The sequence below is a fragment of the Heptranchias perlo genome, chromosome 13, assembly GCF_035084215.1.
Source record: "Heptranchias perlo isolate sHepPer1 chromosome 13, sHepPer1.hap1, whole genome shotgun sequence".
NCBI classification, from domain to species: Eukaryota; Metazoa; Chordata; class Chondrichthyes; order Hexanchiformes; family Hexanchidae; genus Heptranchias; species Heptranchias perlo.
In genome coordinates this window covers 66576947-66646223 of record NC_090337.1, presented here as the reverse complement: position 1 = coordinate 66646223, position 69277 = coordinate 66576947, and the positions used below count along the sequence as shown (strand labels likewise).

At 46.6% G+C, this 69277-nt stretch overlaps 2 protein-coding genes across 2 annotated transcripts in view; both read right to left on the bottom strand.

Annotated features, from left to right (window-relative positions):
* Nucleotides 1-8535: 8535 nt before the first annotated feature.
* Nucleotides 8536-23885, bottom strand: fbxo45 (F-box protein 45). Its single transcript, XM_067995644.1, has 2 exons — nt 23294-23885; nt 8536-9175 (listed from the first exon to the last, which is right to left on the bottom strand). Exons 1-2 carry the CDS (start codon nt 23867-23869, stop codon nt 8990-8992), a joined length of 762 nt encoding a protein of 253 aa, XP_067851745.1. The 5' UTR covers nt 23870-23885; the 3' UTR covers nt 8536-8989.
* A 22419-nt stretch (nt 23886-46304) lies between these two features.
* Nucleotides 46305-69277, bottom strand: part of d2hgdh (D-2-hydroxyglutarate dehydrogenase) — a 63689-nt gene continuing 40716 nt past the window's right edge. The window contains exons 5-10 of the mRNA XM_067995643.1: nt 67032-67225; nt 63747-63915; nt 59953-60096; nt 57464-57606; nt 53816-53981; nt 46305-50091 (exon numbers count right to left, since the gene is read on the bottom strand). Of these exons, the coding sequence (XP_067851744.1) occupies nt 49829-50091; nt 53816-53981; nt 57464-57606; nt 59953-60096; nt 63747-63915; nt 67032-67225 (1079 nt within the window). The 3' untranslated portion in view covers nt 46305-49828. The remainder of the gene's footprint in view (nt 50092-53815; nt 53982-57463; nt 57607-59952; nt 60097-63746; nt 63916-67031; nt 67226-69277) is intronic.

Genomic DNA, 69277 nt, shown 5'->3' with positions numbered 1-69277 from the left:
AATAGAGTTAAATTATGGTTTTCAAAGACTAGCCTTGTATTCCCCAGACTATGGAAGATTAAAGGGTGACCCCTTAAAGATGATTAAAGGATTTGATTGGATAGAGAGAAACTACTTATTCTGGTGGGGGAGTCCAGAACAAGGGGACATAACCTTAAAATTACAGCTAGGCCGTTCAGGGGTGATGTCAGGAAGCACTTCTTCATATCTGGAACTCTTCCCCCCCCAAAAAAGCTGTTGAGAGTGGGGATCAATTGAAACTTTCAAAACTGAGATTGATAGATTTTTGTTGGGTAAGGGTATTAAGGGATATGGAACCAAGGCGGGTAAATGGAGTTAAGATACAGATCAGCGATGATCTTATTGAATGGCAGAACAGGCTCGAGGGACTGAATGGTCTATACTCCTATTCCCATGTTCTTAATATCACCCACAGTAATTCCTAGCCTGTAATGTTTGAGGCACATCTTGGTTTAATTTAACAAAAGCAAAATATTGCAGATGCTGGAAATCTGAAATAAAACCAAAGAATGCTGGAAAACACTCAGCAGGTCAGGCAGCACCTGAGGAAAGAGAAACAGAGTTAACGTTTCAGGTCGATGATGTTATCAGTTCTGATAACATCGACCTGAAACATTAACTCTGTTTCTCTGCTGAGTGTTTCCAGCATTCTCTGGTTTAGTTTAATTTCGTACATTGACCCACCGTACTGTTTCCAAACAGCCGATAGTGATATTACACAGCGAATAATACTGTGAAATTGTTTTAACGCAGAACATCAAATAATGAGCGTAAAATTGGGAGCCACAAATAGGGCACACTGTGCTCCGGTCGTGATTCTCCATCCATCGCCCCTAAAATTTAACCCTAAATTGGCAGCTTGAGTAGGAGGTAGATGGCCTGGGCACAATGGGCCGAATTATGTCATGGCTGATCTGTATCTCAACTCCATTTGTTCCATATCCTGGATACCCTTACCCAACAAAAATCTATGGATCTCAGTCTTGAAGATTTCAATTGACCCCACAGCATTCAGTGTTATGTTGGGGGGGGGGGGGGTTGGCAGGAAAGAGTTCCAGGTTTCTACTACCCTTTGTGTGATAAAGTGCTTCCTGATTTCGCCCCTGAATGCTCTAGCTCTTAATTTTAAGATTATGCCCCCAGTTCTGGATTCCTCCAACAGAGGGAATAGTTTCTCTTTTTTTTAATTCATTCTCTGGATGTGGGCATTGTTGGCAAGGCCAGCATTTATTGCCTATCGTTAGTTGCCCTTGAGAAGGTGGTGGTGAGCTGATTTCTTGAACCGCTGCAGTCCGCGTGGTGAAGCTGCTCCCAGTGCTGTTGAGTAGGAAGGTCCAGCGACAATAAAGGAACAGCGATATCTTTCCAAGTCAGGATGGTGTGAGACTTTTAGGGGGACTTGGAGGCGATGGTCTTCCCATGCACCTGGTGCCCTTGTCCTTGTAAGTGGTGGAGGTCACGGGTTTGGGAGGTGTTGTCGAAGAAACCGTGGCAAATTGCACACTACAGCCACGGTGCGCTGGTGGTGGAGGGAGTGGATGTTTAAGGTGGTGATCAAGCGGGCTGCTTTGTCCTGGATGGTATCGAGCTTCTTGAGTGTTGTTGCAGCAGCACCCATCCAGGCAAGTGGAAAGTATTCAATCACACTCCTGACTTGTGCCTTGTAGATGGAGGAGAGATTTTGGAGAGTCAGGAAGTGAGTCACTCGCCACAGAATTACATAGAATTTATAGCACAGAAACAGACCTTACTTCATCTCACCCAATCAACATACCCTTCTGTTCTTTTCTCCCTCATGTGTTTATCTAGCTTCCCCTTAAATGCATCGATGGTATTCGTCTCAACTACGACATGTGGTAGCGAGTTTCACATTCTAACCACTTTCTGGGTATAGAAGTTTCACCTGAATTCCTTATTGGATTTATTAGTGACTATCTTATAGCCTCTAATTTTGGACTCCCCACAAGTGGAAACATCATCTCTACGTCAACCCTATCCAATCCCTTCGTAATTTTAAAAATCTCTATCAGGTCACCTCTCGGTCTTCTCTTTTCTGGAGAAAAGGGCCCCAGCCTGTTCAGTCTTTTCTGATAGTTATAACCTCTCAGTTCTAGTTCCATCCTTGTAAATCTCTTTTGCATCTTCTCCAGTGTCTCTATATCCTTTTTGTAATATGGAGACCAGAACTGTACACAGTACTCTAGTGTGGTACAACCAAGGTTCTATGTAAGTTTAACATAACTTTCCTGCTTTTTTTTTATTCGTTCACGGGATGTGGGCGTCGCTGGCAAGGCCTGCATTTATTGCCCATCCCTAATTGCCCTCGAGAAGGTGGTGGTGAGCCGCCTTCTTGAACCGCTGCAGTCCGTGTGGTGACGGTTCTCCCACAGTGCTGTTAGGAAGGGAGTTCCAGGATTTTGACCCAGCGACAATGAAGGAACGGCGATATATTTCCAAGTCGGGATGGTGTGTGACTTGGAGGGGAACGTGCAGGTGGTGTTGTTCCCATGCGCCTGCTGCCCTTGTCCTTCTAGGTGGTAGAGGTCGCGGGTTTGGGAGGTGCTGTCGAAGAAGCCTTGGCGAGTTGCTGCAGTGCATCCTGTGGATGGTACATACTGCAGCCACAGTGCGCCGGTGGTGAAGGGAGTGAATGTTTAGGGTGGTGGATGGGGTGCCAATCAAGCGGGCTGCTTTATCTTGGATGGTGTCGAGCTTCTTGAGTGGTGTTGGAGCTGCACTCATCCAGGCAAGTGGAGAGTATTCCATCACACTCCTGACTTGTGCCTTGTAGATGGTGGAAAGGCTTTGGGGAGTCAGGAGGTGAGTCACTCGCCGCAGAATACCCAGCCTCTGACCTGCTCTCGTAGCCACAGTATTTATATGGCTGGTCCAGTTAAGTTTCTGGTCAATGGTGACCCCCAGGATGTTGATGGTGGGGGATTCGGCGATGGTAATGCCGTTGAATGTCATGGGGAGGTGGTTAGACTCTCTCTTGTTGGAGATGGTCATTGCCTGGCACTTATCTGGCGCGAATGTTACTTGCCACTTATCAGCCCAAGCCTGGATGTTGTCCAGGTCTTGCTGCATGCAGGCTCGGACTGCTTCATTATCTGAGGGGTTGCGAATGGAACTGAACACTGTGCAGTCATCAGCGAACATCCCCATTTTTGACCTTATGATGGAGGGAAGGTCATTGATGAAGCAGCTGAAGATGGTTGGGCCTAGGACACTGCCCTGAGGAACTCCTGCAGCAATGCCCTGGGGCTGAGATGATTGGCCTCCAACAACCACTACCATCTTCCTTTGTGCTAGGTATGACTCCAGCCACTGGAGAGTTTTCCCCCTGATTCCCATTGACTTCAATTTTACGAGGGCTCCTTGGTGCCACACTCGGTCAAATGCTGCCTTGATGTCAAGGGCAGTCACTCTCACCTCACCTCTGGAATTCAGCTCTTTTGTCCATGTTTGGACCAAGGCTGTAATCAGGTCTGGAGCCGAGTGGTCCTGGCGGAACCCAAACTGAGCATCGGTGAGCAGGTTATTGGTGAGTAAGTGCCGCTTGATAGCACTGTCGACGACATCTTCCATCACTTTGCTGATGATTGAGAGTAGACTGATGGGGCGGTAATTGGCCGGATTGGATTTGTCCTGCTTTTTGTGGACAGGACATACCTGGGCAATTTTCCACATTGTCGGGTGGATGCCAGTGTTGTAGCTGTACTGGAACAGCTTGGCTAGAGGCGCAGCTAGTTCTGGAGCACAAGTCTTCAGCACTACAGCCGCAATGTTGTCAGGGCCCATAGCCTTTGCTGTATCCAGTGCACTCAGCCGTTTCTTGATATCACGTGGAGTGAATCGAATTGGCCGAAGACTGGCTTCCGTGATGGTGGGGATATCGGGAGGAGGCTGAGATGGATTATCCACTCGGCACTTCTGGCTGAAGATGGTTGCAAACGCTTCAGCCTTGTCTTTTGCACTCACGTGCTGGACTCCGCCATTATTGAGAATGGGGATGTTTGCAGAGCCTCCTCCTCCCGTTAGTTGTTTAATTGACCACCACCATTCACGACTGGATGTGGCAGGACTGCAGAGCTTTGATCTGATCCGTTGGTTGTGAAATCGCTTAGCTCTGTCTGTAGCATGTTGCTTCCGCTGTTTAGCATGCATGTAGTCCTGAGTTGTAGCTTCACCAGGTTGGCACCTCATTTTTAGGTACGCCTGGTGCTGCTCCTGACATGCTCTTCTGCACTCCTCATTGAACCAGGGTTGATCCCCTGGCTTGTTGGTAATGGTAGAGTGAGGAATATGCCGGGCCATGAGGTTACAGATTGTGCTGGAATACAATTCTGCTGCTGCTGATGGCCCACAGCGCCTCATGGATGCCCAGTTTTGAGCTGCTAGATCTGTTCTGAATCTGTCCCATTTAGCACGGTGGTAGTGCCACACAACACGTTGGATGGTGTCCTCAGTGCGAAGACGGGACTTCATCTCCACGAGGACTGTGCGGTGGTCACTCCTACCAACACTGTCATGGACAGATGCATTTGCGACAGGTAGATTGGTGAGGACGAGGTCAAGTAAGTTTTTCCCTCGTGTTGGTTCGCTCACCACCTGCCGCAGGCCCAGTCTAGCAGCTATGTCCTTCAGGACTCGGCCAGCTCGGTCAGTAGTGGTGCTACCGAGCCACTCTTGGTGATGGACATTGAAGTCCATTGAAGCCTCTGACCTGCTCTTGCAGCAACAACATTTACATGGCTAGTCCAATTGAGTTTCTGGTCAGTGGCGATCCCCAGGATGTTGATGGTGATGGATTCGGCGATGGTGATGCCGTTGAATGTCATGGGGCGGTGGTTGGATTCTCTCATGTTGATCTACCCTATCAAACCTGTTTAACATTTTAAACACCTCGATTAGATCACCCCTCAACCTTCTAAACTCAAGGGAACAAGTTTATGCAACCTGTCCTCATAATTTCACCCATTAAGCCCGATATCTTTCTGGTGAATCTGCGCTGCACCCCCCTCCAAGGCCAGTATATCCTTCCAAAGGTGCAGTACCCAAAACTGCAAGGAGTACTCCAGATGGGGGATGACCAAGGTTCTGTACAACTGAAATATAACTCCTACCCCTGTACTGCAGCCCCTTTGAGAGAAAGGCCAACATTCCATTAGCTTTTTTGATTACTTTCTTTACCTGTGCGCTAGCTTTTAGTAATGTGTACATGCACCCCTAGATCTCTGCTCCTCCACAGTTCCTAGTCTCTTGCCATTTAGAAAATATTCCAATTTGTCTTTCTTGGATCCAAAGTGGATGACCTCACACTTCACCACACTGAACTCCATCTGCCATAGCTTTGCCCATTCACTGAATCTATCTATGTCCCTTTGTAACTTCCTATTCCCATCTACACAACTTACTGTGCCTCCTAACAGTGTCATCTGCAAACTTGGAGATACAACACTCTTACTCCTTCATCCAAGTCATTAATAAATATGGTGAAAAGCTGAGGCCCCATCCCTGGGGAACATCCCACCAATCAGAGAACGATCCCTACTCTGTCTCCTACGTCCCAACCAATTTCCAACCCAATTCACAAGGTTACCTCCAATTTCATGCACTTTTATTTATGCTAATAATCTCTTGTACGGAACCCTATCAGATTCTTTCCGGAAGTCCTTCTGGACAACACCCATGGACACCCCCCCTATCCATCTTGGGTCTCCGTCCCCTTGATCCCCTTTCTCCCACCAGTGAATACAATCTTTTACTGTTGCTCATATCTAGCATCACAAATGAAAAATAGTCACCTCAGCAGGGGCTGGCGGGCAGGGAGGTGCTATTAGTACTTGTGGAACGGAGAGGGAAAAAAGCCAACAATTCATCAGAAAATTACATTTTGTGTGATTACTTCATGGGGAGCTGTCATTCTACCTGCTTATACATCATTTTGTTTCCTTAGAGTAAACGCTGGGCTAAGTTTTCTTACACACAATCCCATCACCTCATCGGGGGGACAAAAAAATTACCAGATGCAAGACCACTGTGCAGACTGAAAACTACTTCCAGATTTATTTACAGATAAAACTATGTACAAAAGCAAAGATACAGTTCAGGTAAAATGCAGCCCCCCCCCCAAAAAAAAAAATAAAACTTACACAAATAGACTCTGGATTGGCTGCTTAAAAGCAGACTCTCACAGCTCCTCTTGGCGAATCTCTGGTGACAAGATTTCTCATTCTCTCCCCTATACAAAAGGAGGCTAAGTTAACAGACAACCACAGAGGGGTCCTTGGATTATAAGAATGTCGTCTGGTTTAGTGCAGAAACACAACTACATGCGGGTCATCTACTCTGAATTAGCCAAAGCAAAAAAAAACAATGGTCTTATCATTTGACAATAACACAAATCCTGGAAGAATGGACTTTCTAATTATTACATTTATCCTAAGTTTTTTTCCACATCATTTCTTTAAGGAGACAAAACAATCAAAAGTGCTAACAGTTTTAACATTTTTGTAGACAAAGTGGTGATGACCTGAACAGAAGATTCCAGGAGACTTCATGGCTTGTTTTGACACGAGGGTAATTGGAAAACATACACTCAGTATGATACACACTGCCAGCTCCTACACTGTGCCTTCAAACCCACAGGGGAAGGTGCAGTGCTAGTGGCATTTGAAAGCAGCATCAGCTAAGCTCTGCATTCACATGCTCTGGCACAAGTTGATAATCACACGTTTCATGCCAATTCATTCTTGGTAAAGTTTTTTTTTTCATACCAAAGTACAATTCAGGTAATTTAAAATGTTTCACAGAAATTAAATCAATGACCTATGTACAAATAAAAGGTTGTAAATAGCCAAGTATCATGTTCAATTGATATATACACACACATACCTACCACACACATCCTCTCCTCACATAAAATTCACAAAGTAACTGAAGTAAAATGCTATAGCAGCAATACATTTCATCATGGCTTGCCTTGTACCAGATATGTGCAGTAGACCCACAGCTTCACATTCAACAAGTGTTTTTAATAAATACCCTCCCATTTTCTGTTTGGAAATTCAGATTAAACTGCTGGCCTGAAAATAGTGACCATCAGCCTAGCCATTACTGCATTACACCTGTCTTGAAATTCAAGGCTCCAATCCCAGCTGTCGGGATTGCTCTCTTCTCCCAAGCAAGTCATTAATAAAGGACCGAGCAGTAGACTACACCAACTCCACTGGCACTGATTCAGGAGTGCCCCCCCCACCAACACTGATCCAAGAGCGGGCTCCCTCCCTTCCCCCAAATGATCCAGGAGTGGACTCCCGCACCCCCCCCCCCCCCGATCCAGGAGTGCCCTCCCTCCCGCCCCCCCCTCCCACTGACCCAGGAGTGCCCTCCCGCCCCCCACTGATCCAGGAGTACCCCCCTCACTGATCCAAGAGTACACCCCCTCCCTCACTGATCCAGGTGTGGCCCCCACTGATCCAGGAGTGTTCCACCACCACCACTACCTCCCCCCCCAACTGATCGGGAATTAATGGGAAACCTGGTGGAGGGTTAACACCTTTAGCACCCAGCCAGAGTGGCTTCTATTTTCTGCTCTTTGGGAATTCCTGGAAAGCTTTTCTAGGGAAACTCCAGTTGTATAAAATGGCACTTGGTGCCCTTCCCCAGAATGCCCAATCAGCTGGCATGCTGTTTAAAGGCTGGGGACAAATATCAAACTTCTCGCATTGCACAATGGATTTGGGTCCTAGTCCTGTTCATTTATTACAACGCTCAACGTCAGTGAGGTTCAAACATATAACATGAATAATCATATACCTTGTGCATACATCATTAGGGAGCTGCTGAAAGTTATGGGCGTCTAAGCTTACAACATGCATTTAAAATTGTTAATTTGGTGCATTCATCACAGAGCTCAAGAAACAAAATCATTTTTTTTTAAATTGAAATGTTGACCACTAAACTTGTACAACAGCCTTGAGAAATAAACATCCAGTTCAGAAGAATTCATCAGTTTGTGCTGCGAAGGAACTGAAACCTTTGATGTGTTCAGCGAGACTGATGTGAAACTGGGTAATAAATCAATTCGCTTGCAAGCAGTTTTCAAAACAGGCAGGGCACAGGCTGTACCATTAGACACACCAGAAGGATCTCGAGGACTTTGGGCCTCTCTGTAAAACTAACTTGAAACGACAGCGACCAAAAAATGAACAAACGGGGTGGGTGGGGGAGTTCCTTTTGCTGTAGGTAACGCAGTCTATAGAGGACAAGCTGCACTCATCAGATGCAACAAACCTAGTCAACTAAATGTGATGTTGGACAAGAGGAACAGAAGTACTATCAACTAAAGTGTCACTCATTTCCTTTATGTAAACGTTTTGCTAATTGGCTGGTTGTCAGATCCCACTACCTGCTCCTGACACAGACCAGCCATGCAGTTCCACACAGCGATCTACGTACCACTGCCCACCCACCCACCCCCCCCATCTCATCCTCTCCCTCTCCACCCACTCCCCCAAAACAGACTTCATCACATTCCCAGTCCGTGTTGCAATAATAAATAATTTCAAAATCCTGAGCTTCATACCATTCGATTACGATAGAAATTTTTTTTTTTTAAAAACACAGCCAGGGAACAGTTTCAGGTTTAATCAGAATGATCGAGTCAGGTTCAGGCCACAGCACCCCACCCCCAACCCAGTTTCCCACCCGTCATGATGGTGAAACTGCACACAGTATGTAACAGTAAAACACAGACAACAGACGTCACTATACGCACAGATTACTCATATATACAATGGTGATCCAGCCACATGGCTTCTCCTGGCTAACAGTCCTCACTGCACTCCCTTGGACTACTGCACACTGCTCCTTTGACTGCCTGCAACTGGCAAGACTGCCCATGGCCGTTTATGCAGCTTCCTTTGGTTTCTAAGAAGTAAATTCATGCGCAGTTTGCCAACTATCAACCATCAAGTGGTTTGCCCAGATATACCATCGTCACTTCAGTGTTGCCATAAACTGCCGTCACCGCTGGGTACAGGCATGCTTTTGGCAATCCTCGGAATGCTACACCAAGGAACTCATAGCCTCGTTCAAACGCTAAAGTCTTGTCTTCCATGTCAAGAATGACACGTATCCTTTCCCCAATCTGTAAAAAGGAAACAGACAGAAGAATTAGGAACAGAGAGAGCATTAACCAATATATTTAATTTAAAAGTATTTTCCACTTGAGATTTCATCTGTGACAGTCTCCCTGTGTAGAGACACTGGCACCCTAATCCTCTCACCCACCACTCCCCATGTACAGACACTGGCACCCTATTCCTCTCACCCACCACTCCCCATGTACAGACACTGGCACCCTATTCCTCTCACCCACCACTCCCCATGTACAGACACTGGCACCCTATTCCTCTCACCCACCACTCCCCATGTACAGACACTGGCACCCTATTCCTCTCACCCACCACTCCCCATGTACAGACACTGGCACCCTATTCCTCTCACCCACCACTCCCCATGTACAGACACTGGCACCCTATTCCTCTCCCCATGTACAGACACTGGCACCCTATTCCTCTCCCCGTATACAGGCACTGGCACCTTATTCCTCTCACCCACCTCTCCCCATGTACAGACACTGGCACCCTATTCCTCTCCCCGTATACAGACACTGGCACCCTATTCCTCTCCCCATGTACAGACACTAGCACCCTATTCCTCTCCCCATGTACAGGCACTGGCACCCTATTCCTCTCCCCATGTACAGGCACTGGCACCCTATTCCTCTCCCCATGTACAGACACTGGCACCCTATTCCTCTCACCCACCACTCCCCATGTACAGACACTGGCACCCTATTCCTCTCACCCACCACTCCCCATGTACAGACACTGGCACCCTATTCCTCTCCCCATGTACAGACACTGGCACCCTATTCCTCTCCCCGTATACAGGCACTGGCACCTTATTCCTCTCACCCACCTCTCCCCATGTACAGACACTGGCACCCTATTCCTCTCCCCGTATACAGACACTGGCACCCTATTCCTCTCCCCATGTACAGACACGAGCACCCTATTCCTCTCCCCATGTACAGGCACTGGCACCCTATTCCTCTCCCCATGTACAGGCACTGGCACCCTATTCCTCTCCCCATGTACAGACACTGGCACCCTATTCCTCTCCCCATGTACAGGCACTGGCACCCTATTCCTCTCCCCGTATACAGACACTGGCACCCTATTCCTCTCCCCATGTACAGACACTGGCACCCTATTCCTCTCCCCATGTACAGGCACTGGCACCCTATTCCTCTCCCCATGTACAGGCACTGGCACCCTATTCCTCTCCCCATGTACAGACACTGGCACCCTATTCCTCTCACCCACCACTCCCCATGTACAGACACTGGCACCCTATTCCTCTCACCCACCACTCCCCATGTACAGACACTGGCACCCTATTCCTCTCACCCACCACTCCCCATGTACAGACACTGGCACCCTATTCCTCTCCCCATGTACAGACACTGGCACCCTATTCCTCTCACCCACCACTCCCCATGTACAGACACTGGCACCCTATTCCTCTCACCCACCACTCCCCATGTACAGACACTGGCACCCTATTCCTCTCACCCACCACTCCCCATGTACAGACACTGGCACCCTATTCCTCTCCCCATGTACAGACACTGGCACCCTATTCCTCTCCCCGTATACAGACACTGGCACCCTATTCCTCTCCACATGTACAGGCACTGGCACCCTATTCCTCTCCCCATGTACAGGCACTGGCACCCTATTCCTCTCCCCATGTACAGACACTGGCACCCTATTCCTCTCCCCATGTACAGACACTGGCACCCTATTCCTCTCACCCACCACTCCCCATGTACAGACACTGGCACCCTATTCCTCTCACCCACCACTCCCCATGTACAGACACTGGCACCCTATTCCTCTCCCCATGTACAGGCACTGGCACCCTATTCCTCTCCCCGTATACAGGCACTGGCACCTTATTCCTCTCACCCACCTCTCCCCATGTACAGACACTGGCACCCTATTCCTCTCCCCGTATACAGACACTGGCACCCTATTCCTCTCCCCATGTACAGACACTAGCACCCTATTCCTCTCCCCATGTACAGGCACTGGCACCCTATTCCTCTCCCCATGTACAGACACTGGCACCCTATTCCTCTCCCCATGTACAGGCACTGGCACCCTATTCCTCTCCCCATGTACAGACACTGGCACCCTATTCCTCTCCCCATGTACAGGCACTGGCACCCTATTCCTCTCCCCATGTACAGGCACTGGCACCCTATTCCTCTCCCCATGTACAGGCACTGGCACCCTATTCCTCTCCCCATGTACAGACACTGGCACCCTATTCCTCTCCCCATGTACAGACACTGGCACCCTATTCCTCTCCCCATGTACAGGCACTGGCACCCTATTCCTCTCCCCATGTACAGGCACTGGCACCCTATTCCTCTCCCCATGTACAGACACTGGCACCCTATTCCTCTCCCCATGTACAGACACTGGCACCCTATTCCTCTCCCCATGTACAGGCACTGGCACCCTATTCCTCTCCCCATGTACAGACACTGGCACCCTATTCCTCTCCCCATGTACAGACACTGGCACCCTATTCCTCTCACCCACCTCCCTCCATGTACAAACACTGGCAGTTTACTCCCCGCACAGAGGCTCACTGGAACAGTTTTTGAGGTTCACTTTTTAATATTTTTGGCTTAAGTAGAATTACATAAAATCTACAGCACAGAAACAGGCCATTCGGTCCAGCTGGTCCATGCCGGTGTTTATGCTCCACACAAGCTCCCTCCCACCCTACTTTATCTCACCCTATCAGCATATCCTTCTATTCCTTTCTCCCTTATGCACTTATCTAGCTTCCCCTTAAATGTATCTATACTATTCGCCTCAACCACTCCATGTGGTAGCAAGTTCCACATTCTAACCACTCTCTGGGTAAAGAAGTTTCTCCTCAATTCCCTATTGGATTTATTAGTGATTATCTTATATTTATGGCCCCTAGTTTTGGACTCTCCCACAAGTGGAAACACCTTCTCTACATCTACCCTATCAAACCCCTTCATAATCTTAAAGACCTCGATTAGGTCACCCCTCAGCCTTCTCTAGAGCCCCTCTCACTTCTGATATCATCCTTGTAAATCTTTTTTTGCACCTTCTCCAGTGCCTCTACATGTTTTTGTAACATGGAGACCAGAACAGTAGGTGAGCCCCAGCTTCCCATGTTCCAGATATATAGGTAAACATGCATGACCACTGAACTAAGGGAAACCTCATCAGCTTATTTCAGTTACCAGTTTTATAACGTGATCCTCTGTAATCAGAAGGTGGTAGAATAACATTGCAATAGGCTTCAACTTGAGTTTTAACTGCTAATCGCAGTAGTAAAATGTGAACAGTAAATTATTATTTTTTCTTTAGAGTAGCTGTTAAGCTTCGCAAGCTCATGTAGAATATAATAACTGGCAACTGCTGCGCTAAACTATGGTACAAGTAATTTTCTTCAGCTTTTTTTCCTTCTCTCAGTTTACAGAGGTTTCTGGCGTTTCTCTTCAAAGCTTCAGACAGACTCATCCATTTGAACAAGGCGTAAGTACCTTTTAAAAGAAGTAATGGAGACCAAGCAGATATAAAGAATGTCAATTTTTTAAAAAGCTGTCAAAGAGACCCACGGGATGTTTGTATTTGAATTGAATTGAATAGCTTGGCGCCTCCCTCAAACTTCAGGTACAGGAAAATCGACTAAAACCTAACAATTGTATAAAGTTAAGCTAACGTAATTTTTTTGAATGAAGGTCTTTAACCCCTTATTTACCATGGCAGAATTAGAGCAGCCAATACCATCCTAAATCTTTAAAATTTTCAATTTCATCACATCCACCACTCACCATGTATAGACACTGACACTCTATTCCTCTCACCCACCTCTCCCCATGTACAGACACTGGCATCTTATTCCTCTCGCTCACCTCTCCCCATGTACAGATACTGGCATCTTATTCCTCTCGCTCACCTCTCCCCATGTACAGACACTGGCACTCTATTCCTCTCACCCACCTCTCCCCATGTACAGACACTGGCATCTTATTCCTCTCGCTCACCTCTCCCCATGTACAGACACTGGGACCCTATTCCTCTTACCTACCTCTCCCCATGTACAGACACTGACACCCTATTCCTCTCCCTCACCTCTCCCCATGTACAGACAGTGTTAAGGACATTAATGGAATCTGTAATATTCTTAACTCGCAACATTTTAGTCACTGAGCTGAAAAGTCTCTAATTCTGATGGTAAGCTTGCTTGTTTCACCCATTCCACAGTATTTAGAATCTGTTAGACCTCATCCAATTCAGTGTCAGTAACTTTTTGTCAAGTGCCATTGCGTAAATTGAGCGCCACTTCCAGGAAGACTGGGCTGTGCCTGCGATTCACAGATATTGAGCTTCTGATTTCTATCATGCAACTGTAAGGGTTTGTCCTCAACAACAACTTGCATTTATATAGCGCCTTTAGCATAGTAAAACGTCCCAAGGCACTTCACATGAGCGATATCAGACAAAATTTGACACCGAGTCACGTAAGGAGATATTCGGACGAGTGAACAAAAGCTTGGTCGAAGAGGTAGGTTTTAAGGAGCGTCTTTAAGGAGGAGAGAGAGGTAGAGAGACGGAGAGGTTTAGGGAGGGAATTCCAGAGCTTAGGGACTAGGCAGCTGAAGGCATGGCCACCAATAGTGGAGTGAAGGAAATTGGGGATGCACAAGAGGCCCAGAATTGGAGGAGCGCAGAGATCTCAGAGGGTTGTAGGGCTGCAGGAAATTACAGAGATAGGGAGGGGCGAGGCCATGGAGGGATTTGAAAACAAGGATGAAATTTTTTTTTTAAAAATCGAGGCACTGCCAGACCGAAAGCCAATGTAGGTCAGCAAGCACTGGGGTGATGGGTGAACAAGACTTGGTGCAAGTTAGGATACGGACAGCAGAGTTTTGGGTGAGTTCAAGTTTACGGAGGGTGCAAGGTGGGAGGCCGGCCAGTGGAGCATTGGAATAGTCGAGTCTGGAGGTAACAAAGGCATGGATGAGTGTTTCATGAGGGGCTGACACAGGTGATGTTACAGAGGTGGAAGTAGGCGGTCTTGGTGTAGAGGATATGGGATCGGAAGCTCAGTTCAGGGTCAAATAGGATGCCAAAGGTTGCAAACAGTCTGGTTCAGCCTCAGACAGTGGCCAGGGAGAGGGATGGAGTCGGTGGCTAGGGAACGGAGTTTCTCCTCTAGGATCATTAAAAAACTATTAATACTTGTATTCGAATAGTGCGCTTCCATATGCTGTATGAAAATGGATATAACCCTGTCTAACCACATTTTTGGCTGCTTTTGCTGGGGAACTTGTACAAAGAAGCAGTCAATGGGTTTAATGGCCTGTGAACAGCTCTTTTTAAAAGAAGTAAAACATGGTGGATGACACCAAGAGTCTCTCAGTTAGGCGCTGAAAAGGCATTAGAAAGACAAAAGGTGAGTACAAACAGCTTCAAAATAGAAAAGATCAGAGAGGGAATGGAAGGAAATGAAAGTGGCAGCCCACAGTGATCCTGTAGTGCAAAGGACAAGATGTATACAATACACACACAAGCTGCATGTGGGGATACGTACCGATATAGATATCCATCTTCCATGACATTGCAAGTGCTGCACCTCTCTATTGAAAGGATTTGAAAATTACTTTATAGGAGCTCTACTCAAGAGATAACAGTGTTGTTTTATATTTGTTCCTGGAAAATGGTGTTTTTTTTAATCCACTGCAGGCAAATATAATTTGTTCTTCTGACATGCTATAATTACACAAACATGCAGAGATTTATTTAACAGGGAGAAGCAGCTCTTTAACTAGTACAGTACACTAAATGGGTACTCAATCCCATCGTTTAGACACAGGTTTTTATGGCGAGAACCCACAGCACAGCATTTAAAAATTGAACTAATTTGAATTTTCCTTATTTACCAACTATCTCAGCAACTAAAAGGTTCTGCAAAGTTTAAATTTAGGACTTTTATTCAGAACATTCCTGTAACAGCGCAGCCCTTCCAGAATTTGCTGTCTATATTCCTTCCGCAAGCACAGCTGCAAAATTTTATCTGAGTCTATGGCTGCTGCAACAATCTGGAAAGACATCTGGTGAGAATTGTTCAGGAAAATTTGAACCAATGTGGATTTTTTAAATTTACAGGTAACTTGTGGTCAGTCAGTGGTTAGCAAGATGAAGGGGGTACCTGGCTTGAGGAAGTGGGAGTTTGAAAGGGGTCTCCTGAGAGATAGCAAAATGTTTTTCGGTTGGTTGGTTCGACCATTACATCCAGATTCCACTGTATTAAGGTATCGGCTATTTTACATACATACAGTGTTTAACAAAAAGCTGTAATGAAGTTCTTTTCAATGTTAGAAACTGTGGATAGTTATTTAACCAAAGACCTAACGCACCATGAGCTGAAACCAGACACTGCAGTACCAGAGTTACTGTGCAAGCTGAAGGGATAAACCAGCAAAAACAAGCAAACTCTGCATGTCCAACACATACACCAACTGCAATGCAATAGAATTAGGCACAACAAGAATTCCAATACATGGGCTGTAGAAAAGGAGATGCATGATGTAATAAAAGCAATCAAATGGCAAAAAATCCAGGGGGGTGAAATGAGGAGATTTTTTTGTTTGCGAAGCAAGTTATTATGATCTGGAATGCGCTGCCTGAAAGGGTGGTGGAAGTAGATTCAATAATAACTTTCAAAACAGAATTGTTTAAGGAGAAAAGGAGAAATTTGCAGGGCGAAGCCCAGGGGAGAGTGGGAATAATTGGATAGCTCTTTCAAAGAGCCAGCACAGACACGATGGGTCAAATGGACTCCTTCTGTAACATTCTACGATTCTAACCCCTGCACTAGGCAGATAAAAGGCAAACGAGTGAAACACAAATCAGAATGGTGATGTAAGCATTGCTACAAACACCGTCTGAAGTCCAGGTCTACAGCAGCAACCCAGTGACCAGAAGCACATTACAGAATCCAGAGCAGAGTAACTCCCTCCCTCAACGGAGCAGATCAATAAATATTAAAAGCAGACATTGGCAAAAGGAGCACAGGGAAAACTGAGCAAAGTAGCAATGGCAGAAAACACTTCAAACTGATCAGAAAACTTTCTAACAGGCAGAGAGCAGGATATGGATCAACAGAGAGAGGCAGGGATTGCTGGTGATTTTACAGTGTGGCTGTTCACCCATGCAGCGAACAAAGCCTGTTCATTAACATAGACGAGTGTTGCTCAGTGACATCAGGCAACAGTCACTTTACTCGTAGAATCTTACAGCACAGGAGGAGGCCATTCAGCCCGTCTAGCCTGACCCAGCTCTTTGAAAGAGCTGTCCAAGTTAGCTCCACACCCCAGCTTTTTGCCCAAAGCCCTGCAAATTATTCCTCTTCAAGTACATATCCAATTGACAAAGTTCGTACAGAATCTGCTTCCACCACCTTTTCAGGTAGTGCATTCCAGATCTTAACAATCCTCTGTGAAAAAAATTCTCCTCATTTCCCCTCTAGTTCTTTTGTCAATCATTTTAATTCTGTGACCTCTGGTTACTGATCCACTGCCAGTAGAAACAGTTTCTCCCTACTTGCTCAATCAAAACCCCTCATAATTCTGAATACCTCAATTAAATCTCCCCTTAGCCTTCTCTGCTCTAAGCAGAACAATCCCAGCTTCTCCACTCTCTCCACATAACTGAAGTCCCTCATCCCTGGTACAATCCTGGTAAACCTCCTCTGTACCCTCTCCAAGGCCTTGACATCCTTCCTAGAGTGTGGTGCCCAGAATTGTACACAATATTCCAGCTGAGGCCTAATCAGTGATTTTTAAACAGTTTAGCATGATTTCCTTGTTTTTGTATTCAATGCCCCTATTTACAAAGCCAAGTATCCCATACACTTTCTTAACCACCTTAACAACTTGCCCTGCCAGCTTCAAAGCTTTGTGAATATGCCCCCCAAGTCCCTCTGCTCTTGCATCCCTCTCAAAATAGTACCGTTTAGATTATACTGCCTCTCCACATTGTTCCACGTGAATCACTTCACACTTATCCGCATTAAATTGCATCTGCCATGTGTCAGCCCATTTCACCAGTCTGTCCATGTCCTCCTGAAGTCTGCTACTATCCTGCTCACTCTTTGCTACGTTGCCAAGTTTTGCATCATCTGCGAACTTCAAAATTGTACTCCCTATACCCAAGTCCAGGTCATTTATATATAACAAGAAAAGTAATGGTCCTACTATCAATCCCTGGGGGACCCCACTGCATACTTCTCTCCAGTCAGAAAAACATACGTTCACCACTACTCTCTGCCTCCTATCCCTTAATTAATTATCTACCCAAGTTAACACCGTCCCTTTAATTCCATGTGCTTCTATATTCCGAGTAAGTCTGTTATTGTGGTACTTTATCAAATGCCTTTTGAAAGTCCACATATACAACATCTACTGCACTGCCTTCATCAACCCTCTCTGTTACTTCATCAAAGAACTCAATCAGGTTAGTCAGGCACGATTTGCCTTTAACAAATCCGTGCTGACTGTCCCTTATTAACCCATGCTTCTCCAAGTGAGAATTAATTTTGTTCTTGACAGTGGTCTCGAGTAGTTTTCCCACCACTGATGTTAGACTGACTGGCCTGTAGTTACCAAGTTCATCCCTCTCCCCTTTTTCGAACAGGGGTGAGACATTTGCAATCCTCCCGTCCTCTGACACCATCTGGACTGAAAGATTGTGGTCACAGCTTTTGCTGTCTCCACCGTTGCTTCCCTTAGAAACCTAGGATGCATCCCATCTGGACCGGGTGACTTTGAGCGATGCCAACCTATTCAGCACCTCCTTTCTATCTATTTTTATCTTATCCAATATTGCTACTCCCCCTGCCTCTACTGCAACATTAACTTCATCCTCTTCTTTTGTGAAGACTGATGCAAAGTCCTCAATCAGTTCCTCAGTTATGCTCTCTGCCTCCACAAGCAGATTTCCTTTTATGTCCCTAATCAGCCCCATCATTCCTTTAACTATCCTTTTACTTTTTATATGTTTATAAAAGATTTTTGGGTTTCCTTTTATGTTACTCGCTCATCTTTTCTCTCATTCCCTCTTTGTACTTGTACCTTTTTCAATTTCCCCTGTGCACTTTGTATTCTGCCTGGTTTTCTACTGTATTCTGTATCTGACATTTGTCAGAAACCTCCTCTGTTTTATTGTAACCTCTATTTCCTTTGTCATCCAGGGAGCTCTAGCTTTGGGTGCCCCATCTTTCCTCCTTATGGGACTATGCTCGGTTTGTACCTATCTCCGCCTTGAAGGCCTGCCATTACACGTTTACTGTTTTCCTGGCCAATCTTTGTTTCCAGTCCACCTGTGCTCGATCCTTTCTCAAATCACCGAAATTGACTCTCTTCCAGTTGGGTATTTTCACCTTTGATTTTTCTTTGTCCCTTTCCATAACTACTTTAAATCTAATTATATTATGATCACTATTACCCAGATGTTCTCCCAATGAAACATACTCCACTTGCCCTACTTCATTCCCCAGAACAAGATCCAGCACTGCTTCCTTCCTCATTGGGCTAGAAACATACTGATTAAGAAAGTTCTCCTGTACATATTACAGGTCACTGACTATTTGGGTGTTAATTAACAGGCAAAGGGAAAAATGATTTCCTATGTGGGACCGGGTAGCACACTGGGCCTTCACCTCTGAGCGATGGTCCTGGGCTCAAACCTGGCCCACACTGTCAGGTTAAAGGTTTCCCTGCAAGCTCTACGAGTATGGGAAATGGGTTTTGCCCAGTTGCACAAAACTGCTTTAATTTGACATTAAAATAGAACACTCGCTTCAAGAGGCCACATAATAGCAGATTAAAAACAATAACAGACCGACAAATTTAAAGTAAAGAAATGGCAAGGCCAGAATGTAGATTTCTGTACAAGGTCCTTACAATCCACTTATAATCCAGTCAAGATCTCCGGGTCCTCAGTCACAACTTGTCCCCACATCCTCCCTCTTGCACTGCTGCCAGTTACCTGTCTTCTTCATCCCCAATCTCATTCACTGCTGCCCTGCTAACCCATGTTCACTCTCCATTTCATTTCATTTCTCTCTCTCCCCTCCATATTCTCCTCCATCTCCAGGCCTGCACCCCACAAAGCTCCTCACCCCAAAAATTATTCCCCCTCTCCCTTCCTTATTCATTCATTCATTCCCCCCTCTCCCTTCCTCATTCATTCATTCACCCTCTTCCTTCCTCATTCATTCATTCATTCCCCCTCTCCCTTCCTCATTCATTCATTCATTCCCCCTCTCCCTTCCTCATTCATTCATTCACCCTCTCCCTTCCTCATTCATTCATTCATTCCCCCTCTCCCTTCTTCATTCATTCATTCCCCCTCTCCCTTCCTCATTCATTCACCCTCTCCCTTCCTCATTCATTCATTCCCCCTCTCCCTTCCTCATTCATTCATTCACCCTCTCCCTTCCTCATTCATTCATTCACCCTCTCCCTTCCTCATTCATTCATTCACCCTCTCCCTTCCTCATTCATTCATTCACCCTCTCCCTTCCTCATTCATTCATTAATTCCCCCTCTCCCTTCCTCATTCATTCATTCATTCCCCCTCTCCCTTCCTCATTCATTCATTCACCCTCTCCCTTCCTCATTCATTCCCCCTCTCCCTTCCTCATTCATTCATTCATTCCCCCTCTCCCTTCTTCATTCATTCCCCCTCTCCCTTCTTCATTCATTCATTCATTCCCCCTCTCCCTTCCTCATTCATTCATTCATTCCCCCTCTCCCTTCTTCATTCATTCATTCCCCCTCTCCCTTCTTCATTCATTCATTCCCCCTCTCCCTTCTTCATTCATTCATTCCCCCTCTCCCTTCTTCATTCATTCATTCCCCCTCTCCCTTCTTCATTCATTCATTCTCCCTCTCCCTTCTTCATTCATTCATTCCCCCTCTCCTTTCTTCATTCATTCATTCCCCCTCTCCCTTCTTCATTCATTCATTCCCCCTCTCCCTTCTTCATTCATTCATTCCCCCTCTCCCTTCTTCATTCATTCATTCCCCCTCTCCCTTCTTCATTCATTCATTCCCTCTCTGCCTTCTTCATTCATTCCCCCTCTGCCTTCTTCATTCATTCCCCCTCTCCCTTCTTCATTCATTCATTCCCCCTCTCCCTTCTTCATTCATTCATTCCCCCTCTCCCTTCTTCATTCATTCATTCCCCCTCTCCCTTCTTCATTCATTCACTCATTCATTCCCCCACTCACTCATTCATTCCCCCACTCACTCATTCATTCCCCCACTCACTCATTCATTCCCCCACTCACTCATTCATTCCCCCACTCACTCATTCATTCCCCCACTCACTCATTCATTCCCCCACTCACTCATTCATTCCCCCACTCACTCATTCATTCCCCCACTCACTCATTCATTCCCCCACTCACTCATTCATTCCCCCACTCACTCATTCATTCCCCCACTCACTCATTCATTCCCCCACTCACTCATTCATTCCCCCACTCACTCATTCATTCCCCCACTCACTCATTCATTCCCCCACTCACTCATTCATTCCCCCACTCACTCATTCATTCCCCCACTCACTCATTCATTCCCCCACTCACTCATTCATTCCCCCACTCACTCATTCATTCCCCCACTCACTCATTCATTCCCCCACTCACTCATTCATTCCCCCACTCACTCATTCATTCCCCCACTCACTCATTCATTCCCCCACTCACTCATTCATTCCCCCACTCACTCATTCATTCCCCCACTCACTCATTCATTCATTCCCCCACTCTCATTCATTCATTCCCCCTCTCACTCACTCACTCATTCCCCCTCTCACTCACTCACTCATTCCCCCTCTCACTCACTCACTCATTCCTCACTCACTCATTCCCCCTCTCACTCACTCACTCATTCCTCACTCACTCATTCCCCCTCTCACTCATTCCCCCTCTCACTCACTCACTCATTCCTCACTCACTCATTCCCCCTCTCACTCACTCACTCATTCCCCCTCTCACTCACTCATTCCCCCTCTCACTCACTCACTCATTCATTCCCCCTCTCACTCACTCACTCATTCATTCCCCCTCTCACTCACTCATTCATTCCCCCTCTCACTCACTCATTCATTCCCCCTCTCACTCACTCATTCATTCATTCCCCCTCTCACTCACTCATTCATTCATTCCCCCTCTCACTCACTCATTCATTCATTCCCCCTCTCACTCACTCATTCATTCATTCCCCCTCTCACTCACTCATTCATTCATTCCCCCTCTCACTCACTCATTCATTCCTTCCCCCTCTCACTCACTCATTCATTCCTTCCCCCTCTCACTCACTCATTCATTCCTTCCCCCTCTCACTCACTCATTCATTCCTTCCCCCTCTCACTCACTCATTCATTCCTTCCCCCTCTCACTCACTCACTCATTCCCCCTCTCACTCACTCACTCATTCCCCCTCTCACTCACTCACTCATTCCCCCTCTCACTCACTCACTCATTCCCCCTCTCACTCACTCACTCATTCCCCCTCTCACTCACTCACTCATTCCCCCTCTCACTCACTCACTCATTCATTCCCCCTCTCACTCACTCACTCATTCATTCCCCCTCTCACTCACTCACTCATTCATTCCCCCTCTCACTCACTCACTCATTCCCCCTCTCACTCACTCATTCATTCATTCCTTCCCCCTCTCACTCACTCATTCATTCATTCCTTCCCCCTCTCACTCACTCATTCATTCATTCCTTCCCCCTCTCACTCACTCATTCATTCATTCCTTCCCCCTCTCACTCATTCATTCCCCCTCTCACTCATTCATTCCCCCTCTCACTCACTCATTCATTCATTCATTCATTCCCCCTCTCACTCACTCATTCATTCCCCCTCTCACTCACTCATTCATTCATTCCCCCTCTCACTCACTCATTCATTCATTCCTTCCCCCTCTCACTCACTCATTCATTCATTCCTTCCCCCTCTCACTCACTCATTCATTCATTCCTTCCCCCTCTCACTCACTCATTCATTCATTCATTCCTTCCCCCTCTCACTCACTCATTCATTCATTCATTCCTTCCCCCTCTCACTCACTCATTCATTCATTCATTCCTTCCCCCTCTCACTCACTCATTCATTCATTCATTCCTTCCCCCTCTCACTCACTCATTCATTCATTCATTCCTTCCCCCTCTCACTCACTCATTCATTCATTCATTCCTTCCCCCTCTCACTCACTCATTCATTCATTCATTCCTTCCCCCTCTCACTCACTCATTCATTCATTCATTCCTTCCCCCTCTCACTCACTCATTCATTCATTCATTCCTTCCCCCTCTCACTCACTCATTCATTCATTCATTCCTTCCCCCTCTCACTCACTCATTCATTCATTCATTCCTTCCCCCTCTCACTCACTCATTCATTCATTCATTCCTTCCCCCTCTCACTCACTCATTCATTCATTCATTCCTTCCCCCTCTCACTCACTCATTCATTCATTCATTCCTTCCCCCTCTCACTCACTCATTCATTCATTCATTCCTTCCCCCTCTCACTCACTCATTCATTCATTCATTCCTTCCCCCTCTCACTCACTCATTCATTCATTCATTCCTTCCCCCTCTCACTCACTCATTCATTCATTCATTCCTTCCCCCTCTCACTCACTCATTCATTCATTCATTCCTTCCCCCTCTCACTCACTCATTCATTCATTCATTCCTTCCCCCTCTCACTCACTCATTCATTCATTCATTCCTTCCCCCTCTCACTCACTCATTCATTCATTCATTCCTTCCCCCTCTCACTCACTCATTCATTCATTCATTCCTTCCCCCTCTCACTCACTCATTCATTCATTCATTCCTTCCCCCTCTCACTCACTCATTCATTCATTCATTCCTTCCTTCCCCCTCTCACTCACTCATTCATTCATTCATTCCTTCCCCCTCTCACTCACTCATTCATTCATTCCTTCCCCCTCTCACTCACTCATTCATTCATTCATTCCTTCCCCCTCTCACTCACTCATTCATTCATTCCCCCTCTCCCTTCCTCATTCATCCATCCATCCCCCGGTACCTGGTACTTGGGCGCGTTGTTACACTGCGGGAAGCTGCCGGCCGCCTCCCCGCTGTGCAGGAGGTTGTTGTCCACCAGGTTCCAGCCCCAGCTCTGGTCATCGCCGCCCAGCAGGGCCACGTAGCCCTGGCACTGGAGCGGGGCGCGCCTGGTGGCCACGCCGATGACGGCCACGGTGCCCAGGGGGCCCTCCCACCAGATCTCCCAGGCGTGGCGGCCCTCGCTGAAGCCGATGTGGGCGCGGGCCCCGTCCGTGCTCTGCGCGATGGGGTTGCGGTGCAGGGTGAAGCCGTTGCGCTTGATGTAGACGTTGCGGGAGCAGTCGGCGGGGCTCCAGGCGTGACGCAAGGCCCGGACCTTGGCCTTGTAGCTGCTCAGGTTACACAGGATGTCGGAGCCCAGCGCCTCGTCGCTCAGCAGCCGGCCGCACACGCTCCGCCACACCTCGCTGTTCTCGTCCGCCTCCAGGCAGCGGTGCCAGTGCCGGCAGACCAGGCCGCAGCTCAGCAGGTCAGGCAGCTCCAGGTAGGAGAGGAGCAGCTCCAGCACCCGGGCCGGCAGCTTCCCCGCCGCCATCTTCACTGGCGTGCGCGGCCCCGCGCCGCACGTCAGGGCGGGCGCGGCCCCGACACCCCCCCCCCCCCCCAATGAGGGTGAGCGAGCGAGCGCGCGCGCGCGCGCGGGGCCCCGCTTCTCCATTACGGTCGGCGAGCACGTGACCCCCTCCACCTCGGGTTGCCAACTCTCCAGGATTGCCCTGGAGCCTCCCAGACTTGGAGATTAATCTCCAGGTCACTGCCTGGAGCAACACCCTGGAGAAAAATCACCGGGGCATTAGAAACATTGGGGGGTTTTTTTTGCGTTTTCTTTGAACACTTTTATTTGTTGATTAGAACAAGATTGGAGATGGGAAATCGACTGACAGTCAAGAATAATCCAATTGGGTATCAAAGAGTCTGTCCCTCCTACAGTTGGCCGTGGGAAGGCGGCGCGCCTGGAGGATAGACCAATGGCGGGAGTGTGGAGGCGGGGCGGTTCAAGGCGGAAGGTCGTGTGATGAAACCTCCAGCAACGCACCCAACCTATCACGAATTCTTCCCGAATTCCCTACATTCTCGAACGGTCCCTGTGGATTGAGCGATAGCAAGTGCAATCCCACTATTCAAGAAAGGAGGGAGAGAGAAAATGGGGAACTGTAGACCAGTTAGCCTGACATCAGTAGTCGGGGAAAATGCTAGAATCTGTTATTAAGGACATAGTAACAGGGTACTTAGAAAATCATAATATGATGAGACAGAGTCAATACGGTTTTATGAAAGGGAAATCGTGTTTGACAAATCTATTAGAGCTTTTTAAGGGCGTAACTAGCAAGGTAGATAAAGGGGAACCAGTGGGTATGGTATATTTGGATTTTCAAAAGGCATTCGATAAGGTGCCACACAAGAGATTGTTACACAAGATTAGGGCTCACGGGATTGGGGGTAATATATTAGCATGGATTGAGGATTGGTTAACGGACAGAAAATATTAATCGAGTGAACGTTCGTGCACCCCCTCTAAGGCAAGTATATCCTTGCTTAGGTAAGGAGACCAAAACAGTACACGGTACTACAGGTGAAGTCTCACCAAAGCCCTATATAATTGTAGTAAACATACAAATTAAGAGCAGGAGTGGGCCATTCGGCCCCTCAAGCCTGCTCTGCCATTTGATAAGATCATGGCTGATCTGATTGTGATCTCAACCCTACTTTCCCGTCTACCTACTATAACCTGTGACTCCCTTGTTAACCAGGAATCTATCTAACTCAGCCTTAAAAACTTCTGCTCGACGATTTTGCGTTGTCGTGTGTCTCGAAGGCCGCCTTGGAGAACACTTACCCGAAGATCGGTGGCTGAATGTCCTTGACTGCTAAAGTGTTCCCCGACTGGGAGGGAACCCTCCTGTCTGGCGATTGTTGCGCGGTGTCTGTTCATCCGTTGTCGCAGTGTCTGCATGGTCTCGCCAATGTACCATGCTCCGGGGCATCCTTTCCTGCAACGTATGAGATGGACAACGTTGGCCGAGTCACAGGAGTATGAACCATGTACCTGGTGGGTGGTGTCCTCCCGTGTCGATGATCTGGCATGTCTTGCAGAGGTTACCGTGGCAGGGTTGTGTGGTGTCGTGGACGCTGTTCTCCTGAAAGCTAGGTAATTTGCTGTGAACGATGGTCTGTCGTCCATATAGATTGTAAATAGTTGAGGCCCAAGCACTGATCCCTGTGGCACTCCACTCGTTACATCTTGCCAACCTGAAAATGACCTATTCATGCCTACTCTCTGTTTTCTGTTAGCGAACCAATCCTTTATCCGTGCTAATATGTTACCCCCTACACCATGAACTCTTATTTTGTGTAGTAGCCTTTGATGTCTGACCTTGTCAGAAGCCTTCTGGAAATCCAAATACACCATATCCACATGATCCCCTTTATCCATGCTGCTTGTTACTTCCTCAAAGAACTCTAATAAATTAGTCAAACACAATTTCCTTTTCACAAAGCTGTGTTGACTCTGCCTGATTGCACTGAGATTTTCTAAATGCCCTGCTATAACCTCCTTAATAATAGATTCTAGCATTTTCCCTATGACAGATGTTAAACTAACTGGCCTGTAGTTTCCTGCTTTCTGTCTCCCTCCTTTCTTGAATAGAGGAGTTACAGTCACTATTTTCCAATCTGATGGGACCCTTCCAGAATCTAGGGAATTTTGGAAAATTAATACCAATGCATTTACCATCTCTGCAGCCACTTCTTTTAAGACCCTAGGATGAAGTCCGTCAGGACCTGGGAACCATACAGGCTGCAAGCACCTCAAACCTGTTGGACAATTGCAAAGGCTGAGGCTCCTCCACTTCTACCTTCTCAATCCCCTTACCTGCCTCGCTCGCAGTCACACCCTCCTGTCCCTGACCACTGACCAATTTAGACAACCTTATCCTAAGGGGTGCGACCACCTCCTGGAACCGAATGTCCAGGTATTTTCCCCCCTCCCTGATCTGCTGCAGTGTCTGCAGCTTGGGATCCAGCTCAATGACTCTGAGCCGAAGCTCCTCAAGCCACTGAACTCCCCCCGACCGAACTCCCCCCCCCCCCCGACAGAACTCCCCCCCCCCCCCACCGACAGAACTCCCCCCCCCCGACAGAACTCCCCCCCCCCCCGACAGAACTCCCCCCCCCCCCGACAGAACTCCCCCCCCCCCGACAGAACTCCCCCCCCCCCCCGACAGAACTCCCCCCCCCCCCGACAGAACTCCCCCCCCCCCGACAGAACTCCCCCCCCCCCCGACAGAACTCCCCCCCCCCCCGACAGAACTCCCCCCCCCCCCGCCGACAGAACTCCCCCCCCCCCCCGCCGACAGAACTCCCCCCCCCCCTGACAGAACTCCCCCCCCCCCTCGACAGAACTCCCCCCCCCCCCGACAGAACTCCCCCCCCCCCACCGACAGAACTCCCCCCCCCCCACCGACAGAACTCCCCCCCCCCCACCGACAGAACTCCCCCCCCCACCGACAGAACTCCCCCCCCCACCGACAGAACTCAGAACTCCCCCCCCCCCGACAGAACTCCCCCCCCCCCCCGACAGAACTCCCCCCCCCGACAGAACTCCCCCCCCCCGACAGAATTCCCCCCCCCCCCTGACAGAACTCCCCCCCCCCCCGACTGAACTCAACTCCCCCCCCCCCCGACAGAACTCCCCCCCCGACAGAACTCCCCCCCCCCCCCCCCCGACTGAACTCAACTCCCCCCCCCCCCGACTGAACTCCCCCCCCCGACTGAACTCCCCCCCCGACTGAACTCCCCCCCCCGACTGAACTCCCCCCCCCCGACTGAACTCCCCCCCCCCGACTGAACTCCCCCCCCCCGACTGAACTCCCCCCCCCCGACTGAACTCCCCCCCCCGACTGAACTCCCCCCCCGACAGAACTTCCCCCCCGACAGAACTTCCCCCCGATGAACTCCCGCTTTCCCCACCCTATTTATATCCCCGCTCTGGTCTTGTTCTTTCCCGCCGCTCGTCAATGTATTGATGTTCATTAAATCCCCTGACCCTGCCTTACCTGTGACATCACACTGCAGTAAGACTTCCTTACTCTTGTTCTCCATCCCCCTTGCAATAAAGGCCAACATGCCATTTGCTTTCCTAATTGCCTGCTGTACCTGCATACTAACTTTTTGTGTTTCCTGTACGAGGACACCCAAGTCTTTCTAAACACCAACAATTAGTAGATTCTCACCATTTAATAAATATTCTGTTTTTCTATTCTTCCTACCAAAGTGAATGACCTCACATTTCCCCACATTATACTCCATCTGAGAGGTGAGATGAATACTCTGGAGCTTTTCCTGATTAGCTTTGGTGATGAGCACATTCACACAGAACTTTCCTCAGAGGATTAAATGGGTGTCTGGTAGAGACCACAATCTGGTGGTTTGTTACTGTGCAAAGAAGCAATGGGCTTCATCACAACAACTTGCATTTAAATACCACCTTTCACTTTCAAACAGTCCCAAGGCACTTTACAGAGAAGTAACAAGGATGCTGAGCCAGGGGAGAGCTTAGGAGAGGTGACTGAAGGCGAGATTGTAAAGATGGATTTTGAGAAGGTTTCTAAAGGAGGACAGAGAAGCAGAGAGGTGAGGGGGCTGAGGGGAGGAGTTCCAGAGAGTAAAGCGGGGGTGGATAAAAGCCATACACCACCGATGGAGGGGCAGTAGGAGGGGAGTGCACAGGAGGCCAGAGTCGGAGGACTGGAGGATGTGAGCATGGATATCTGGCATGACGGGGTTGCAGAGGTAAGGAGGTGACCTGTGAGGCTATGGAGAGAGTTGAAGGCGAGAACCATGATTTTAAATTGGATGCAGTGGGGACAGGAAGCTAGTGTTGGTCAATGAGGATGGGGGTGAGGGGTAAACGGGACTTCGTGTGGGTCAGGAGGTAGGCAGCTATGTTTTGGAGATGTTGGAATTTATGGAGCATGGACAATGAAAGACCAGCAAGGAGAGCATTGGAGAAGACAAAAGTGATGAGGGTTTCAATGGTGGAGAAGCTGAGGTAGTGGGTGAAGGTGGGCAATGTTATGGAAGTGAAAGTAGGCAGTCTTGGTGATGGAGAGGATGTGGGTATAAACCTCAGGTCTGTGCTGAGCTTGTTTTAGCCTTGGCTCAGTGGAAGCATTCTCACCTCTGAGTCATGAAGGTCATGGGTTCAAATCCCACTCCAGAGACTTGAGTACATAATCTCGGCTGACACTTCAGTGCAGTTCTAAGGGAGTGTTGCACAATAAGGGGTGCAGTCTTTTGAATAAGACATTAAACTAAGGTTCAATCTACCCCCTCAGGTGAACATAAAAGATCCCATGGCATTATTGGAAGAAGAGAAAGGGAGTTTTTCGATGTCCTAATCAATATACCTCCTTCAACCAACATCATTAAACAGATTTTCTGGTCAATTATTTCATTGCTGTTTGTGGGACCTTGCTGTGCACAAACTGGCTGCCACATTTACTTGCATTACAACAGTGACTACACTTCAAAAGTATTTCATTGTCTGTAAAGCACTTTGGGATGTCCGGAGGACATGAAAATGCAATATAAATACGATAGCATCATAGTAGGTGCAGCAAAGGAGGAGACCATTTGGCCCATCGTGCATGTGCCGGCTCTTTGAAAGAGCGATCTAATTATTCCCATTCCCCAGCTCTTTCCCCATAGCCCTGTAAATTTTTTCCCTTCAAGTATTTATCCAATTTCCTTGTGAAAGTTACTACTGAATCTGCTTCCACCGCCCTTTCAGGCAGTGCATCCCAGATCATTACAACTCGCTACGTAAAAAATTGTTTCTTCATGTTGCCTCTGGCCCTTTTGCCGATCACCTTAAATCTGTGTCCTCTGGATACCGACCCTTCTGCCACTGGAAACAGTTTCTCCTTATTTACCCTGTCAAAACCATTCATGATTTTGAACACCTCTATCAAATCTTCCCTTAACCTTCTCTGTTCTGAGGAGAACAATCCCAGCTTCTCCAGTCTCTCCACATAACTGAAGTCCCTCATCCTTGGTACCATTCTAGTAAATCTCTTCTGCACCCTCTCTAAGGCCTTGACATCTTAGAATTGAACACAATACTCCAGCTGAGGCCTAACCATTGTTTTACAAAGGTTTAGCATAACTTCCTTGCTTTTGTACTCTATGCCTCCATTTATAAAACCCAGGATCCCATATGCTTTTTTTAACAGCCTTTCCAACTTGACCTGCCACCTTCAAAGATTTGTGTATGTGCATCCCCAGGACCCTCTGTTCCTGCACCCCCTTTAAAATTGTTCTATTTAGTTTATATTGCCTCTCCTCATTCTTCCTACCAAAATGCATCACTTCACACTTCTCTGCGTTAAATTTCATCTGCCATGTGTCTGCCCATTTCACTAGTCTGTCTATGTCCTCCTGAAGTCTGTTACTATCCTCCACATTGTTTACTACATTTCCAAGTTTCGTGTCATCTGCAAACTTTGAAATTATACCCTCTATACCCACATCCAGATCATTAATATATATCAAAAAGAGCAGTGGTCCCAATACTGACCCCTGGGGAACACCACTGTATACTTCCCTCCAGTCTGAAAAACAACCGTTCACCACTACCCTCCGCTTTCTATCCCCTTAGCTAATTTTGCATCCACGCTGTCACTGTCCCTTTAATCCCATGGGCTTTAATTTTTCTAACAAGTCTATTATGTGGTATACACATCAACCGCACTACCCTCATCGGCCTCTCCGTTACTTCATCAAAGAACTCAATAAAGTTGGTCAAACACGATTTTCCTTTAACAAATCCATGCTGACTTTCATTTATTAGCCCAAAACAAATTTGTTCCTTCTTTCTTGTATGGTTTTGTTCAGCCAGAGGAAGTCAGGGAGAGAGAATGCATCAGTGACAAGGACCAGAGTTTTGGTGGGCACCAAAAATGATGGTTTTAGTTTTCCCAATATTCATTCGAAGGAATTGAGATGCATCCAATACTTGACGTTAGACGGACAGTCAACAGCATGGAAGGAGTTGTGGGATCAAAAGAAGCAGAGGAGAGATAGAGTTGGGTGTCATCAGCATAGATGGAAGCTCACCCCATGCCTGTGGATGATATCACCAATTGGAAGCATATAGATAAGGAAGAGGATGCCAAGGATGGATCTTTGGGGACTCGAGGTCATTGCTGGGGATAAACTGGCTTAATCTGGATAAGTAGGAGTTGAACCATGCCAGGACAGTGCCATGCAGCTGGACAATGGAAAAGAGACATTGAAGAGGATGGAATGGTCATCCATGTCACACACTGCAAAGAGGATGAAGAGGGATAAAGCACCATGGTCAGTCACAGTGGATGTTATTTGTGACTTTGGTTAGTGTCGTGCTGAACTAAAGAGATTTAAAACAGGGACTTTAAATATATTTGGTCAAAATTACCCCCTTAAGAGAAAGAAAGTGGTAAGGGGGATGTGGGCCCATTAAAGATAGATACAGGTGATAGTATAATGGATAATAAGTCTTGTTAAATGAATACTTTGTATCCATTTTCACAGCAGAAGAAGAGGACAAAATACCGTTAGTACAAGGGAACCTAAAAATAAGTCAAAGGGAAGAACGTATTGGATTTAATATAAGTTTGAAAACTGAAGAAAATAATAGGATTTATGATAAACAGATCTCCACCACAGAGTATTAAAAGAAACAGGTGGAGAAATTGCAGATATGTTAGTCATCATTTTCTAAATTCAGGAATGTTACTTTGGAAACCTGAAAACTACAGACCTGAGAGTTTAACGTCAGTTGTGGGGAAGTTATTGGAATCTATCATCAGGGACAGGGTGACTGAGCACTTCAACAAGTACGAGCTGATCAGAGTCAGCGTGGATTTGTGAAGGGTAGGTCTTGTTTGACTAATCTAAATGAATTTGTTGAGGTCACTAACATGGTGGACAGAGGAGTGTCTGTGGATGTTGTTTCTGTGGACTTCCAGAAGGCATTTGATAAGGTTCCACACAAGAGATTATTAGCAAAAAATAAAAGCGCATGGAATTGAAGGTAACCTTGGGACATGGTTTGGTAATTGGTTGCTAGGTATCCCCAGGACCAGATGGTTTCCATCCCAGGGTTTTAAAGGAAGTAGGTGAGCACATTGCAGATGCCCTAACTATAATCTTTCAAAGTTCTCTAGATTCAGGAACTGTCCCTCTGGATTGGAAAATTGCACATGTCACTCTGCTTTTTAAGAAAGGAGAGAGAGGGAAACCGGGGAATTATAGACCAGTTAGCCTAACATCTGTTGTGGGGAAATTGCTGGAGTCTATAATTAAGGATAGGGTGACTGAACACCTCGAGAATTTTCAGTTAATCAGGGACAGCCAGCATGGATTTGTGAAAGGTAGGTCGTGCGTGACAATCCTGATTGAATTTTTTGAAGAGGTGACTAATGTAGTGGACAGGGGAATGTCAATGGATGTTATTTATATGGACTTCCAGAAGGCATTTGATAAGGTCCCACATAAGAGACTGTTAGCTAAGATAGAAGCCCATGGAATCGAGGGAAAAGTACGGACTTGGTTAGGAAGTTGGCTGAGCAAAAGGCGACAGAGAGTAGGGGTAATGGGAAGGTACTCACATTGGCAGGATGTGACTAGTGGAGTCCCGCAGGGATCTGTCTTGGGGCCTCAATTATTCACAATATTTATTAATGACTTAGATGAAGGCATAGAAAGTCTCATATCTAAGTTTGCCGATGACACAAAGATTGGTGGCATTGTAAGCAGTGTAGATGAAAACATAAAATTACAAAGCGATATTGATAGATTAGGTGAATGGGCAAAACTGTGGCAAATGGAATTCAATGTAGGCAAATGTGAGGTCATCCACTTTGGATCAAAAAAGGATAGAACAGGGTACTTTCTAAATGGTAAAAAGTTAAAAACAGTGGATGTCCAAAGGGACTTAGGGATTCAGGTACATAGATCATTGAAGTGTCATGAACAGGTGCAGAAAATCATCAATAAGGCTAATGGAATGTTGGCCTTTATATCTAGAGGACTGGAGTACAAGGGGACAGAAGTTATGCTGCAGCTATACAAAACCCTGGTTAGACCACACCTGGAGTACTGTGAGCAGTTCTGGGCACTGCACCTTCGGAAGGACATATTGGCCTTGGAGGGAGTGCAGCGTAGGTTTACTAGAATGATACCCGGACTTCAAGGGTTAAGTTGCGAGGAGAGATTACACAAATTGGGGTTGTATTCTCTAGAGTTTAGAAGGTTAAGGGGTGATCTGATCGAAGTTTATAAGATATTGAGGGGAACAGATAGGGTGGATAGAGAGAAACTATTTCCACTGGTTGGGGATTCTAGGAGTAGGGGGCACAGTCTAAAAATTAAAGCCAGACCTTTCAGGAGTGAGATTAGAAAACATTTCTACACACAAAGGGTGGTAGAAGTTTGGAACTCTCTTCCGCAAATGGCAATTGATACTAGCTCAATTGCTAAATTTAAATGTGAGATAGATAGCTTTTTGGCAACCAAAGGTATTAAGGGATATGGGCCAAAGGCAGGTATATGGAGTTAGATCACAGATCAGCCATGATTTTATCAAATGGCGGAGCAGGCACGAGGGGCTGAATGGCCTACTCCTGTTCCTATTTTCCTATGGTAGGAGTCAGAGAGTGGGGATAAAGGGAATGTACTCTGATTGGCGGGATGTGACGAGTGGTGTTCCTCAAGGATCTGTACTGGAGCCTCTGCGTTTCACCATATGTATCAATGTCTTGGATGAAGGAACAGAGAGATGTATGTCCACGTTTGCGTATGACACTAAGTTAGGAGCCACAGTAAGTTTTGTAGATGGGAGCAGGAGGTTACAAAGGGACCTAGACAGTCTAAGTGAGTGGGCAAAACTGTGGCAGATGGAGTTCAATGCGGGGAAGTGTGAGGTTATCCACTTTGTATCCAAGATACTAATATTTTCTTAATGGCAAGAGACTAGAAACTTTGGAGGAGCAAAGGGATTTGGGAGTCCATGTACACAAATCACTAAAATCACAGGTATTAAAAGTAATCAAAAAAGCTAATGGAATGTTGGCCTTTATCTCAAGGAGACTGGAATACAAAAGGGAGGAAGTTATGCTTCAGTTGTACAGAGCCATGGTCAGACCCCATCTGGAGTACTGCATTCAGTGTTGGGCACTGAACCTCAGGATCGATATATTGGCCTTGGAAACGGTACAGCGAGGATTCACCAGTCTGATACCAGGGGTTAAAGGGTTAACTTATGAGGTCATGTTGCATAAACTTTGCTTATATTTCCTTCAGTTTAGAAAAGTGAGCGGTGATCTAATGGAGGAGATTAAAATGATAAAGAGATTCGCTAGATACAGGGAAGCTATTTCCTGTGATGGGGAATCCAGAACAGGGGGGCAGAAATTTAAAATTAGACCCAGGCCATTCAGCAGTGAAATCAGGAAGCACTTTTTCACACTAAGGGTAGTGGAAATCTGGAACTCGCTCCCTCAAAAGGCTCTGGATCTTTTAAAATTTTTTATTTATTCATGGATTGTGGGCATCGCTGGCAATTATTGCCCATCCCTAATTGCCCTTGAGAAGGTGGTGGTGAGCTGCTGCTTTGAGCCGCTGCAGTCCATGTGGTGAAGATTCTCCCACAGTGCTGTTAGGTTGAGAGTTCCAGGAACGATAAAGGAATGGCCGATATATTTCCAAGTCGGGATGGTGTGTGGCTTGGAGGGGAACGTGCAGATGGTGTTGTTCCCATGTACCTGCTGACCTTGTCCTTCTTGGTGGTGGAGGTCGCGGGTTTGGGAGGTGCTGTCGAAGAAGCCTTGGTGAGTTGCTGCAGTGCATCCTGTGGATGGTACACACTGCAGCCACAGTGCGCAGGTGGTGAAGGGAGTGAATGTTTAGGGTGGTGGATGGGGTGCCAATCAAGTGGGCTGCCTAGTCCTGGATGGTGTCGAGCTTCTTGAGTGTTGTTGTAGCTGCCCTCATCCAGGCAAGTGGAAAGTATTCCATCACACTCCTGACTTGTGCCTTGTAGATGGTGGAGAGACTTTGGGAAATCAGGAGGTGAGTCACTCGCCGCAGAATACCCAGTCTCTGACCTGCTCTTGTAGCCACAGTATTTATATGGTTGGTCCAGTTAAGTTTCTGGTCAATGGTGACCCCCAGGACATTGATGGTGGGGGATTCGGCGATGGTAATGCCATTGAATGTCAAGGGGAGGTGGTTAGACTCTCTCTTGTTGGAGATGGTCATTGCCTGGCACTTGTCTGGTGCGAATGTTACTTGCCACTTATGAGCCCAAGCCTGGATGTTGTCCAGGTCTTGCTGCATGCAGGCATTGACTGCTTCATTATCTGAGGGGTTGCGAATGGAGCTAAACACTGTGCAATCATCAGCGAACATCCCCATTTCTGACCTTATGATGAAGGGAAGGTCATTGATGAAGCAGCTGAAGATGGTTGGGCCTAAGATACTGCCCTGAGGAACTCCTGCAACAATGTCCTGGGGCTGAGATGATTGGCCTCCAACAACCACTACCATCTTCCTTTGTGCTAGGTATGACTCCAGCCACTGGAGAGTTTCCCCCCTGATTCCCATTGACTTCAGTTTTACTAGGGCTCCTTGATGCCACACTCGGTCAAATGCTGCCTTGATGTCAAGGGCAGTCACTCTCACCTCACCTCTGGAATTCAGCTCTTTTGTCCATGTTTGGACCAAGGCTGTAATGAGGTCTGGAGCCAAGTGTTTCTGGTGGAGGTGAGCAGGTTATTGGTGAGTATGTGCCGCTTGATAGCACCGTCGATGACACCTTCCATCACTTTGCTGATGATTGAGTGCAGACTGATGGGGCAGTAATTGGCCGGATTGGATTTGTCCTGCTTTTTGTGGACAGGACATACCTGGGCAATTTTTCACTTTATTGGGTAGATGCCAGTGTTGTAGCTGTACTGGAACAGCTTGGCTAGAGGCGCAGCTAGTTCTGGAGCACAAGCCTTCAGCACTACAGCTGGGATGTTGTCGGGGCCCATAGCCTTTACTGTATCCAGTGCACTCAGCCATTTCTTGATATCACATGGAGTCAATCAAATTGGCTGAATAATGGCTTTTGTGATGGTGGGGATATCGGGAGGAGGCCGAGATAGATCATCTACTCAGCACTTCTGGCTGAAGAAGGTTGCAAACGCTTCAATCCTGTCTTTTGCACTCACGTGCTGGACTCTGCCATCATTGAGGATGGGGATGTTCACGGAGCCTCCTCCTCCCGTTAGTTGTTTAATTGTCCACCACCATTCATGACTGGAAGTGGCAGGACTGCAGAGCTTTGATCTGATCCGTTGGTTGTGGAATCGCTTAGCTCTGTCTTTAGCATGTTGCTTCCATTGTTTAGCATGCATGTAGTCCTGAGTCGAGTCGTAGCTTCACCAGGTTGGCTCCTCATTTTTAGGTACGCCTGGTGCTGCTCCTGGCATGCTCTTCTACACTCCTCGTCGAACCAGGGCTGATCCCCTGGCTTGTTGGTAATGGTAGAGTGAGGAATATGCCAGGCTATGAGGTTACAGATTGTGCTGGAATACAATTCTGCTGCTGCTGATGGCCCACAGCGCCTCATGGATGCCCAGTTTTGAGCTGCTAGATCTGTTCTGAATCTATCCCATTTAGGACGGTGGTAGTGCCACACATGTTGGATGGTGTCCTCAGTGTGAAGAGGGGACTTAGTCTCCACGAGGACTGTGCGGTGGTCACTCCTACCAATACTGTCATGGACAGATGCATCTGTGACAGGTGGATTGGTGAGGACGAGTTCAAGTAGGTTTTCAAGATTGAGATCGATAGATTTTTAGTAGGTAAGGGTATCAAGGGAAATGGATCAAAGGCGGGTAAATGGAGTCACGGAAGGGACGGACATGGAGTTGAGAAGCGATGATACTTTCAAGGACCTGAGAGAAAAATTGGAGGTTGGAAGTGTTGAGGGTGAGTTCTTTTAACAGTGGGTGATAATGGCAATTTTGAAGGAGAGAGGCTCAGTGCCTGAGGGGATCAAAGCATTGACAATTTCAGCTAACATGGGGACCAGGATAGGGGGTTTGGTGCTCAGCAATTAAGTGGGAAAGAGACTGCAGGATGTGGGTGTTATCAGTAAGATGAGCTTGGAGAGGGCAGGGGTGGAGGTGGGGGAGGAGAGATAGGAGTTCACGGCTAGAGTTGGTGGGAATCCAGGACGCGGGAGAAAGGGGAGGGGGAGGACACAATGGAAGCGGCTACACAGATAATCTCAATCTTGGGGACAAAGAAATTTGGAGGAAGTTGGTCAAGAGGCTGGCGATCTCATTGCCCTCCCAGATGATTGTGAAATAGTGAAAGGGTATTGGCTGCTGAGAGTAAAATACAATAGTGCTCGACACGGCAGTGGGTGGATCGGCCAGACGTGCGCCAGATGCACACAAATTTACACCCCTCAGGCTTGAGGAAGCAAGGATAGAAGCTGTACTAGGGCAATGGTGAGTGAGAAATGCTGATAGTTGTGCTAGGAACAAGGATATCAGAGAGGAGATAGTACAGTTAATCAAACTGACAAAGGTGGAGGCATCATGGGACTGGAGAGCTAGAGGTGGGAGATTTGGGAATTTGAGAATGAGGTTCTAAGGTGGGGGTTTTAGGGGAGCTTTTTCCATGGGGGGGGGGACAGTGACAGTAGTGGGATTGTAGCAGGGTAGGGGTTGAGGATAGTAAGGGAGACAAGGAAGTGGTCAGAGATAGCATTTTCAGAGATTGGGACCACAGATGCAGAGAGGCCATGAGAGGTAGCCGAGGAGATGGTTAGGGAAGTTTATATGAAGGGTGAGAGTAAGAGAGGACAGTAGGGTGGTGAATTCAGAAGAAAGGAGGCTAGGGGAGTTGAGGTGAAGATTGAAATAACCGAGGATGGGGAGTCTCAGTGCAGAGGCTCAGGAAAGAAAGGGAGGACATCTCGGGGATGGGCCATGGGGGAGGCAGTAAGAGTTGAGGATTTTAAATGAAAGGTGTGAAGGATAGAAGAGGGGTGAGGTGCTCAAAAGAGATGTTCTGAATTCGGGTCTGCTGCAGGTACTTTCTTGGTCTCAGTGGTGTCAGTCACTCCCTTAAGTGGTCTGGTTGTCTGCTTTTTACAGACATTGACTCCCACTGCCCTGTATCTGCTAGAGCATTGGCAGGATCCGATAATAGGACAATGATATTTATCTGGACCTGATCTCTACTGTGTCATCTGTGGTTCAGTGGGTAGCACACTCTGAGTCAGAAGGTCACTGGTTCAACTCCCACACTAGACACTTGAGCACATAATCCACAATGCAGTGCAGTACTGAGGGAGTGCTGCACTGTCGGAGGTGCTGTCTTTCAGATGAGATGTTAAACCGAGGCCCCCTCTCCCCTCTCAGGTGGACATAATAGATCCCATGGCACTATTTCGAAGAAGAGCAGGGGAGTTCTCCCCGGTGACCTGGCCAATATTTATTCCTCAACCAACATCACCAAAACAGATTGGCCCAGAAATTGCTCCTTAAATAACGGCGAGCCTAACAGGGCTCACTGTTATTTTCGGACAAATGGAAGAGCAAGCTACGGTGAGCACGCGCGCGCAAACGTGGAAATTGCTCTTCCTGATTCCCCGTGGATTGACAGCTTGCCGGCTGGCTCGCCATTGAAATGAACGGAGGATGAACAACTTGCTGCTGGGACGCGGTGGGTACCCACTAAAATAGACTGAAAAAGTTCGGGCTGCTCTGAACTGGAGTGAGGAGCCTGTCCTGCCGCCATTTAAATTTCGTGCATAATTAATGAAGCCAGGATTCAGCTGAAAGGAGATTTTTAACTGTCCGGGAGTTGTTTAAAAAGTCAGAGAGTCGGGTATCAGAATTTTCACAATTTTTTCACATTTGGAGTGTCCTGATAGTGTTTAAAGAGGCCAGTGTGGGGGGAAAAAAAGTAAAAACAAAATACCTTTTCCACTCGGGATCCCACTGTTTATTTATGTACTAGAGAGAACGGAATTCAGATGCAGGGAACAACAAAGAGTCAGGCGCCATGCCCATAGGCTCATCAGCAGGAGCTATTACCCACCACGGAGAGTGTAGAGGGAGAGGCGGTCTTTCGAGATAATATCGGAGGAGCTGAGCATGAGGAGACTACGCCTTCGTGAGGAGGCAATCGGCCACCTCTGTGAAATGTTACAAGAGTTCCTTCAGCCACATGTCGAGGATTGTGGTGATCTGCTGCACTTTGCCCCGCAGGAAGGGCTGACCTTTAACCAGGCAGACAAGGTGGAGGATGCCAGCCCAGATGTTGCTGGGGTCAGGGGTCGTGACCCCCCCCCTCCACCCCGAGGAAGCCATGGTTACAGAGGGCAGGGTGGCGAGACAGGAGCTGGTGGCTCAGTCACTGGGACAGCGATGAAAGTGGCAAAATGCCTCTCATCCCCCTCCCCAGGAAAGCAGCCAAAAGGACAGGCAAGATTGAAAGTCAAACTGTGGACTTTTATTGCAGCAGCAAAAAATTGGTGCAAAACTTTATATAAGCATTGAGTTAATTTAGTCATTTTCTACTTTGTAAACAATTGTAATGTTAATTACAATTTTTCAAACACTTACACATGACCTCTGACTAAGATTTAAGGACAGCAACAACAAAAATGATTATACAAACAATCGTAAGAGAATCGTTAAATAAGAAAACACCAACAATCAAATGAAAACAAACAGCAGAAAAAAATGAACAGACTTGCCCCCTCATAGACTGTGCCTGAGGGTCACTGTGACAAAGTCTGAGCACGAGGAGGTGGACTCTGCACAAGAGGGGCACCCTATTTCCTCCAGGTCCTCATCCCTCCCTGTGAGCCAACCCCTCTTGTTCCCAGGGCACGTCCTCGGTGTCTTGTCCGTTGGTCATAATCAGGGAGCTCGGAGCTGGGCTGCTGCTGCTCCAAGCGGACACTGGGAGAAGTAGTGTCAGGTGGAGGCCGAGCTGCTGGCTCTTGTCTGCAGTGGGAGGCGACCCGTGGGGTGTCACAGGTGTCAGGTGCAGTAGGACTGTACACTCCTCATGGGAATTATGAAGCATCTTATTCTACACAGACATAAAAAATAAAAATTTGTTTGTGCTTGTTGGTGAGAGAGAGACAAGTTGGATGGTTTGGAGACTGGGTCTAATTCACTAATTGCAATTTCACACCTCAAATCTCTGGAGTACAGATAAAAGATCTCTAAAAGCACTCAGTGAGGCCCGTCTCCAATGGTAAGTGAGTTTTACGACCAGTTGACATTAGATTGAATGGTGACCACCCATAAACAAGCTCTTCACTATCATTGCATCAGTAACAGTAAGGACATTTAATAAAATCTTAACTTTTAAATTTCTAAAAATCTCCACAAACTTTTTAAAAAGTTCATTTTACTTTGCCTTTTTATAAAAAAAGTTTAAAAAATCTTATTTACAATTACGTAGTTTTAAACTAACTTTCAATTGTTAATAGGTGATTTGAAGTGTGCTTACCCCTTTAAGAATCCAGGTTGAATTGGTGAGCATGTCTTCTCTCTGACTTTTTTTTAAAAACGTATTAACAACTGCTGCTGAGAAGCTGCTCAGATGCCCACTAGAGGATGGTGGACTTTTATCAGGTTCCTATTAGAGCAAGTTCTCCCACTAAAGACCGCAGATACAAAGTGGGTAAATTTAAACATGATGAGCAGCAAGCGTCTTTCATTCAGCGCACAGCAATTTTCGAGCCATTATCTGGTCAATTATCACATTGCTGTTTGTGGGATCTTGCTGTGCGCAAATTGGCTGCCGCGTTTCCTTCAACAGTGACTAACTTCAAAAGTACTTCACTGGTTGTAAAGCGCTTTGGAATGTCCTGAGTTTGTGAAAGGCGCTATATAAATGCAAGTCTTTCTTTTTCCTTAAACATGTACTTCTTTAATCTTTGATTAACACGATGCGAGGTGGTTTGGTTCGATTGGTAAAATGCTTTATTCCACAGTGGGTAAAACATCACAGAACACTGAGTATGATTAAAGTCACTTGGTACAATCAATTCAACTTCCATTCATGTATTGTTACAAAAATAAAGAACACACGTAGACCGGCCCACTTGAGGGATTCGTACTTAATGTAGAAAGATGGATTCACTCCATGATCCGACCTACCGAAAGTACAGCGATTATTTCTCCCTGGACTCCTTTTGCAGCCGTTCAGCTGATTTACTGACCTATGAGAGTGGATATTAATTCTGGGCAGGAGCTAGCCACAGCCCCAGACCACAGTGAGTCGGAGGCCCGGCAGATTTTAACTTCGAGGCCTTAGATGAATCCCGCTGGTCAGCAGCTGGCCGGTAAGGGAGGACGAAAATCGGGTGGCCATCAGAAGAAGGCAGCCAGCAACAAGGTAAGTCCAGGGGGTGGGGGAGAGTTGCGATGATCCAGCAGTTGGGGTGGGGGGAGCCAGGGGCAGCAGAGGCCAGGACCTTCCCAATGCTGTGACCTGACCCTGACCAGGGGTCAATGCTCTGACCCCGACCACGTGTCAATGCTCTGACCCCGACCACGTGTCAATGCTCTGACCCCGACCACGGGTCAATGCTCTGACCCCGACCACGGGTCAATGCTCTGACCCCGACCACGGGTCAATGCTCTGACCCCGACCACGTGTCAATGCTCTGACCCCGACCACGTGTCAATGCTCTGACCCCGACCACGTGTCAATGCTCTGACCCCGACCACGTGTCAATGCCTTCAGAAAGCAGGGTAAGAATGGGAGAAAGTGACAAGAGAAAACACAGCAGCATCATCCATTCTGTGCTAAATATTTACAGTTTGCCGTGTTCCAAGTGTCTCAACTTTCTGCCTTAAAAATCGGCAAAGTGACCCACAGATGCCCTGATGCTGTACCACAGAATAAAAGGACACAACTCCAGCAATACCCCACATGGGGAGTTCCTGATCTTGGCTGGGTCACTGTACAAGCTCCAACCGGGAGAAAGGACATTTCCCTCATCCCAGGCTGCCTTTGCCAACCTCCAACAGGGGAGTAACTCCCCTCTGATTTTTTGAGTGGTCTTTCCAGACTTACGAGGGAGACTAGGATACCAAATGCTGCTTTTCCAAGGTTTTGTCTTGTGATCTGGAAGAATCCATTATCAACACATTCAAAAGCAGAGAAGTTTACGTTAAACTTGTATAGAACCTTGGTTAGATCACACTTGGAGTACTGCGAGCAGTTTTGGTCTCCGCGTTACAAAAAGGATATAGAGGCACTGGAGATGGTGCAAAAAAGATTTACAAAGGTGATACCAGAACTGGGATCGTACACCTGTCAGGAAAGACTGAACAGGCTGGGGCTCTTTTCTCTAGAAAAGAGAAGACTGAGAAGTGACCTGATAGAGGTCTTTAAGATTATGAAAAGGGTTTGATTGGGTAGACATAGAGATGTTTCCACTTACGGGGGAGACCAGAACTCGGGGCCATAAATATATAGAGAGTAACTATGACTCTCTTACTTCGGTAAGAGAAATCCTCTGGTTACATAGCTGTGACAGTCTTGAATTCTCGGTCACAGTTTGTCGTACCTCCCTGTGGTCCCGCTGGTAAACAACATTAATTTGTTGGCTAAATCGACTGCTCAAAGAAGGTGATCAAATCCCCAATAGGGAAGGGGAAACAAACCCTCTAAAAAACAAATTCGATGACCCCCAGGCGATTATCGAAGCCGGAAGGGACAAGGACCGGGCAAACAGCCTCCCCGCCACTGAGTTACCAGAGACTCTTGGTGAAAAATACATCAGCTGGACTACCGCTAGACCTCTCCCTACGAGGCAAGCAACTAAAACCTCATACACACAAACTAGTGAGGAAGACTTCATGAGAATAAGACCAATCCAAGTGCCCAACAGAAAACCTACTCCGGTTGTTAAAGACCGAGAGAGGGGTTTACCAATTGGTGAAGATAAGACAGAGAGTGAGGAAGAGCAACCTTCGGGAATAGAACCCCGAGAGGAAAGGCCAACCATTAAAAGCAGGATCATTTATAACTCTGGCCTCAAACTTTCATCTAAAGAAAACAATACAGAGAGCGAAAAGACCAACAACAGGGATCCAGAAGAGGAACTAATTGAAAACACATACTGCAAGGGTATTAAAATCGAACCCCCAAAAAATCCTAACCAACAGAGAGAAGTTAACATTCACTATCCCATAGATAGCCTACTATGCATTCAATGTAAAGAGTACTTTCAGTCCCACACACTGTTTAAATCGCATATAAAAGTCAAACATCAAGTAACTAAGATAACAACATCATGTAACAAAAGTAGACGAAGAGGAGATTACCAATCCATAACCTACCACTATGCCAAATGCAAAATAAAGGAACAACTAATGCCAGAAGGCACATTCAGATGCACATTATGTGCTCTTAAATTCACCACTAAAATTGGTTTGGGACAACACGGGAGATATCAGCACCCCGAATTAAGAAATAAGAAAAGATTGGAATATACCAAACCAAAGAATAAAAGCAAGAAATCCATCTGGTCAGATGAAGAAGTCAGACAAATTAAAGAATTGGAAATTAAATATAAGGGTTGTTGGAACATAAGTAAGAAAATAAGCGACAAATTAAAATCAAAGACTAATAGACAAATCTCGGAGAAAAGAAGACAGCTTGAAACCATAGCCAACAAAGAACCCTATTAGCTAACACAACCCTTGAGAATAACGCGACAGATGATTATCTTGAACAAGATGTAAGTCATGAACAATCAAGCCAAATCAATATAACTAACGAACCTAAAGAGAAAGACCCAACGAAATGGAATAAGGAAAAGAGACCTGAGCAACTTACTATTAGATGCTGAACAGTTAATAAGGGATAGGACAAACGGAGAAGAAGCAGCCCAAGCCATAGGACTTATCGAGGTAATTACGGAAATCATGTTAGAGAAAGATGAAAGAAAACAGTCGAAAGCAAAAGAAATTAAGAAAAAAGACCCAACAACCAGTAACACAAGAACATCAAAAAGATGTGCTAAAAAGAAAGCCGCATATGAAAAGACACAGTCTACGTTCATCAAGGACAGGAAAAGATTAGCTTAACAAATATCTAACAAATATTAAATGCCCTCTTTCAAAAGAAGAATTAGAATTAAATTACAAGGCAAAACTATCAAAACCCAATAATAAATCAGATATTGGTAAATTCGCAGGATGCATGAGGATGGCAAAGAAGGAAGGTTTAATGAGTGATATTAGTGAAGAAGAAATTAAACAAGCCTTAAATAACATGAAAGAAGTGCATGAGGCCCGATCGGAAAAACAGTGCACGACCTTAAGGAACGGGATGGAAGGGACCCCACGATTCTAGCGAGACTCTTGTGATGGATGAAGACTGCGATCATTCCTGACATCCTTAAGAAAAGTAGAACAGCACTAATTCCAAAATCAGAAGACACTGAACTTCTTAAAAACATTGATAATTGGCGGCCAATAACCATAGGGCCAATATTACTATGACTGTTCACTAAAATAATTACAAAGAGATTAGCTGAAGCAGTAACTCTAAACCCCAGACAGAAAGGATTTATTGCGGCGACCCCGGGATGCAATGAAAACATTGCCATCCTCCAAAACATTAGGAAAGGGGCGAAGAATTAACAGGAAACAACTGGCAATAGTATCTGTAGACTTAGCTAAGGCCTTTGATTCCATGGACCACATCATGATAACAAAATGTCTAAGGAGAATGGGAATAAATAAAAAATTCATTAAACTCATCAAAAATATGTATTGAGGGAGGGAATAGTAAGACAGAACCAATAAACATCAAAAAAGGAGTCAAACAAGGAGACCCCCTACCACCGCTATTATTTAATTTAACCATGGACCCACTTCTTTGCATGCTTGAAAGAGATGGCTCAGGGGTTTGGATGAAGGATAATAACCAGGACATTAAATGTACCGCCCTAGCCTTTGCCGACGACATTGCAATTATGAGTGATTCGCACTCCGGAATGATTAAAAATGTAATGATACTAGAGTCATTCTGTAAGAAAACTGGGCTAGAAATAAACAGTAAAAAGACCCCAGGTTTTCACATGTCCACCAGGAAGAAAACCTTCCTGTTCAACCACAGGACTAAATTGCAGATGAACGGTAAAAAATTAGAATTTATAGCCACGGGAGGTATAGAAAAGTATCTCGGTGCCCGGATAGACCCATGGGCGGGAGTAACAGAAGACAAGTGGATGACAAAACTAGAAAAATGGATCGATAGTCTAAAAGAAGCCAAACCTAAACCAACTCAAAGGATCGAGATACTTAAGATCCATATGATTCCTAGGCTGTATGACCACCTTACCCTCACCGAGGCATCACAAAACACCCTCATTAATTTGGACAGGCTAATCAGAAAAACGGTCAAGGAGATATTACACCTGCCAAAAGACATCTCAGATGGTGTACTATACTCAAGAAATCGAGACGGGGGATTAAGCCCCCCAAAACTAGAGATTCAAATCCCATTGGCAATAATACGCAAATTAGAAGCCCTGGAGAACTCGAGTGATCTGGAAATTAGAGCTTCGTTCATTTACAGAGGACAGGACAACAAGGATAACATCACAAAGCTTAAAAGCCTGAAAGCCCTCAGGGAGGTGTCCGAATACCTGGATTCAGTGAGGAAAAAACCTACAGAAGAAGAATCACGAATGGGAGACAGCGAGTTAGAGGATATGGTACGAAATATTATACCAGAAGAGCTACAAAGAGGGGCCAAGAAAGCAATAAACATATACGCAGAATGGAGGAGCTGGGAATTCCACAAATGGGCCAAACTTCAATATCAAGGATCTGGCATTGCATACTATCATAATGATAAAACCTCTCTAACGAATGGATCAAATTAAGGGGTGGGATGAAGCAATCACAATTCAAAAAGACTTTACTAATAAAATCTAACCTTTGTCCCACCAGATACACATTATCACTCGGGAGAACCGGGTCAACAAAATTGTGCTGAAGATGTGAACTGTCAAACAACACAATTGCACACATTTCAGGGAAATGCCTCTCAGTACAAAAAGCCCGAATTGAGAGGCACAACAAAACCCTAGAAAAACTTAAAAACAAAGCAAGTATCTACGGCTGGGCGTCATTTACAGAGCCAAGACTTAAATCAACCGATGGGGCTCTATGCAAGCCCGATGTCCTGTTCCTAAAAGGCAAAGAGGTAGCTGTAGTAGATGTCACAATTCGTTACAAGAATAATGATAAATCATTAGAAAAGGCTTGGATTGAAAAACAAGAGAAATATAAAACGCTGGAGCCCGCAATCAGAAAATTGACAGGCGGAGACAATATTAAATTGTTTGGTTTCGTAATAGGTGCAAGAGGAAAATGGTTAGAACAGAATAACACCCTGATGAAATTTCTTAACAGCGACCACTACAAGACCTTTCCGAGTCAAACGTCAAGATTAACACTGCAATTGACACTAGAAATCCTACAAATCTTTATGGAAGCTTAGTTATGAGTGTCAAGTACATTCTAGTGGTCAAAGACGACCCCAATAGACTATCTTAGTTCCCCTGTTATACTTCTTGTTTAATTAAAGTTGTTGTTGTTGTTAGTAGTACAATGTCAATGATTAATGTACTTTACTGTGTTTCTTTGGCAGGTACACATTGTTATTACATTCATTAAAGTAATTAAATGCACAAACATCGATGATGACACGGGTACTAGGCATATATTGCCACTAGCCTAACAACCAATAGACCCGGTTTGCTCTCTGTGTGGTTGTACTTCAACGCTTGGTGAAATTTTGGGACTCAGTGCTAGGACTTTCCCCTAACAACGGCCCCCCTACTCTTCCCCACCCCAGTACCAACTGCCCCCACCTTTGGCTGCTGTGTAACCGGATTTGACCACGTGGACGAGCCAAGTAAAGACTCGAAACAGACGCTCATTCAATGGAATCATGTTCCACGAGTGTATCTAAAATAGTCACTAATAAATCCAATAGGGAATTCAGGAGAAACTTCTTTAACCAAAGAGTGATTAGAAAATGGAACTCACTACCACAAGGAGTAGTTGAGGTGACTAGTACAGATGCATTTAAGGGGAAGCTAGATAAACACATGAGGGAGAAAGGAATAGAAGGATATACTGATAGGGTTAGATGAAGTGGGGAGGGAGGAAGCCCAAGTGGAGCCTCCATCTGCCACAGTTTTTCCCATTTACTTTAATCTATCAATGTCCCTTTGCAACTTTTTGCTTCCATCTACACTATTTATTGTGCCACCTAACTTAGTGTCATCAGCTGATTTGAATGTAGAGCTCTCCATTCCTTCATCTAAATCATTTATAAATATAGTGAAAAGCTGAGGCCCCAGTATATATCCCTGGGGGAACACCACTACTCACATCCTACCAATTTGAGTATATACCCATTATTCCATACTCTCTTTATAAAGGTTCAAAATGGATTTTACATGTTGCTCAGCCGTTGTTCGGGTTATTGGGGAAAGCGGGGGTGGGGGGGGGGGGTGCTAGTGGTAGGCAAAAATTAAATGAGAAGAAATCCAATGTGGAGACACAAAATGTGGGGAAGTGACAGAGCGATACTCCCTGGCAGAGTGAGCATGCTGCCTCATGAGGTGGGTGCAGGCAGGGGCTGCCCTGTTTAGTATTTGAGGGCACCCAGCCCAGAGGACAACATTGCTCCTCACCGGTCAGATCATCTCATCGAATCACACAGCACAGAAGGCCATTTAGCCCATCGTGCCTGTGCCGGCTCTTTGAAAGAGCTATCCAATTAGTCCCACTCCCCTGCTCGTTCCCCATAGCCCTGCAAATTTTTCCCCTTCAAGTATTTATCCAATTCCCTATTGAAAGTTACTACTGAATCTGCTTCCACCACCCTTTCAGGCAGTGCATTCCAGATCATAACAATTCGCTGTGTAATAAAATTGCTCCTCAACTCCCCTCCGGTTCTTTTACCAATTATTTTAAATCTGTTTCTCATTCTATTATTCATTTATTCCCTAGTTTCTCACATGCATTCTTTCCCCTCTCATGCTCTCTCCTCCTTGTTCCCTATTTCTCCCCGGGTTGGCCTGGATCAATGTCAATATAGTAGATGTGAACCACCGACAATGCTCTACAATCTTAGGAACATGGCCACTGGGAGCAGTTCTATGGTCTGCCCAGCGGATGCCTCCATTCCACAGGGAAAATGATCAGCATGTTGCCCCTTGCAAGCAAAGCCTCGGTCAGGTGCTGGATGCACCTGTGGACTGCTGACTGACTGACATGACATGTGTCACATGCGTTGGCTTGGAAGGATCTGGTGGTGTAAAAGTTTAGAGCATTGGGGACCTTCATGCCCACAGGAACAGCCATCTCTGTGCTACAGTTATTGGTTGGCCGCCAGGAAATAGTGCAGGAAGGTGGCAGCCTCCTTTGTGAAGAGGAAGCTGGTCTCCACTGACATACTCAGGAAGGACCTTCCGGGCAGAAATGTAGGTCCTGAGATAAGGACAGGTGTGGTAATGTGTGAGAGCCAGTCACACCTGGAGGTCCTGAGATAAGGACAGGTGTTTTAATGTGTGAGGACTAGTCACACCTGGAGGTCCTGAGATAAGGACAGGTGTGGTAATGTGTGAGGACGAGTCACACCTGGAGGTCCTGAGATAAGGACAGGTATTTTAATGTGTGAGGACTGGTCACACCTGGAGGTCCTGAGATAAGGACAGGTGTGTTAATGTGTGAGGACCCAGTCACACCTGGAGGTCCTGAGATAAGGACAAGTGTTTTAATGTGTGAGGACCCAGTCACACCTGGAGGTCCTGAGATAAGGACAGGTGTTTCAATGTGTGAGGACGAGTCACACCTGGAGGTCCTGAGATAAGGACAGGTGTTTTAATGTGTGAGGACTGGTCACACTTGGAGGTCCTGAGATAAGGTCAGGTCACCGAAAGCCCGGCAATCCTCTCTGTGAAATGCAGCACAGTTTTCATTACAAAGTGGGTGCCCAATTTCAGAACCCGCATTTCCCCCCAGCAAGACTCTGCACTGTCAGTGGAGCTTCTTACAATCAGGGCTCATGTCCATCTGATTTTAAATTAGGTTTGCTTTGATCGTCAGTCCTTCACCGATGCATAGAGTTACACAACAACCAACATCACTGCAGTCCTCCAATAAAAACAGAAACAGCTGCAAAATCAGCACAGGTCAGTAAAGGTTGGAGAGTGAAGAACAGGTTAATATTTCAGGTGGGAATCAGTCAGAACTTTGGGTTCAGATTTCCAATGTTCAGTTTTTCTTTTTATCTCTGCTGATACAGACCTTCATGTAACACAGCAAACAGAAGTCATGTAAATGGACTTTGTTTCAGTCCAATCCCCCTTCCTCCTCTCTCTATGTGATAATGATGTTCTCAAACTTTAATAATCGTGACATCATTTCTACCAGATCCAGGGAGGAAATGGGTAGAAATGTACGCACATTACTCAGATGATACACTCCCACTCAGCTATGCTGCTATTTTCTAATTATCTGCACAGTGAGTTCAAGCTCTGGGACCTTTGCTTCAAATCATTCTCAGACTCCTGTCTGTTGCTGTGAGAATTCTCTATGAACCTGGACAGTCTCATTCCAGTTCGTAGTGGACACGGACCCACTGCAGGAAACTGTCCCAGTTTAGCAGCTCCTGGCCACCTCAGTCAGAGAGGCCACAGGATTTAAAAGTGGTGGCTGTAGCTCAGCGGGTAGCACTCTCGTTCCTGAGTCAGAAAGTCATGAGCTCAAGTCCCACTCCAGAGACTTGAGCACAAAATCTAGGCTGACGCTCCCAGTGCAGTGCTGAGGGAGTGCTGCACTGTCAGAGGTGCAGTCTTTCGGATGAGATATTAAACCAAGGCTCCGCCTGACCTCTCAGGCGGACGTAAAAGATCCCATGGCACTATTTCGAAGAAAAGCAAGGGAGTCCTGGCCAATATTTATCCCTCACAGTTCATTATCATGTTGCTGTTTGCGGGATCTTGCTGTGCGCAATTTGGCTGCTGTGTTTCCTACATTATAACAGTGACTACACTTCAAAAGTACTTAACAGACTGTAAAGCGCTTTGGGACGCCCTGAGTTCATAAAAGACGCTATATAAATGGAAGTTCTTTCCTTAAATGGAAATACAACAGGGGGCGCTCTTGTGAGCTTATTGTTGAGGCAAATTGCTGCAGTGGAGAGAGCTTTACTCTACATCTAACTGTGCTGCACTTGATCTGGAAGCATTTAATGCTGATACAAGGTGCGTTCCCCAGAACCAATATTCTCCACCTTCATGAGTGTAAAATTTGCAAAAATAAACATTTTAAAAGTTGCAGCCAGGGCTCCCAGAGAAATCCTTGCTCTCATGGTGATTTCATGGGCTGGAGGATGGCAGGGTTTTATAGGGATTTAAAATTCCCTTTGGATCCAGAATCGCTTTCATCTGCTGCATGATCTGCACCGCTGCCTTGGGCTTACTGAAATGAATGAAGTTCTTCTTCTTAAAACCCAGGCCGTGCTCAGCACTGATACTTCCACAATGCTGCGCAGTCCATTCATACAAATAGGGCTCGATGGAGCCCAGCAGCTGCTGGTCGTAGGCTGGAGATACAATGTTCAAATGCAAGTTTCCATCACCTAGAAAGAACGAAGAAATAGTTAAGGTCTTTAAATAGTGACAGTATCGACCCTCGCCTTTAAATAGTGACAGTATCGACCCTCGCCTTTAAATAGTGACAGTATCGACCCTCGCCTTTAAATAGTGACAGTATCGACCCTCACCTTTAAATATTGACAGAATCACCCTTCGCCTTTAAATAGACACTCGCCCCTCGCCTTTAAATAGACGGAATGGCCCCTCACCTTTAAATAGAGAGAGAATCGCCCCTCGCCTTTAAATAGTGACAGTATCGACCCTCGCCTTTAAATAGTGACAGTATCGACCCTCACCTTTAAATATTGACAGAATCACCCTTCGCCTTTAAATAGACACTCGCCCCTCGCCTTTAAATAGACGGAATGGCCCCTCGCCTTTAAATAGAGAGAGAATCGCCCCTCGCCTTTAAATAGTGACAGTATCGACCCTCGCCTTTAAATAGTGACAGTATCGACCCTCGCCTTTAAATAGTGACAGTATCGACCCTCGCCTTTAAATAGTGACAGTATCGACCCTCGCCTTTAAATAGTGACAGTATCGACCCTCGCCTTTAAATAGTGACAGTATCGACCCTCGCCTTTAAATAGTGACAGTATCGACCCTCGCCTTTAAATAGTGACAGTATCGACCCTCGCCTTTAAATAGTGACAGAATCACCCTCCGCCTTTAAATATTGACAGAATCACCCTTCGCCTTTAAATAGACACTCGCCCCTCACCTTTAAATAGACGGAATGGCCCCTCGCCTTTAAATAGAGAGAGAATCGCCCCTCGCCTTTAAATAGCGACTGAATCGCCCCTCGCCTTTAAGTAGAGAGAAAACCGCCCCTCGCCTTTAAGTAGAGAGGGCATCGCCCCCCGCCTTTAAGTAGAGAGGGGATCGCCCCCCCGCCTTTAAGTAGAGGGGGGATCGCCCCCCCGCCTTTAAGTAGAGGGGGGATCGCCCCCCGCCTTTAAGTAGAGGGGGGATCGCCCCCCGCCTTTAAGTAGAGGGGGGATCGCCCCCCGCCTTTAAGTAGAGGGGGGAATCGCCCCCCGCCTTTAAGTAGAGGGGGGAATCGCCCCCCGCCTTTAAGTAGAGGGGGGATCGCCCCCCGCCTTTAAGTAGAGGGGGGATCGCCCCCCGCCTTTAAGTAGAGGGGGGATCGCCCCCCGCCTTTAAATAGAGACGGGATCGCCCCCCGCCTTTAAATAGAGACGGGATAGCCCCCCGCCTTTAAATAGAGACGGGATAGCCCCCCGCCTTTAAATAGAGACGCGATCGCCCCTCGCCTTTAAATAGAGACGGGATCGCCCCTCGCCTTTAAATAGAGAGAGGGGATCGCCCCCCCGCCTTTAAGTAGAGAGGGGATCGCCCCCGCCTTTAAGTAGAGAGGGGATCGCCCCCCGCCTTTAAGTAGAGAGGGGATCGCCCCCCGCCTTTAAGTAGAGAGGGGATCGCCCCCCGCCTTTAAGTAGAGAGGGGATCGCCCCCCGCCTTTAAGTAGAGAGGGGATCGCCCCCCGCCTTTAAGTAGAGAGGGGATCGCCCCTCGCCTTTAAGTAGAGAGGGGATCGCCCCCCGCCTTTAAGTAGAGAGGGGATCGCCCCCCCGCCTTTAAGTAGAGAGGGGTTCGCCCCCCGCCTTTAAATAGAGACGGGATCGCCCCCTGCCTTTAAATAGAGACGGGATCGCCCCCCCGCCTTTAAGTAGAGACGGGATCGCCCCCCCGCCTTTAAATAGAGGCGGGATAGCCCCCCGCCTTTAAATAGAGACGGGATCGCCCCTCGCCTTTAAATAGAGACGGGATCGCCCCCTGCCTTTAAATAGAGACGGGATCGCCCCCCGCCTTTAAATAGAGGCGGGATAGCCCCCCGCCTTTAAATAGAGACGGGATCGCCCCTCGCCTTTAAATAGAGACGGGATCGCCCCTCGCCTTTAAATAGAGACGGGATCGCCCCTCGCCTTTAAATAGAGGGGGGATCGCCCCTCGCCTTTAAATAGAGAGGGGATCGCCCCTCGCCTTTAAATAGAGAGGGGATCGCCCCTCGCCTTTAAATAGACAGAATGCCCCTCGTCTTTAAATAGCGATGGAATTGCCCCTCCCATTTAAATAGAGACAGACCCGCCCCCTCGCCTTTAAATAGGCAGGATCGCCCCCTCGCCTTTAAGCAGGCAGGATCGCCCCCTCGCCTTTAAGCAGGCAGGATCGCCCCCTCGCCTTTAAGCAGGCAGGATCGCCCCCTCGCCTTTAAGCAGGCAGGATCGCCCCCTCGCCTTTAAGCAGGCAGGATCGCCCCCTCGCCTTTAAGCAGGCAGGATCGCCCCCTCGCCTTTAAGCAGGCAGGATCGCCCCCTCGCCTTTAAGCAGGCAGGATCGCCCCTCGCCTTTAAGCAGGCAGGATCGCCCCCTCGCCTTTAAGCAGGCAGGATCGCCCCCTCGCCTTTAAACAGAGGCAGGATCGCCCCCTCGCCTTTAAACAGAGGCAGAATCGCCCCCTCGCCTTTAAACAGAGGCAGAATCGCCCCCTCGCCTTTAAACAGAGGCAGAATCGCCCCCTCGCCTTTAAACAGAGGCAGAATCTCCCCCTCGCCTTTAAACAGAGGCAGAATCTCCCCCTCGCCTTTAAACAGAGGCAGAATCGCCCCCTCGCCTTTAAACAGAGGCAGAATCGCCCCCTCGCCTTTAAACAGAGGCAGAATCGCCCCCTCGCCTTTAAACAGAGGCAGAATCGCCCCCTCGCCTTTAAACAGAGGCAGAATCGCCCCCTCGCCTTTAAACAGAGGCAGAATCGCCCCCTCGCCTTTAAACAGAGGCAGAATCGCCCCCTCGCCTTTAAACAGAGGCAGAATCGCCCCCTCGCCTTTAAACAGAGGCAGAATCGCCCCCTCGCCTTTAAACAGAGGCAGAATCGCCCCCTCGCCTTTAAACAGAGGCAGAATCGCCCCCTCGCCTTTAAACAGAGGCAGAATCGCCCCCTCGCCTTTAAACAGAGGCAGAATCGCCCCCTCGCCTTTAAACAGAGGCAGAATCGCCCCCTCGCCTTTAAACAGAGGCAGAATCGCCCCCTCGCCTTTAAACAGAGGCAGAATCGCCCCCTCGCCTTTAAACAGAGGCAGAATCGCCCCCTCGCCTTTAAACAGAGGCAGAATCGCCCCCTCGCCTTTAAACAGAGGCAGAATCGCCCCCTCGCCTTTAAACAGAGGCAGAATCGCCCCCTCGCCTTTAAACAGAGGCAGAATCGCCCCCTCGCCTTTAAACAGAGGCAGAATCGCCCCCTCGCCTTTAAACAGAGGCAGAATCGCCCCCTCGCCTTTAAACAGAGGCAGAATCGCCCCCTCGCCTTTAAACAGAGGCAGAATCGCCCCCTCGCCTTTAAACAGAGGCAGAATCGCCCCTCGCCTTTAAACAGAGGCAGAATCGCCCCTCGCCTTTAGATAGAGACAGAATCGCCCCTCGCCTTTAGATAGAGACAGAATCGCCCCTCACCTTTAGATAGACACTCGGATGAACTGCCTCTTCCCATGGGAACCGCCCCCCCAGTATGAGTCCGCATCTTTAGGAGAGGACAAAGTCAGGTGGCAGAAAAACAGGAATGGGAACAAAAATAAAATAGGAGCAAATCTGGGCGAAATAGCGCTAGCCCGAGACGCCGGCCCTGAGACGCCACCTCCTCCAGGGGTCCCCTTGCCCATCTGATGTAAGCAGTACACCAACGGATCTCACCAAGGTGCCCATATCCAACGACACGCTTTGCCCTCACCCCCAGCCTGCTCTTCATGTCGACGACTATCTCGTAGATTTTCTCCAGCGGTAAGGAGATGTCGTATTTGTAGACGTAGCCTTCAAGGCGCAGTGCTTCAGTGATGCATTCCCGCAGAGCCCAGAGCGCCTTCAGGAAAAGAACATAAAAACCATTGGAGTAGACAGAATCCCTGGGATAGGAACACGGACGTCAATCCTTCAAAACATACCACGGCTGACTGACTGATCGTCTCCTTCACAACCGTGTAGCTGTGTGATAAATGCTTTCTCGAGCACCAAACTGGGCTTTGAGTCACTTACTGACTATTGTGCCCACATGCAGATTTTGTTGCTCGAGCAATTTAAAGATCAGACAAGAAGCGGCGGTTTGATATACACACAGACTACAGTGAAGGGTCAGACTTACATAAATGGGTTAGATACACAGGCAGACTTACATGAAAGGGTTCTTTATAGAGACAGAGAAAATTCGCTAAAGCATACAACTGGGGCGTAAATAGCACGAAGCAACCGCTTCCCCTTGTTTGCGCTCACCTGTCCATTTACTGCCGATATTGAGGATTTAAGTGACCATTTGGAGTGAGCTCCATCTACACGGTGGACCGCCTGAGGGAGCGTTCACACCAGCATCAGTGCTCACACTCATTTAAAGGTGCCGCTGATTTGAATGCTGGCTGTGTGTTCAAACACCAAGATGTAGTGAGCAGTACAGATACTGTGTGTTTTATGAATGACCTTTCTATATGGTCCATACCATACGTACATCTATATGTTTTGAATCATGCCTGAAGTCCAACACATTGCAGTGTTAGGATCCACAATATGAGTGCTACCCACTGAGCCACGGCTGACCCACACATACATCGGCGGGTACACAGTAAGAGCTTCTAGCCAATCGTGCACCATGTTTCTTAATATAACTTATGTTAAGGCCTGTCAAATCAGACACGATACATATATGTACATACATAAAAATCAACGTAATCTGTATTTGTGACATTCCAGCAAAACTGCTACATTGACCGTAGCAGTATGGGTGCGTGCCGGATACAAGATACAGCGATTATCTCTATCCTGGGAGGGGGCCAGCCAATGTCTTTCCTCTGTGCAGGATTCACCGCAGCTCCCAGTCTCAGTGCAGACCCTCTCCCTCCAGACCCTTTCTCATCACTGTTCCGTGAGAATCAAACCCTACTTGTTTACCCAACCTCAGTGTCTCATCAACTTTGAAGCACAGATGTCACTTCCTTATCCACTGACTCACTCAAAGACCATGGGCTATAAATTCGGCCGTGTAGCGCCCCATTGTTTCGGCGGTACACGGCCTCTCAAATGTCCAAGATGGTGTCTGGGATGTGTGCGCACGCTTCTAGCGTGACGTGCGCCGGATGCCACCTTTGTAAAGGGTTTAGAGCATGTGCAGATAACGAACGCTGGCAACATGTAAAGTAAGGAGAATATGCGTTCAGTGTGCAATACTGATTTAAAGGGATAGGCACCATTTTGACTCTTAACGCTCCACTTAACGCACTGTCTTAACCACGACCAGCTAAACATGTCCTAGAGTGCCTGGAGGTTCCCTCACCAGCGCTATTTAAAGGATTTATGCAGGATTTACCGGTTAGTTGATGGATTACTTGGAGGTCTCCCATACTTGAACACTAGGACGAGGGGACATAGCCTAACATTTAGAGCCAGGACGTGCAGGAGTGAAGTTAGGAAACGCTTCTACATGCAAAGGGTGGGAGAGGTTTGGTACACTTTGGCAGTTGATGCAAGCTCAATTGTTAATTTTAAATCTGCGATTGACAGATTTCTGTGAACCAAGGGTACTAAGGGATATGGGGCTAAGGCGGGTATATGGAGTTAGGTCACAGGTCCGCTGTGATCTCACTGAATGGCAGATCAGGCTCGAGGAGCTAAATGCCAATGCCACTTGCTGCCTCCTGTTAAGAACATAGGAACAGGAGTAGGCCATTCAGCCCCTCGTGCCTGCTCCGCCATTTGATAAAATCATGGCTGATCTGTGATCTAACTCCATATACCTGCCTTTGGCCCATATCCCTTAATACCTTTGGTTGCCAAAAAGCTATCTATCTCACATTTAAATTTAGCAATTGAGCTAGTATCAATTGCCATTTGTGGAAGAGAGTTCCAAACTTCTACCACCCTTTGTGTGTAGAAATGTTTTCTAATCTCGCTCCTGAAAGGTCTGGCTCTAATTTTTAGACTGTGCCCCCTACTCCTAAAATCCCCAACCAGCGGAAATAGTTTCTCTCTATCCACCCTATCCGTTCCCCTTAATATCTTATAAACTTCGATCAGATCACCCCTTAACCTTCTGAACTCTAGAGAATACAACCCCAATTTGTGTAATCTCTCCTCGTAACTTAACCCTTGAAGTCCGGGTATCATTCTAGTTACATAAGATGTTATGCGCCACCGTCTCCTGCAAGAAAGCAGGATGTGTGTCGGTGAGTGTCCTGCGGGATGTCGGGGTGATGTGCCTGTCATAGGAACAGGAGTCGGCCATTCAGCCCCTCGTGTCTGCTCCGCCATTTGATAAGATCATGGCTGATCTGTGATCTAACTCCATATACCTGCCTTTGGCCCATAAATGGTTGAATAGCTGCCAGTGTGTGTGACCTCTGAGTTGAGGGTCTGTGGTTTGCAACAGTGGTAACGTGTGAGGGTGAGAGGAAGCATCTGATTGGAAGAGTTGAGTACTGATTGAAAGCGTTTGTTTTAACATAACTCATCAGTTTGTAAACATAGGGATGGGACCTGCATCTGTGCTTTACGTGTGCGATGGCTGATCTCCGTATCTTATTTTTTTACAAATAAGAGGTACAGGCTACCTTTGAGAGATGCAGCCTGTCTTTAAGAGATGCGAGCAATTCACTCGAGATTTGGGCTCCCCTTGCTGGTGCGAAGTGTGAATGTGGTGGAATCCTCGTGTCAAGGCCGGAATGCTAAGCTTCTATCAGGTGAGGGGCCAGTGGCACAAATGTCTCGTAGACCGCGATGCCTGCACCCGGTTCTGGGGATTATCAAATTTAACCCCCCCCCCCCCCCGCCTCCAGCCGCTTAGACATTTCCTTACTCAGAACTGCAAATCAGTAATTAGGCATTGACTAATCACTTCAAGACATTGTGGCTTGTGGATCATATCATATTTGATAAATTAAATTTACACTTATATAAAACAAAGCATAGCAATGCTAAACTAGCAGGAATCTAGTCATTATCATCAATCAAGTCAGCCACAGGATTTCTGCTGCCAACCTGATTAACGCTTTCCAACAATTTTACTCAACGAGTGGTTAGGATCTGGAATGCACTGCCTTAGGGAGTGGTGGAGGCAGATTCAATCATGGCTTTCAAAAGGGAACTGGATAAGTACTTGAAAGGAAAATATTTGCAGGGCTACGGGGATGGGGCGGGGGAGTGGGACTAGCTGGATTGCTCTTGCATAGAGCCAGTGCAGACTCGATGGACCGAGTGGCCTCCTTCCGTGCTGTAACCTTTCTATAATTCTCTGATTCTGGTCCATTACATTCTCCAAAGTTATTATCCATCAGAGCTGAGACAAGGATAAGTGCACTCTACCTTTATCTTACTTTCCTCAGTAGCCATAGTCCCATCAATCACCAGACCAGAGGTCATGACCTTCTCCAGGAAACGACTGAGTTTCTCCTGATCATGATCACTGTTGGATCCTGATGTTTCTATCAAGATGTAAAATGGTGCCTCTGGAAGAAAGTAAATGAGAGAAACTACAGTCAACAGATGGCAGCAGTGAGATTATCAGAGAGTGAGAAGGAGGGAACGGGACAGAGTGAGGGCAAACAGACCAGGTGTATAATGAAAATGAAAACATGGAAGGAAGGAGAATATGGGGAAGAGAGAAAATGAACAAGAAAAGTGGAGAGAAAAAGAGTGGAGTAAGAAATGGAGAGTGGTGTGAGTGAGAGGTATCCTGATGAGAGAGAGAAAGAGAAGGAAAAAAGGAGCAGACATGTCTGATAAGAGAGAGTGACAAACAAGGAAGAGAGCTCCACCCCACGTGTACACACACACACACACACACACACACACACAGTAAAGGCCAGAAGCCATATCAGTGCGGGTTAATGCACAATCTCAGCTTGGGATACGATAACCAATTCCCCTACAAACACAATTACATTTTTAATATCCAACATGTATTTTTACATCTGACACACAGGAACAATCCCCCTCCCATTCACCTGCCCATTAGAAAGCAGCAGTTCCACAACAGGCAGTATATTTTACTGCATCATGACATAGAAAGTACTCTCCACATACATGCATACAGGCAAGTATACACATGAACACACTGGTATACACACATACACGTTGATAGATATATAAATATACACATTTATATGTGGATAGATATTTTATATATAATACACACACTAATAGTGATGATTGCCTGAAATGTACCCATCACTGTCAAGCTATTCTCTATCACTGGGGGAATGGTTACATTGCAACACCCGTATCGCCATGTTTGGAATGCTGCATGTGAAGACCTGCTTTAATCTGCAGCGGTTCAAGAAGGCAGCTCACCACCATCTTCTCAAGAGCAATTAGGGGTGGGCAATAAATGCTGGCCTCGCCAGCGACGTCCACATCCCATAAATGAATTTTAAAAAATCATCTCTTTCAGTAGCCTTATTGTTGGAATATTTCCACTCAAGTGAACTCTCACTCAACTGAGTGCTGATGATATCTGCTGTTTTCTTTTGGCTGATTTAGCCTGTATACTGGTACCATTACACTGTAGGAGGAATGATACTAGAGCCAGCACACTTCTTATGTAATGTTCAACATTCTCTCTCCAGACACAACCTTGGTTTCTCACAGTCTACCCATCTACCCCTGGTCACAACACTGATATCACTCACACTTGGTACATGGTGTAAATAAAGTTCTCAGTGATGGTTGATGCTCAATTTACTATCGAGTGATTTTTGGCTCAAATAGCTCACAAGTACCACACGTGGGAGCCTCACTGCACGAACTGCAGTGCTTCAAGAGGGTCCACCTTCTCAGGGCAACTAGAGATGGGCAATGTCGGCCTTGCCAGCACGCCCACATCCTAAGAAATTATTTTAATTATTTTAAAAGAGTCACTCAGTGGTGTATTTTCTACACATTGTCAGCTGCCCATTGTGAACTCTTTAGATCCAACAGAAAAGAAAACATTTTTAAAGGGCATTGACTTTAAAAAAAAAAGTGTTTGACGATCCTTTTCTTTTGTCTTGGGGGTGAAAAGAGACAGAAAAGGATGTTATTCTGTAAGGGTAATATCACACACAAGTACCGCAGTAATACAGTATATAACACACAAATGTGTGTGAGGGGAGCAGCAGAGGCAGAAGATGCAATGGAAGATTTGCAAGCAGATTTAGATCAGCTGTGCAATTGGCAGACAAACAGCAAATGAAATGTAACACTAATAAATTTCACATAGGTTGGAAAAATGTGGGATATATAGAGAACTGAATTAGCAAAGGGAGACTTGAAGGGGACCTGGACCTAATAGTGAATGTCACTTTCAAAGTCCAGACAATATGGCGAAGCATCTAACAAAACTGTTATGGGCATAGATCTTACAGTCAACTGAATGAAGTGAGTGTGATCCTCTGAACACCCACCTTACTGTGAGGTAAAGCCAGTCAGCAATTTGTATCAGACCTTGTATCGCCAATTGTTTGGTCAGAGACCGAAGAAGTACACGTGCAAAAGAAACGAATATCCAATTCAGTTCATGGGTTACATAATCGTTCAAGATATGCTGATAGGGTGAGATGAAGTAAAGTGGGAGGAGGCTCGTGTGAAGTATAAACACCGGCATAGGCTGGTTGGGCCGAATGGCCTGTTTCAGTGCTGTAAATATTATGTAATTCTATGAAAGTAGGTACAAGGCAGTGTGAGTCAACTCCCATAACAGTAAGAGGCGCACACCGCTCATAGGAGTGCTTAATGCCATGACCCCGAGAAGGGGGTCTATGGAAGAACTGACATTGTAACAGTGATCTCATTATATTTTCTTGTTCCCCTTTTACCTTGCAATGGGTTTCTCAGCTTCAGGCGCTCGTAGACAATCTCTCTGCAGCTGTAATCCATGAACTCGAAAGCAGATAGAATTTCACCCAGCATGCCTGTGGATTCCTTCAATATATCCAAGAGCTTGTCAAAGCTGTCACAACCTCGAGACATAGAACAGATAAATATTGTGTGTATATTATACAGGGATAAATTACTCTGTGTATAATATATAGGAAATACAGCATAGAAAATATATTATACAGGGATCCAGTGATATGTGTATATTTTACAGGAATAGAATACCACATGTTTATTATACAATATCATGTGCTTATTATAGAGATCATGGATTTCTGCATAATGTATATTACTGCGCAAATATTATATAGTACATGGATGGAACTCAGGCACAGATACCAGAGGGAGTGTAATCAATTGTAGGGTGATCAACTACATTCTCGATGCTCCAGTATATTTGAGTACAGTACTATGTGTATATTTTACAGGGATGAAGCAGTGACACAAGCAAGATCCCCACTGGGAGCCTTCCTGACTCGGGGAAATTAGCCGGGTGTGAGGGGTGCAGACACGGGTCAGACGGTAGTTGCTACACCTTCCCCTAATCATTCAGCCTGGCTGAAAGAGTGATGTGGGAAGGAGAGGTTCCATTTCATGGGACACTGGCACCTGTACTGGGACAGGAAGGAGCCGTATCACTGGGACAGGCTCCACCTGAACTGGAATGGGACCAGAGTCCGAGTGGAAAGGATAAATAGGGCTGTGCAGAAGGCTTTAAACTAGCAACGTGGGGAGAGGGATCTTGTAGCAAAAACAAAAGATTAAAGATAAAAAACAGGAAATGAGTGTAAAGGTCAGACCAGGGTAAGGAATAAAGATAACATAAACAGTCATGGAACAAATACAGTTATAAAACAGAAGTATAAAAGGACTGCTAAAAATAAACTAAAAGGAACAACTATTGAACATGAATTAAGCAGCCTGTACAGCAATGTACACAGCGTCCAAAATAAAACAGGGGAACTGGAGGCAATAATCCATAGCGAGGAGCCAGATGTAGTAGGAATAACTGAAACATGGCTACATAAAGAACAGGGCCGGCAACTAAATATTGCAGGTTATAACATAATCAGAGAGGATAGGGAAGAAAGGGGGTGGAGTAACTGCATTAACTGGAGATAACATAATGGCAGTAGAAAAAGGGACATCACTAACAGAAGAATAGAAACAGAATCCATATGGATAGAAATAAAAGATAAGAAGGGATCGATCACACTAATAGGGGTATACTACAGACCACCTAATAGTGGAAAGGAGGTGGAGGAAGAAATATGTAAGCAAATATGTGAAATGAGTAAAGGACATAGAATAATAGTCATGGGAGATTTTAACTATCCCCAAATAAACTGGCAAGAAGAGGTAGGTAAAGGTTTACAGGGAATGGAGTTTTCACAATGTGTGCAGGACTCCTTTCTTACCCAGTATGTGAAAAGCCCAACAAGAGAGGAAACACTGCTGGATCTAGTAATGGGAAATGAACCAGGACAGATAAGAGAAGTAAGTGTAGGGGAACATCTAGGCAATAGTGATCACAACATAATAAGAAGCACATAAGCAAGACAAAGACCAAAGATATAAATTGGAAAAAAGCTAATTTTCAGGGGCTGAGAATGGAACTAGGTGCAATAAACTGGAAAAATTTACTGATAAGCAAAGAGATAGAACAGCATTGGGGAACATTTAAAATAGTGATCAATAGAGTCCAGGAAAAGTATATCCCACTAGAAAGCAAGAACAAATGAGCCAGTAATGACTCACCATGGATGAATAAAGAAATAAGGGCAAAATTGAAACTAAAGAAAAAGGCATTCACTAAGTACAAAGACAATAAAGGAGAGGATGGCAAAAGGGAATACAAAGAGGTTAGAAAAGTTTAAAAAAGCAATAAGGAAGGCAAAGAGAAACTACGAAATTAAATTATCAAGGAATATAAAAAGAAACAGTAAAGTATTCTACAGACACATAGATAACAAAAGAAAAATCAGGATAGGGATAGGGTCACTAAGGGATTCACACGATAAACTCACAGGTAATGACAGCGAAATGGCAGAAATATTAAATAATTACTTTGCCTCAGTATTTACCAGCGAGACTAACAAGCTGGGATTAGAAGAAGAGATCACAAAAGATATAAAGACATTTAAGATAGAAAGGGGGGAGATAATTGATAAACTAATCAAACTTAGAGAGGATAAAACACCTGGTCTGGATGGTTTGCAAAGAGAATAGTGCCAGAGGACTGGCGGACAGCTGATGTGATTCCTATATTTAAAAAAGGAGATAGAACAAGTCCAAGGAACTATAGACCCTTAGTTTAACGTTGGTGGTAGGAAAGATAATGGAATCCTTACTCAAAGATGTAATAGAAAAACATCTAGAAACCAAAAATATAATAAAGACTAGTCAGCACAGATTTCAAAAGGGAAGGTCATGCCTGACCAACCTTATTGAATTCTTTGAAGAAGTAACAGAAAGTGTGGTCAAGGGCAATGCAGTAGATGTAATATATTTGGATTTTCAAAAGGTCTTCGATAAGGTACCTCATAGCAGACTCATGACTAAGGTCAGAGCATGTGGAGTCAGGGGACAAGTAGCAGAATGGATAGCAAGTTGGCTACAAAACAGAAAACAGAGCGTAGGGGTTAAAGGTAGTTACTCAGACTGGCAAAAGGTGGGAATTGGTGTCCCACAGGGATCGGTGGTGGAACCACTGTGGTTCACTATTTACATCAACTATTTGGACTCGGGAATCGGAAGTACAATTTCAAAATTTGCGGACTACACCAAATTGGGGGGTATAGTTAATACTGAGGAGGACCGTGAAAAAATACAGGAAGACATTAATACACTTGCAGAATGGTCGTGTAATTGGCAAATGAATCTCAATATAGATAAGTGTGAGGCATTACATTTTGGTAGGAAGAATAAGGGGGCCACATACTGCTTGGATAATAAGTCTAAATGGGGTAGAGGAACAGAGGGATCTGGGGGTAACGATACACACATCATTAAAAGTAGCGACGCAGGTTAATAAGGCCATAAAAAGGAAACCAAGCACTGGGGTTCATTTCTGGAGGGATAGAATTGAAAAGCAGAGAAGTTATGTTAAACTTGTATAGAGCCTTGGTTAGACCACACTTGGAGTACTGTGAACAGTTCTGGTCTCCATATTATAAAAAGGATATAGAGGCACTGGAGAAGGTGCAAAAAAAAATTTACTAGGATGATACCAGAACTGAGAGGTAATACCTCTCAGAAAAGATTGAGCAGGCTCGAGCTCTTTTTCTCTAGAAAAGAGAAGGCTGAGGGGTGACCTGATAGAGATCTTTAAGATTGTGAAAGGGTTTGATAGGGTAGACGTGGAGAAAATGTTTCCACTTGTGTTGGAGACCAACACTAGAGGCCATCAATATAAGATAGTCACTGATCAATCCAACAGGGAATTCAGAAGAAACCTCTTTACCCAGAGTGATAAGAATGAGGAACTCGCTACCACAAGGAGTAGTTGAGGCGACTAGCATAGATGCATTTGGGGGAAGCTAGATAAGCACATGAGGGAGAAAGGAATAGAAGGATATGCTAATAGGGTTAGATGAAGTAGGGAGGGAGGAAGCTTGTGTGGAGCATAAACACCGGCATAGACCTATTGGGCCGAATGGCCTGTTTCTATGCTATACATTCTATGTAATTCCAAGTAATTGTGAATAAATACTATCCTGTTCCCTGCTTTTACCTAGAAGCGCTACATTAACAGAGCCTGGTTTCCTTGGACACAGAATGGAAACAGCTGTGATGATCCCAAGTGTTCCTTCAGCTCCAATAAAAAGCTGCTTGAGGTCATAGCCTGTGTTGTCTTTGCGAAGTGACGTTAGGCAGTTCAAGGCAGTTCCATCTGCGAGGGCCTGCGAGCAAGGACAAGGTGTGAAGGAATGGTGTACACCAGTATATGGAACATCACTCACTGAGCAACGGGAGCACCCAGGGTCCAGCGGACACATCTCATGAAAATCAGTGACGACAAAGAATGCCTCGTTGTTCTTGCTGTGGGGACATTGAGAAGCTAAAACAGGTGGGCCGCTCACCGCATCATTGGGAGGGTGAGGCCATGAGAGGCCTCACACTAGTGCTGATGACCCAAGAGTGTGGTGTCCTCTGGGGAAAAGCAGCACTACCTCAGGTCCTGAATGGTGCAGGTAATAACACGGAAGGTGGGCACGACACTCAACTTGACTGATAAGAGCAGGATGCAACTGGGTTGAACCCAACACTCCAAGTGCTCCTTTAGCTCCTTCGCATTCCCACCTGAAGTGTTAACCTGTCTCTTTTAAGCTGATCGGTGATTTCGGTAATTTCACCGGTTACATCAGTTGATGATTATTAATTATTAAATATTAAAACTGAAAACAGGGAGCATTAAGTGAATCATTAGAACCAGACTATTGGCAGTAAACTGAGGGGTGTTTCGCATCGCTGAATCCTAACATATGAGCACCATCAGTAACAGCCACCCACTCTCAATCCAGATCTGACAGTTATGGTGCCGTCTCTCTCAGCACTGACTCCCCCCCAGTCGAGAATAAGGCGCAACATACAAGTTTTAAAAACTGGTGAACCCGCGAACCAACGGGAAGGTGCCAGTTTCTATCACTACTCTATCCTGAATTACCTGGGGCATTACTGGGCTACTCATTTGCTGCCAGATCTATCTCGACCGCCTTAAACATTGTTGCATCTGACTCTCCTCAGCCAAACCCTCGGACTTTGGATCGCAATATTTTCTTAATGCTGACAGACTAGGAAGTGTAGGGGAGCAAAGGGATTTGGGTATCCAGATATACACATCACTAAAAGCTAGTGCACAAGTACAAACACGACTCAAAAAGGCTAATGGAATGTTGGCTTTACCTCAAAGGGACTGGATTACAAACAGGAAGAAGCAATGCTTCAGGTGGGGTGGGGGGGGGGGGGGGTTGATGGCGGGGTTGATGGCGGGGTGGGCGAGCGGATGGCGGGGTGGGCGGGCTGATGGCGGGGTTGATGGCGGGGTGGGCGGGCTGAAGGCGGGGTGGGCGGGCTGAAGGCGGGGTGGGCGGGCTGATGGCGGGGTGGGCGGGCTGATGGCGGGGTGGGCGGGCTGATGGCGGGGTGGGCGGGCTGATGGCGGGGTGGGCGGGCTGATGGCGGGGTGGGCGGGCTGATGGCGGGGTGGGCGGGCTGATGGCGGGGTGGGCGGGCTGATGGCGGGGTGGGCGGGCTGATGGCGGGGTGGGCGGGCTGAAGGCGGGGTGGGCGGGCTGAAGGCGGGGTGGGCGAGCTGAAGGCGGGGTGGGCGAGCTGAAGGCGGGGTGGGCGAGCTGAAGGCGGGGTGGGCGAGCTGATGGCGGGGTGGGCGAGCTGATGGCGGGGTGGGCGAGCTGATGGCGGGGTGGGCGAGCTGATGGCGGGGTGGGCGAGCTGATGGCGGGGTGGGCGAGCTGATGGCGCTCATGGGCTGCACCATGTCTGGAAGGGATGAGCCCGATGGATCAGATTGTCCTTTTTTGCATGTTCTCCCTTTCAAAACTGCCATCATCACCCCATCTCCTCAAAAAACATAACCTCAACCTATCTGTTCTCTCCAACCAGCCCCCATCTCTTACCTCCCTTTACATTCTAAGGTCCTAGAAGATGTTGTTGTGACACCCCTGCTCCATGCCTATCTCTCCCAATCTCCCGATCCAAATCCCTACAGTTCGGTTTCCGTCCTTCTCATTGCTCCAAGTCCATTCTGGCCAAGATGATGAATGACGTTCTCTGTGACTGTGACCACAGTGTGTTATCCCTCCTTGTCCTCATCTGCCTCTGCATAGGCTGATCACACCATCCTCCTCCATTGCCTCCATTGCCTAGCGCTGCCCTTGCATGGTTCCATTCCTACCTGTCCGTACACTGGCAGCACATCTCCAGCAATGGATTCCTTTCCAGCCCCCACACCATCATCTCTGGAGTTACCCAGGGCCTCCTCTACTTCCTTATCTACATCCTGCCCCTTGGTGACATCAACCACAGATATGGGCTCAGCATCCATGACTATACTGGTGACACCTAGGTCTATCTCACCAACATTTCCCATGACCTCACACCCACCTCCATGCTGTCTGACTTTCTATCTCACTTCAAGTCATTGATGAGTCAAATTTTTCTCAAAAGTAACATCAATTTCAGCAGCCTCCTTATACTCTGTCCCCTCATCATTCACTCCATCCCCGGCACCTACTCAGACTCAGCCAGGCCAAACAAAACCATGGTGTCCCCTTTAACCCACAGCTGAGTTTAACCAGCAATATATTATCCATCACCAAAACCACGTACTTCCACCTCCGTAATATCGCCCACCTCCTCTCAGCAGACGAGGTTCCTGCATGACGGTTCTCACTCTTTGTATATACAAATAACTTAAACTTCTATGGCACTTTTAATGTAGCAAAACATCCCAAGGTGTTTTACAAGGAATGAATGGAAATCGGACACTGAGCATGAATTGGGAAAGGGGTGAGGGAGGGAGAGGGGTGAGGGAGGGAGAGGGGTGAGGGAGGGAGAGGGGTGAGGGAGGGAGAGGGGTGAGGGAGGGAGAGGGGTGAGGGAGGGAGAGGGGTGAGGGAGGGAAAGGGGTGAGGGAGGGAAAGGGGTGAGGGAGGGAAAGGGGTGAGGGAGGGAAAGGGGTGAGGGAGGGAAAGGGGTGAGGGAGGGTGAGGTTTTGAGCAAATTTCTGAAGATGGGAAGAGATATAACAAGGCAGAGAGGATCAGGTAGAGAATCCCAGACTAGAGGGCATTAATGGCTTTGCCACTGATGGTGGAGTAGAATGAGGGGAGGGGAGAGGAACGCAAGAAACAGTAGCCCAGACTCAGGAGAACAAGGAAGTAAGGCTGCAGTAGGACTGGAAGAGGATTTGGAAATGCACCTTTCCAACAGCAGGAGATTCACAATACGTTTTATAAGGACTGTATCAGTTTGAATCTCATTGACAGTTTCTTACCACTTCCAGTCCCAGTACTGTCCCACGCAGGGAGCCATACCTCAGCAGTCTCAGTCCACCAGCATTGGTTGCCACATTCCCACCAATGTGACAGCTACCTTTTGACGCCAGGTCAAGGGGCATGATAAAATCCTGTTCCTCAACGTAATTGTTCAAGTTTTCCAAAATGCAGCCTGCCTGACAGACCAGGACTCCTGAAAACACAAATTTACACAGGGACTCAGGAGTTTGACAATGATCCCTGTTCTTATGGCGTTGTAAAAAATTTTTACCTCATGTTTCCTTCTCTCCTGAAAATACTCTCCCATCACCGGGGCACAGTATCACAGGCACTAGATTTCCTTCAGACCCATAGAATCACAGAAAATTTATGGCACAGAGGAGGCCATTTGGCCCATCCTGTCCGTGCCAGTTGAAAATGAACCATCCAGCCTAATCCCACTTTCCAGCACTTGGTCCATAGCCTTGTAGGTTACGGCACTTCAGGTGCACATCCAAGTACTTTTTAAATGAGTTGAGGGTTTCTGCCTCTTCCACCCTTTCAGGCAGTGAGTTCCAGACCCCCACCACCCTCTGGGTGAAAAAAACTTTCTTCAGCTCCCGTCTAATCCTTCTACCAATCACTTTAAATCTATGCCCCCTGGTTATTGACCCCTCTGCTAAGGGAAATAGGTCCTTCCTATCCACTCTATCTAGGCCCCTCATAATTTTGTACACCTCAATTAAATCTCCCCTCAGCCTCCTCTGTTTCAAGGAAAATAACCCCAGCCTATCCAACCTTTCCTCATAGCTAAAATTCTCCAGTCCTGGCAACATCCTCGTAAATCTCCTCTGTACCCTCTCTAGTGCAATCACATCTTTCCTGAAATGTGGTGACCAGAACTGTACACAGTACTCAAGCTGTGGCCTAACTAGTGTTTTATACAGTTCGAGCATAACCTCCCTGCTCTTATATTCTATGCCTCGGCTAATAAAGGAAAGTATCCCGTATGCCTTTTTAACCACCTTATCTACCTGTCCTGTTACCTTCAGGGATCTGTGGACATGCACTCCAAGGTCCCTCACTTCCTCTACACCTCTCAGTATCCTCCCATTTATTGTGTATTCCCTTGCCTTGTTTGCCCTCCCCAAATGCATTACCTCACAATTCTCCGAATTGAATTCCATTTGCCACTTTTCTGCCCACCTGACCAGTCCATTGATATCTTCCTGCAGTCTACAGCTTTCCTCCTCACTATCAATTTTTGTATCATCTGCAAACTTCTTAATCATGCCCCCTATATTTAAGTCCAAATCATTAATATATACCACTGAATTAACTAACTGAATTATGATCACTACCACCAAAATGCTCTCCCACTGACACTCCTTCCACCTGCCCAGCTTCATTCCCTAAAACTAAATCCAGAACTGCCCCCTCTCTCTTGTTGGGCTTGCTACGTACTGGCTAAAAAAGTTCTCCTGAATGCAACTGATGAATTTTGGGCCCTCTATACCCTTCACACTGTTTGTATCCCAGTTAATATTCGGGTAGTTGAAATCCCCTACTATTACTGCCCTATTGTTTTTGCACTTCTCAGAAATTTGCCTGCATATTTGCTCTTCTATCTCCCTCTGACTGTTTGGGAGTATATAGTCACTCCCAGTTTTTGTTCCTTAGCTCAACCCATATGGCTTCATTTGATGATCCTTCTAACATATCATTCCTCCTCACAGCTGGAATTGTTTCTTTAACCAAAATTGCCACCACTGCTTTTTTTATCCCCTATCTCGTCTGAAAACCGTGTAACTAGGAACACTGAGCTGCCATTCCAGCCCCTTTTTAAGACATGTTTCAGTAATAGTTATGATACCAAACTTCCACGTGTCTATCTGTGCCCTCAGTTCATCTGCCTTATTCACTATACTCCTTGCATTGAGGTATATACCATTAAGCACTGCCAAACTCCTTTGTTGTTTATTTTCTAACCTTTGTTTCCTCTGCCTTCCAAACTCACTTACTAATTTTCTGCCTTCCATTTCCAGTTCTGATTCTGTCTCAACTGAATCTACGCTCAGGATCCCATCCCCCTGCCAAGCTAGTTTAAACCTTCCCCAACACCACCAGCAAACCTCCCCGCGAGGATATTGGTCCCGGCCCTGTTGAGGTGCAACCCGTCCGGCTTGTACAGGTCCCACCTCCCCCAGAACTGGTCCCAATGCCCCAGGAATCTAAAGCCCTCTCTCCTGCACCATCTCTCCAACCA

What these genes read in the sequence shown, in the direction of transcription:
- fbxo45 (XM_067995644.1), bottom strand. Translation starts at nt 23,869, where the DNA reads ATGGCGGCGGGGAAGCTGCCGGCCCGGGTGCTGGAGCTGCTCCTCTCC. An exon ending in ACAACGCGCCCAAGTACCAG is followed by an intron (nt 9,176 to 23,293) that starts GTACCGGGGGAT and finishes TCCTTTTTACAG; the next exon opens with ATTGGGGAAAGGATACGTGT.